General features: G+C 41.7%; 7 protein-coding genes across 19 annotated transcripts in view; 4 read left to right on the forward strand and 3 right to left on the reverse strand.

Moving 5' to 3' along the window:
* The window catches only part of jade2 (jade family PHD finger 2), an 80,858-nt gene extending 71,376 nt beyond the window's left edge, over positions 1 to 9,482 (reverse strand). Inside the window, exon 1 of one of the 2 annotated variants that reach the window (XM_076273948.1) lies at positions 9,211 to 9,482. The gene's annotated coding sequence lies outside the window, so the exon portion shown is untranslated. Of the gene's footprint in view, positions 1 to 8,254; positions 9,186 to 9,210 lie in introns of those variants that run through there. The other variant, XM_076273949.1, reaches the window with a different exon arrangement.
* Positions 9,483 to 30,246: 20,764 nt separating this feature from the next.
* cdkn2aipnl (CDKN2A interacting protein N-terminal like) lies at positions 30,247 to 31,725 on the forward strand. Its single transcript, XM_076273883.1, has 3 exons — positions 30,247 to 30,523; positions 30,625 to 30,727; positions 31,420 to 31,725. Exons 1-3 carry the CDS (start codon positions 30,312 to 30,314, stop codon positions 31,426 to 31,428), a joined length of 324 nt encoding a protein of 107 aa, XP_076129998.1. The 5' UTR covers positions 30,247 to 30,311; the 3' UTR covers positions 31,429 to 31,725.
* Positions 31,714 to 36,435, reverse strand: ube2b (ubiquitin-conjugating enzyme E2B (RAD6 homolog)). Its single transcript, XM_076273882.1, has 6 exons — positions 36,303 to 36,435; positions 34,036 to 34,116; positions 33,539 to 33,564; positions 32,988 to 33,077; positions 32,751 to 32,839; positions 31,714 to 32,609 (listed from the first exon to the last, which is right to left on the reverse strand). The coding sequence occupies exons 1-6, from the start codon at positions 36,344 to 36,346 to the stop codon at positions 32,481 to 32,483; spliced, it is 459 nt and encodes a 152-aa protein (XP_076129997.1). The 5' UTR covers positions 36,347 to 36,435; the 3' UTR covers positions 31,714 to 32,480.
* A 585-nt stretch (positions 36,436 to 37,020) lies between these two features.
* On the forward strand, positions 37,021 to 42,347 carry LOC143111633 (cyclin-dependent kinase-like 3). Its single transcript, XM_076273881.1, has 12 exons — positions 37,021 to 37,196; positions 37,376 to 37,570; positions 37,804 to 37,982; positions 38,401 to 38,513; positions 38,867 to 39,006; positions 39,093 to 39,181; positions 39,311 to 39,446; positions 39,725 to 39,954; positions 40,070 to 40,148; positions 40,343 to 40,475; positions 41,110 to 41,215; positions 42,253 to 42,347. Exons 1-11 carry the CDS (start codon positions 37,029 to 37,031, stop codon positions 41,208 to 41,210), a joined length of 1,563 nt encoding a protein of 520 aa, XP_076129996.1. The 5' UTR covers positions 37,021 to 37,028; the 3' UTR covers positions 41,211 to 41,215; positions 42,253 to 42,347.
* Positions 42,348 to 43,695: 1,348 nt separating this feature from the next.
* Positions 43,696 to 51,477, forward strand: ppp2cab (protein phosphatase 2 catalytic subunit alpha b). Its single transcript, XM_076275275.1, has 7 exons — positions 43,696 to 44,020; positions 47,165 to 47,374; positions 49,265 to 49,438; positions 49,548 to 49,637; positions 50,105 to 50,266; positions 50,389 to 50,507; positions 50,789 to 51,477. Exons 1-7 carry the CDS (start codon positions 43,919 to 43,921, stop codon positions 50,859 to 50,861), a joined length of 930 nt encoding a protein of 309 aa, XP_076131390.1. The 5' UTR covers positions 43,696 to 43,918; the 3' UTR covers positions 50,862 to 51,477.
* A 1,270-nt stretch (positions 51,478 to 52,747) lies between these two features.
* skp1 (S-phase kinase-associated protein 1) lies at positions 52,748 to 60,217 on the forward strand. The gene is made up of 6 exons (XM_076275059.1): positions 52,748 to 52,864; positions 53,417 to 53,513; positions 53,675 to 53,748; positions 54,140 to 54,283; positions 59,303 to 59,443; positions 59,563 to 60,217. The coding sequence occupies exons 2-6, from the start codon at positions 53,417 to 53,419 to the stop codon at positions 59,596 to 59,598; spliced, it is 492 nt and encodes a 163-aa protein (XP_076131174.1). The 5' UTR covers positions 52,748 to 52,864; the 3' UTR covers positions 59,599 to 60,217.
* A 1,525-nt stretch (positions 60,218 to 61,742) lies between these two features.
* tcf7 (transcription factor 7) overlaps positions 61,743 to 70,601 on the reverse strand; it is a 41,149-nt gene continuing 32,290 nt past the window's right edge. For 2 of the 12 annotated variants that reach the window (XM_076275046.1, XM_076275056.1), the window contains 8 exons: positions 69,637 to 69,723; positions 68,263 to 68,382; positions 67,597 to 67,759; positions 66,783 to 66,890; positions 65,972 to 66,019; positions 64,127 to 64,181; positions 62,496 to 62,628; positions 62,266 to 62,355 (listed from right to left, as the gene is read on the reverse strand). In XM_076275046.1, coding sequence (XP_076131161.1) covers positions 62,507 to 62,628; positions 64,127 to 64,181; positions 65,972 to 66,019; positions 66,783 to 66,890; positions 67,597 to 67,759; positions 68,263 to 68,382; positions 69,637 to 69,723 — 703 coding nt within the window. In that variant the 3' untranslated portion in view covers positions 62,266 to 62,355; positions 62,496 to 62,506. Of the gene's footprint in view, positions 62,356 to 62,495; positions 62,629 to 63,463; positions 63,537 to 64,126; positions 64,182 to 65,971; positions 66,020 to 66,782; positions 66,891 to 67,596; positions 67,760 to 68,262; positions 68,383 to 69,636; positions 69,724 to 70,601 lie in introns of those variants that run through there. The other 10 variants (XM_076275058.1, XM_076275047.1, XM_076275049.1 and 7 more) reach the window with 10 other exon arrangements.

Raw genomic sequence — 70,601 nt, forward strand, 5'->3', positions numbered from 1 at the left:
GAGGGTTTACACTTCAGTGGACAGCCAGCCCAGGACCCTAGAGCACACTCCACTGCCAGTCTTGACAGAGCAGGTGTATTAGACTGTGTGCATGTTAATTGCTCTGTAACCTTCTCTGCTCTTAAAAGACAGAGGGCTGCCAGCAGCACGCCTGGCATCTGGCTCCCCATTTAGTCTTATTTAACGGATAGTCCATTATCAACTTTCCCATGGAAAACTTGGCACAACTCAGACACTGAGAGAGAGAGCGAGAGAAAGAGGGAGAGAAGAGAGAGAGAAAGAAAGAAAGAAAACCGTTGCAGAGTCTGGTTACATCATGAACTGTGTGTGAGCAGGCATTAATTCTGTGTGATGCTGTGTTATAATCCCTTGTCATCATTCCTAAATCACTTGTTGAGCTGTATGTCACCCAATCCCGTGTAAGTGCCACCAGTTAGAGCTGAAATCTCCTACATTGCGCTAGTGCAGTGCACTACTTATGCAATAGTCTTACTGACCACAACTTCACGGTTTGCAGACTGCTTGCCTGCTGAGACAGGTGTGAAAGGGTCAGGGGATTCACTGCATTATTTAACTTCTATTGCTGTTTTCTCAAACTTCAAATAGAGCAATTATCTCTTTACTGCAGAATTTTAATTGTCCAGACTTGTTCAATGTTCAGTTTAATTAATTTACTTACAGAGTAAGCACTATTCTCAGCCTCAATGATAAACAAACCGCAAAGCGGAAACCGACTGTTCTGAGGCAGAGCTTTCTGCACATTCTGAGAAAAACATTTCAAGAGTTTATTTGAGGACAGGCTGAGCAGCCTTTCTTCCTGCCACTACAGTAGCAGACAAGACCACACAGCCATAGCCACCATCATACTTTTCACAACTCTCTACATACAATCCAATGGTTCAGATCACAAGAACCTGGGGCCTGTTGCACAAAACTAGGATAAGGGATTAAGCCGGGATAACTTGGTCATCCTGGCTCAATTTATCTGTGATCCGGTTGCACAAAAGCGGGACAGGGGGCAGTAGGATATGTTATGGTATAAGTTACCATGGAGATTTATTCTGTGGAGCTAGACTGCTCCAGACCAGGCTAAGTTCCAGGATCTATTTAATCTCATCCCTTATCTCAGTCAGCAGTCACCACAAACGGAAACCCACTGCCCACTACACATTGTTATCACATATAACTAGACCCACTGTCTTTATTTAAACGTTTGTGATCATTAATTTCAATGATTTTGGATAAATGATGATTTTTAGATGATGTTGCAATCATTAGATCATTTACAGTTTCCCATAGACTATAAAGCTATGTATAAAATGATGGAATATTAGGGCCACGTAAAAAAACGGTGTTGCCTTTCTTTTTAATTATGTCTTTTACATACTCGCCATTGTGCGACAATGTGACGTCACGGAAGCGCCGTAACTATTTGTACTCGCGCGTGGTGGTCGCGACACTAGTTGCAATATTCTCCTAAACAGAACTGTTGCTGTTGTAAAAAGGCTATGGCTACCTACTTTACACCGTAGAAGAAGCCATGAAGGCGCTCTACTTGCCATGGTGATCAGTGAATCTGTGACCGGTGGCGGGGTCTATTTGAGGGAGCCGTGAGCGCGCACTTATCCAGGATTGTTTTCTCCTGGCTTGATTAATCCGTGTCTGCTCATCCTGGCTTGGTCTTTGTGCAACCAATTAAGCCTGGATGCTCTTGTTTTGGATTCATTGAGCTCAGCTCAGTCACTTATCCATGTGGCCTTCATGTGGTGTGTCTGAAGCGGGCCACTGCTGCCTTGTCTTATGGTACTGATCAACTAGCACGACACAACATACGCATGGGGTCGCGCTGCCTCCCCTCGTTCAGTCGTGTGGCCGTTTCGTTTTAAAATGTCAGTTAGCAGCTCATATTCAGTTCGTTTTAACGTATCTTAAGTGTTTTTTCACAAATGGACCACAATTTTAGGCATGTACTTAACAGTATACAACACATTAATAGCCTATACAAACTATGCAAGCCATTTCGAAATCTTGTTTTATTCAAACTACTCAATGCAACTTCAAATCCTCACCAGAAACACCAACAATCAATATAGGTGGTCATGGAAGAGATCGTTAAAACATTAATATGTCTTGTAAGCGGAACCAAAGTTTCACAGGCACCGTTGTGGTAGAACAAAGGACCTACAACCTCGTGCTTTCATTGGATAGTCGCGTGGCGTTCAATGGATTAATTTGCATAAAGATGGGCATCGGCCCTTCAAATGCAGCGCTGCCTTCCCGGAATGCTTTGCGGGCACGTTAAAGTCGTTTGACGTCACCCATAGGAATAGAGTGGAATGCGACAACAACATGTAGTGTAGTGCTAGTGGATCAGGACTCTCAAGCTCTCCTCATCATCAGCACAATCACTAGAGGACTGGCGTCACAGAGAAGCCCAAATAAAACCAATTTAAAGGGACACTATGCAAGATTTTCCCCTTTACGAAGCAAATTTGATGATAAACGAACTTGTAATAGGCAAACCTACCATAACTATACAGCATAGACGTAGCAAGTCTCTACCGAGAAACCCAACCATGCAACTTCCAAGAGCGGTGGCCGGCCAAATCTCGCGAGAATCGTGAAACATTACCTTGTCAGTAAATATAGCTCTTTGGAGATTTGAAGTTTGCTATTTACAATAGCAGAGTAACATATACATTGCGACTCTAGAGGGAGCTCTACAGTCGCCAAAAATACCTAAATCTGCACAGTGTACCTTTAAAAAGAAATAAAATATGTATTTTTTTTCATTCTGTATAAGGAGGATTCTCAAACCTTGCCTTTTTCTCAACAAACAGGTTCAGACAGGGGCAGGCTTACCTGGGCTAACACTGGGACTTAAGCACGACACAGGCTGTATGCAAACTCTGCAAATCTCTCCAGAGGACCACAAATTACACGTCAAGCAGAGATTTCCTGGACTGCCGATCAATAAGTTAAGGGGCTGTTTTACATGATAAGAACAGTCAAGAATGATTGATATCAGAGGGAGTTCAAGACAGCGCTATCCATGCCAGTTGCTTAAACGCGCTGATTCAATTGCCTGAAACATAATTGAGGGTTTTGTCCATTTCGAATACCACTATGCCAAAGAAAAGAAAGGGGAGCCTGCAGACTACGGAGAGTGCAGTCGTCTCTGCGGCAGGATGACGACAAACTACTTCAGCTCTAAATTCTCACAGAAAAACTTTGACGAAAGATAGATTTTTAAACCATACAACTGTATAAGAGTGGCAAGCAACATCACGGCAATAGGACTTTCACACTCAAGATTTCACACTTTTCTCATCTCCAACACACACCTCCCCTTAAATGTCAACCAGTGGTATTAGGATAAGGAAATGGGGCTGCTCTGGGGCAAAAACATTAATTTATTCCCCATGCTAGCCTGTCCTGCTAATGAAACAGCCTGTTTGTGCCCGGCTCAGTTTCCCTTATAAAGCTTTATTTTCCCTTATAAAGGGTACCATCAAATGACTGGCAATGCCAGGAACAGGCTTAACTAGGCTAAGACCAGGCATCAGGCATCAGGCAGGTTGTAAGCAAACACTGCCACTGCTACATCTCAGCTCGGGTTACACTGGGACAGAGTTGAGAAGTAGACATGAAATAGCCTAGTTTCTGCCTGTTTTAGCCTTGTGTATGGTATAAACTTCCACTGCCTGGAGTATACACACACACACACACACACACACACACACACCAGCAGCATCACTGCAGAACCTGTGGGAGAGGCGTTGAGCCTTTCCCTCTGGTCCACAGGAACACAGAGCCTGCTATTTTAGGATGTGAGTGAGGAAGCAAGGGAAAAACAGGAGCACAGGGAGGGTAGAGAGAGATGCAGAACAAGGTCTGTGTGTCTGTGTGTGTGTGTGTGTGCGCGCGCATGTGTGGTGTGTGTGTGTGTGTGTGTGTGTGCGCGCATGTGTGATGTGTGTGTGTGTGTGTGTGTGTGCGCGCATATGTGATGTGTGTCTGTCTGTGTGCTTGTCACAGAGTATGTCACAGAGGGTGAGACACATCCGTTTTTAACACATTTTCAATCGCATCTCCCAGGAGGGGGTAGATCATGGCTCTCTTGAACATCTACTACAGAAAAGGCAAAGGGCAAGGGCAGCGCAGGGACAGGCTGCGGACAGCTGGCTGGGCTACACACATAGTAGTAACCCAATAACCATCAATAGCTATACTAATATACATATTTTAAAATCTTAGTAGTAATCTTTAAAATGAAATATTGCAAAATATTACCGGTATGTGAATCACAAAAGGATAGTATGTAACACTATAAACATTCCAAACTTCAATGAAGGCTAACTGCAAGTCAGAATCAATGAGCCCTGCCAAGCTTTGCTCCACCAGAAAGCAAATAATGTGAGCTGGCATTATAAGCCATTTCTGGCTGCTGCCCCCCCCCCCCCCCCCCCCCCCCCCCCCCCAACAACACACACAGCTACCAACCTCCGCAAAGAGTGCCCTGCATCTCTTTAGAGCTCACAACACAGTGAATGATGACACAGCACTTGCAGGTGAGGGAGCTGCATTGCCGTGGCAACAGTATGCACAAGCACCACCTCCACACAGATGACCTCACCACTCAAGAGCAGCTACAAGGGGACCAGGCAGGCAAACAAGCAACAACAACTAATAATTTAGCACCAGAACTGCTAAAAAAAACCTACAGTTTATGGAGGTCACACAATTTACTACATATCTAGCTTTTGGGCTTCTGAAATGGACAAATGAACTGGTGAACGATCTGCAAATTATATTTTTCCCCCTAATCCTCAGGCTGCCATAACGAGCCATCAGGTCTGCCAAATGGTTGCCAGCTTTCCCCTGCAAGACTGAGCCGTTTTGACCGACTGCCAAAAAGGGGGGGAGGCAGGAGTGAGAGAAGGAGAGGGAGAGAGAGAGAGAAAGCAAGAGAGAGAGAAAGAGAGCTGGGAGGGGAGGCAAGGTGGAGATTAATACACATGCGCTCCCCTCTGAAGTTCATTGGCCTCTGTGATGAATGTGGGAGAGAGCAGAGTGCCCACTGCTTGGCCAGCACCAGACACCACACCGATTCATCTAACACAGACTCATCCAAAGCTGTGTGCCTTCGTTTCTTTTAGGGAGGTTTTTAAACTCAAGTCACAGATCAGAGGGCATCATGTCTCAACAGAAGGTCAATGAAATATAAATAGCTATCTGAAGAGCAGGTAACCTAATGACAACTAAACATACTACTACTACTATTTTAATCACTACTGATGATGATACAAACACTCAACCCCTCAACATAAGGTCACCAGATGTGTCAATGAATAGGCTCAATATTCAGTCAGTTTATCATAATCATAAATGCGTTTCACTCCAGCAAATCCAACGCAGGGCTTAAAGCAAAGTAAAGGTCTGTGGCTGAAGTTATCAAGATGTCATATAGGCCTGTAGGCATACTGCCCATTTTCAATTCTAAAACAACCTAGCCCATGCCTGAATTCAGGCACAGTACCTGAACACTTTAAGCCCTGCCTATGCCCAACCTGAGAGGTGCAACTTTGGCATCTGTAACAACACACATGTTGATCAAACAAAACCTTCTGTTAAAACACTGCTCATTCCCCGTTTCATTTTCATAGTCATCTTCATAGACAAACAAATAGCAAATGTGATATGGCAAGGGCACACAGTGCAAAGAAAGGGCCTTTTTAGATTACCATAGTGCTAAATGCTATGAGCTAGGGCTCTGGCATAGCTCCTGGCCCTGGAAACATCTTATCTCCTATTCAATTCCTCTAATGAAAGAGTAATGTATCATTTTTAAACAGTCAATGAAACTGAACATATTTACCAAATATATAAATCATACGGTTGCTCTTCTGTAAAGCAATCAAAGGCTTATCAGTTTAATTATAATAATAAAAACAAATTGTCTTTCTCTACAGGATTTCTTCACCTTTTTAAGTGTAGAGAAAGGAAGTGCCACTACTGAATGACTTTTTCCTGTTATTATCTGCTAATAACATTCAGTGATTCCTCACCCTTGGTCACAGACAATTCATCTCTGTTTGCTTGCCAATGTTACCTAAAGCCAACTGAACAGCATGATTCCATGACTCATTGAAGCAGACAAGCTGAATTTGATGAACATTAATGGCACTTCTAGAATACTCTACATGTATGTCATATGCACGCGCACACACACACACACACACACACTCTCTCTCTCTCTCTCTCTCTCTCTCTTCCACCCTCTGCTCCTCCCTTTATTCTTTGACACAAATAAACTGACTTGTGCTATAAAAGGTTATGGGCCATGTCTGTGTGTATGTGGGTGTATATGTGTATGTGTATTTATGTGAGTGTGTGTGTGTGTGTGTGTGTGTGTGTCTGTGTGTGCGCGCGCGGGCGTGTGTGCGTGCATGTGTGTGTACTTCACATCAGAGTGACAAGGCACTGATAGGTTGCTGCAGTTCATTCATGGATGACACACCCCCCAATGGTAAGGTTGCTAATAGGACACTACTGCCCATGTGAGCTTGAGATCTACTTCTCAGCCAATCAAGGGAGACTCCCTGCTAGCACACGGGCTCACATGCTGTTTCTGCATGAACACATAACACACATAACCAGGTCCGTGTCTCTCTCTTTCTCTGCAAATGTTGAAAGATGGAATCAAAGATTGATCTCAAACACCTTCATAAACAGATAGAGAGAGAGAGAGAGAGAGAGAGAGAGAGAGATAACAATTGGCAAGAAATGCTGAGGACAGTAAAGGCTTTCGAGATGGCGTAATAAGATGGCTATGTAGGAAGAAGGTGCTTATGCCCCCCTCACAGTGAGTCATCTCCTGTTACAAGACCAGCGGGAGCTGGAAGTAAGGCTGTCACTACAGGGAATATAACAGGCCCTGAGATGATTCTAAAGTAATTGACTGGAGGATACCATCCATTCCATTAGACTGATCATTGAGCATCAGAATATTAAAGATTGTAGATGAATTTTCGAGTAATAATATGCCATCAGTATGCCTCTGTGCAAATCCGATTAAAAATACATAGATAAGAGGATTACTGCTAGATATACCTTTTTGCAGTCAACTTTGATAGTGGCTTAATACCTTGAAGAAGTCCGACTTCTATTCACCAGTGTCGTTCTTTCTTCCAATACAATTCTGTATTTAAGGTGAAATTCCGTGTGTCGCGTTAAAAAAAAAACGTATATGTACTACTTATTACCGAAACTATCCTAGTCACCACTAAAATTGGGGAAGAGGATGCAGATACTCTCGTCATGCGCATCCCAGATGGTGTCCCGCCCCCCCCTCCTTCGCGGAGGGCAGAGCAGACTTTTCTGAAGGTAAACAACAGCCACTCCCCCTACAGACAGCCCAAGACGGTAACGGCAGATGAAAAGCTGCGGGATTCGAAACAACATGCAACCTTATCCTGAAGCTAGACTTCATTTTAAAGACAAATAGGACATGCCTATAAGACCGTTTCCTTACATTTTAGGTCTGCTTACTCGATTGTAGCTTAATGTTAATGCCATGAGATGGAGCTAGCGACTGCAACTTACCCAGCCAACAACCCACCTAAAAATGCGAACAGGATTTCTCCTGACCACCATATGTTCAACAGCAAAGCGGCTGCCTAAACACAAACCAATCCCAATCCAAAAATCGCCCAATTCCGTTGATACTTCTAACCCAGCTGCTCTGAAAAGGAAGCGAGACAGCCAACTCCGAAAACCGCACAGTCCTGCTTTGACTAGGTTGAGGTTCCTCGCGACAAGCAGGATACGCTTGCATGAGCCTTGTTAAGTTGGTTAAAATCTTGACATGTGCGTGCTCGTGGGGAATTATTTACATTAATACATCCGTTTCTGATTTAAAGTGGCACTATGTTTGTTCTTCCTCTGATTCCATTACTTCATACAATCTACGGATTAATAAAAACGACGAATATAGACACACAAATCATCGTTGGCTAGGTACTTTCGGAATCGTTCTGGATAAAAGTTAACTGCCTCTCAAACATTTTTTGGTCCTCCATTTAATACTGTCATCTGACCTACATGCATCATCTATGAACATAAGCTAACATTACTGCTGGTCTGTAAGACAAGTGCGTGCAACCTCCCCGCTACAACCAACATTAGCAAGCTCAGGATAGCATTACATAACTTGTGAGTGACCAACAGTAGCAACACACATCTTTAACGTTACCTTGGTTCCAGTTTACTGTAGAAAGTATAACGTCCTCCGTCTTGGACGATGTCGGGATATTAGGATACCATTTGAAGCTACACACATGTAGCTTCAATGATAAGTCACTAGTGTAATACCAGTGCTGCTAGACAGCTAGCTGGTTAGCCAATACTGACTTTCTACGTTGGTGCAAACGTTAGTTAGAGTCCAACTGCTGCTGTGACAGCACGTAGTCAAGATGCTCTCCAAAGAATGAAAATTAAAGTCCTTACGCCAGTCTTGTTCAGCTGGAGGATCTATCCACGACTCAACAAATTTTCTCTGAAGACTGCGACGAACGGTTACGCAGCCTTCGTTTAAATAATATTACAGTTGCCTGACTTTCTCGGGGTATCACGCGTAATCCAAATTAGCAAGCTAGAATCTAATGTTATTAAATCGAAAGAACCAGCAACCTCGCTTGTATCTGTAGCTTGTATATTAGTGTTAAGCAGGCTAGCGTGGTAAGCTAACTAATTCAAACTGCAAAACCATGTCGCATTTCGATGGTATCAGGTTTAGTCTTGTATCCATCAGGTAATGTTAATGCAAATCACATGACTCTGCCTCTCTCAGATTATTTGAAAGTGTATCCAGGACGATATTTTTCAATAACTGAATAAACCAGAGGCTAACTGGCTAACGTAGTTTCGAGACGTTCTGCTTAAAACATTTCGACTTCGTGGTTTCTTCCTCTAGCTACCTCATTCGTGCTCTCCTTCGTATGCGATTGCACAGTAACGTTAACGTTACAGGCATACACAAGGAGTCTTGCAACCTTACAACAAAATAACCTCATACTTAAAACTCTTTTGGCGCCATATTAATGACGTACTTAGAATTCACCGTTACAAACAACTATACAACAAATAGGCTACCCTCTACATTTCTAACCATGCACAAGCTAGAGCGAAAACAAAACCAACTTTACGTACCTGTCAAGTTTCTTCAAAGAGTGATAGCAACCATTAAGATAACGTCAACGGCTTGTCGAATCAGTAAATGGGGCGGTTCGTGATAGTATAACCGTCCATTTTACATGGAGGACGATGGGAGCGGGTATCAGCAAAACAATTCTTTATCTTTGCTAAAAGAAGTTGCAGAGATAGATTGCATTCGAAATAACGTACTGATCTGACCCACCCGAACTTTCTAATCAAACCCATGCATCTTTAGTTCCTGTATGAGACTACTGACGTTGCGTTACTTTAACACTCCTATCGTTAAGTAATATGCTCTTCCTCTTACAGTCGTGTTACGGTAGGTTCAGGTGCGCAGTTCATCTTGTCTACTAACACTATTAAATCTCACAGCAACTGCATCAATTCTTTAATACATCAACTTAGAAAACTCAATATTTGCTGTAGGAAGAGATGACGAGGAGCTAGCACTTATACTGAAGACCAATATTTATTTATTATATATATATATATATATATATAATAAACAGGATTTATGCTACAATGGCCACTGACACAGCTATGAAAAGCTTAAATGCATAGTAACATCGCCATATGAATATCAATAGGTTGCATATTTGTATGTTGCATTTTTGTATCATTAATTTACATTTATGACAAGAACACATTTATTAAAAAAAAAACTACATCGATGAAATGTAAGATAAAGAGGAGCACTTCGACACTCATTTGTAATGTTATTCACACAGCAATGGGGCACATAATTAAAACAATTAATGCAGCTGCGTCCCCCTTCCCTAATAACCTCCATATCTGTGCCTGGGAATAGTGTGTGCGTGTGTGTGTGTGACCTCTGAGGTGAGATAAATGATAAAGTATCAGGTTCAATTGAAAAGCAAACAAATGCAAGCACGATTGGACTAAATGTACATGAGTAATGTGTTTATGAGTGTGTGTGTGTGAGAGAGAGAGAGGGGGTGGGGGGGGGGGCGTGTGTGTGGTGTAAAGTGCACTAGAGTGGGTATTCATGGGTTTCACCAGGTCCCTTTCCACAGGTGTATAAAAAAGCGCCATGATTATGAATGTAGACTGCATGGTGCTTGATTAATACACCTGTGGAAAGGGACCTGATGAAACCCATGAATATTTGTGTATATACAGTGCAGGTAGACTTGTATGTCAGGACCCTAAAGGTCGTACTATACAATGGGTTCACATCGCCCCCTGTTGACTAGTTAAAGTGTTATTTCCATTTGTTTGCAATGTATACGCTTGGCCGCCGTGTGGCACTGTCTGGAAATGCAATGTGTAATAACATCAGGAACGTGTGTTCGCATATTATACAGTCTATGGTTCATCCTCAGTCAGTTGCAAAATAGATAGACGGGCTCTGTTAGTCTAATAGTGGGGTCGTATGTATGTGTAATTTTTCTCAGTCATTTCAAATTGGTGTTAAAGTTTGGTTTTCACTTCTAAGTTGAAGAAGGGTCTATAGAACAATTTGAGTCCGAGTGTCAAACACACAGATAACAAAATAGCCTCTAGGGGGCGCTGCAAAATATTTAAACTGCTACAACTTTTTACTAGTTTAACCAAATATAACATATGAGGTATGTATGGATTCAGAATGAAAAGGAGAAACTGGTGAGCTAAGCATTTGTTACCAGATTAAAAACACACTTTATAATAAACACACTTTTAGCCCATGGACAGAAAAATTGTGCTTTTTTTTAGATAAAGGGTGGAAATGCCCTCAAAGTTGCAATGAAACATAATTTTTAAAGTTATTGTAAATAAAGCCTGGGTAATCACTCAACTCGATTTAAGATCGTTGTTCAGAATATCCCTGAAGCACAAAGATACCTAGGATACCCATACACAAATATGGCTGCATAAAGCCGATGTGATATTAAGCACCCAACTTGCAACTTTGAGTTTATGAATTTAGGATCATGAGTACCAACTTTTTTCAATCAAGCCATCATTTTATTCACAAAGAAAATCACAAAATAACTTTATATCTGGAAGACAGTAAATCAATAATAATGTGCGTGGATTTTTGAGGAACCCATTGCGTAATACAGGCTTGTGAAAAAGGCTAGAGGGCTATTTTTGAGTACATAAATCAATGACCAATGACACAGTTTCTGAATAAAGACGGTTTTAGGTAGTCATGAAGTAGTCGTGATAGCCTAAAGTAGGCAACAGACCCATTACACAGCTCAGTCATCATCATGGGCATTGCCTAGCTCTCTATATCAGGGCCGTGCAGAGACCTTTGGAGGGCCAGGGGCTTAAATTGAAAAAGGGGCACATGAAACAAGATTTTTAAACATATGTCAGCATAATTTACAGTTCAATCCGTTAAATTATAGCGACCCATATTGAAACAAAATTCAACATGGAATCTTACAACAAACTACATCATACTATAGTATATAGATCATTTACCCCACCAGGTGAAATCTTTATCTTTTTGTTTGTATATGTGGTGTGTGTGTGTGAGAGAGAGAGAGAGAGAGAGATTTTGTGGCTTTCTTTCTGCATTTGTCTACTGTCTTTGAGGCATCTTGCACTGCATAATTCAATATCATGATTTATAAAACAAAACACAATTTAACTTTGTAAAAACCAACCTGAATTTACATGAATCTAGCTTTTAGTCCGTTTTATAGCTGTAGTTCAGCTGTTGTTCAGTTGTTCAGCTTTGAATCAGAAAATATAGTTTTAAATGATAGCAATAATTATAGCAATTATATACAGTACCCTCCAGAATTATTGGCACCTCGGTTAAAGTTGACTAAAAACTGGTATAAAAAAATCAATCTGTTGGTGATTTATTGTAATCTCACAATGAAAGAAATTAGGAAAAATCCAACCTTGAAGGGAAGCAAATGGCAATGTCTGGAGCATGATTTTGTGTTCAGCAAACAATATTTGTTTTGATCTGGACATTTGCTTTGGTTCATTGACCTGATGAATGATCCAATCATGACCAACTTTTAGTGTCTTGGCAGAGATTGGCAGATTTCCTTTGAAAATGTTCAGGTTTTTCTTGGTGTTCATGACACCATGCACCTTAATTAGGTTCTCAAGGCCTTTGGGAATAAAAACAGCCCCAATAGCACAGCCCCTCCACCATAATTCTCATTAGGCATGGGGTTCTTTTCAGTATAGCCATTCTTCTATGTACACCAAACACATCTAAAGTTTCTAGCCAAAGAGCTCAATTTTCATTTCATCTGACAATAGACCACACTTCCAGACAAAGTCACTGTACCATTCAGTAACTCCTGCCATTTACATTAGTAGTTAAATGGCTGGACAGACTTTTACCTGCATGCCCTCTAAATAAGCTATTAGCAGTGAGGTCACTTTTGAAGATTTTTTGGGGACTTGGTGACCCTCAAGATGATACATCATCGGTTTAATACCGCTATTATCTGGCCCTATTGCCAAGAAACCCCCATTTAACCCCATCTCAAAATTGTACAAAGTAAAGAGGCATCATACAGGCCCCTCTGATTGGACAGACAGTCTATCAGTCAATCCCCGTCAACAACCATTTCCATTGATTCAAAGGGCCAACATGTAAAAATAGACACCAATTTTGCAACAAACCAGTCTGAAATAAGCATGAGAAATGTACTAACTCTTTGAAAATAAAAGAATGTTCCTCAACAATGCTTATTCTACAACATTCTAATGCAATTTTTGTCAGTATTTGCTGAAAGATAATGCATAAAACAACCCTCATTTTAACATATTTCCACCAACTGGATTTTCATGGACTTTTACTATGGTGTTTAAATCACCAATTGAAATATAAAAATGTGAAAATAAATTCTGTTGCAATAAGTTTTGGGTCAGACCTTACTTTGCCTGGACTACATGAAAAATTTAATTTCTTGAATTTCCCTATAGGGATCAATAAAGTATATCTGTCTATCTATCTATCTATCTATCTATCTATCTATCATGCATGGGATATCATAGGCCTAATGTTTGTTTGTGGCAATGCAAGGGATTAGGCCTATACGACAGTGTTTTTCAACCACTGTGCCGGGGCACACTAGTGTGCCGTGAGAGATCATCAGGTGTGCCGCAGAAAATTACCCAAATGTCACTCACTGGTCCAGAAAAGCAACTGTTGCATCAAAGAATTTAGTTAAAAATGATGTTTCATTGCAACTTTGAGGGCATTTCCACCCTTTATCTAAAAAAAAGCACAATTTTGCTGTCCATGGGCTAAAAGTGTGTTTATTATAAAGTGTGTTTTTAATCTGGTAACCAAATGCTTAGCACACCAGTTTCTCCTTTTAATTCTGAATCCATACATACCTCATATGTTAAAATTGGATAATCTAATGGAAAGTTGTAGCAGTTTATATATTTTACGGCGCCCCCCAGAGGCCATTTTTTATCTGTGTGTTTGACACTCGGACTCAAATTGTTCTATAGACTCTAAACTTCAACTTGGAAGTGAAAACCAAACTTTACACAAATTTGAAATGACTGAGCCTTAAACAACCTCACTATAAACAAGATATTGTCCAAATAAGAAAATAGTACGCGGAAATTTGGTATCTTATTAGACATTCTCTGTATCAGTTTTGCTTTTGTTTGGGATCCTCAGATACTCATACTAGTTTAAGCTTAACAGTTTAAAGAAATAGTAGCCTAATAGGCCTAATTGTTTTAAAAAATAAACATGTAAGTGTAGGCTAAGATGTGACACTCATGAAACCATGTAATAGCACATGCCATTGAATCATGTATACCAGAGGCAGAAGCTAATTCAACATTTTTAAAACTTTAAGACAACTGGATTGTTCCTGGAAGAGAGAGAGAGAGTCTGTAAGCCAGTTGGTTCTAAACTTTTATTTTAATTGGTCCTTGCAGGTTTTCTTCCAGCTCTTGCTGGTCTAAAGTTGGTTGGGCCAACAGGTGGACATGCTGGCGTGACCATCTGAGGAAGCTGGTCATGATGCTCATGCTGGTGACCAGCCTGCCAAGCTTGACATTGTTGGTGTAAGATGGTCATGCTGGTTTGCTAGAGTGGCCAACATAAGCTGGCATGGCCAGTTAAACCAGGAATGTAAGACCAATAAAACCAGCTAGATCACCAAAACTCTTGTGAAAACTTCAGTTGTTCAACCAAGCTGGTCACCCAGCAAACCACCTTAAGCTGGTCAGGCTGTTTTTTTTTTTTTTGTTTAAGCAGGGTCGCAACACCCATATCTCAAACTGGCAAACATGAGTTTTACTGGCAGAGGCTGAAAATGTCTTCACTCATACTCATAGCTATATCAACACCAAAGTCATTAGTGTGAGTGTGTCCTCTGAGGTGAGATACAGTGCAAGTATTCACAGCGCTTCTCTTTTTCCACATGTCGTTATGTAACAGCGTTATTCCAAAATGGATTCAATTAATATTTTCCCCTCAAGTGTACACACAACACCCCATAATAATGACAACATGATTTTTTTTTAAAAATGTTTGCAAATGTATTAGAAATAAAATACAAAAATATAATATGTACATATTCACAGTCTTTGCTTTGTTGTGGCACCTTTGGCACCAATACAGACTCAAGTCTTTTGGAATATGAAGCCACAAGTTTGGCCAGTTTCACCTATTCCTATTTACAGAACCTCTCAAGCTTCATCAGGTTGGATGGGGAGTGTCGGTGCACAGCCATTTTCAGATCCCTCCAGAGATGTTCAATGGGATTCAAGTCTGGACTCTGGCTGGGCCACTCTAGGAAATTTCCAGAGTTGTCCTGAAGCCACTCCTTCGATATCTTGGCTGTGTGCTTAGGGTCGTTGTCCTGTTGAAAGATGAAGCGTCCCCCCCCCCAGTCTGAGGTCAAGAGCGCTCTGGAGCAGGTTTTCTTCCAGGATGTCTCTGTACATAGCTGCATTTATCTTTTCCTCAATCCTGAGTCTTCCATTTTCTGCTGCTGAAAAACATCCCCACAGCATGATGCTGCCACCACCATACTTCACTGTAGGGATAGTATTGGCCAGGTGATGAGCGGTGCCTGGTGTCCTCCAAACATAACGCTTGGCATTCACACCAAGGAGTTCAATCTTTGTCTCATCAGACCAGAGAATTTTGTTTCTCATGGTCAGAAAGTCTTTCAGGTGCCTTTTGGCAAACTCCAGGCGGGCTGCGTGCCTTTTACTAAGGAGTGGCGTCCGTCTGGCCACCACCATATATGTATACAGGCCTGATTGGTGGAGTGCTGCAGCGATGGTCATCCTTCTGGAAGGTTCTCCTCTCTCCACAGAGAAGCTCTGTCAGAGTGACCATCGGGTTATTGGTCACCTAAAACCCTTCTCCCCCGATCACTCAGTTTAGATCCAACTGTTAGCCCAAGTTAGTTCCAAACTTCTTCCAGTTTTGGATGATGGAGGCCACTGTACTTATTGGGACCTTTAAAGCAGCAGAACATTTTCTGTACCCTTTCCCAGATCTGTGCCTCAAAACAATTCCTTCGACTTCATGCTTGTTTTGTGGTCTGACATGCACTGATAACTATGGGACCTTATAGACAGGTGTGTGCCTTTCCAAATCATGCCCAATCAGCTGAATCTACCACAGGTGGACTCCAATTAAGTACAAATCTCAAGGATGATCAGTGGAAACAGAACGCATTTGAGCTCAATTTTGAGCTTGATCGCAATATGTAGGCTACAAGTGATTTCTTCTTCTTTTATTTCTAATAAAAGAGAGAGAGTGCAAGAGTACACAACAGAGTTTGTATAGATAGATAGATAGATAGATAGATAGATACTTTATTGATCCCCAAGGGGAAATTCAGGGGGTCTCAGTAGCATACAGACATCACACACAACATGCACTTACAGCAGAAATGGTAAATATAAGTATAAACATATAACCAAACTCCACTGTACAATAGAGACAGTAGGAGATAAGAAAAACTAAATACTAAATATACTATATAAATTAAATGTAAAAACTCCAGTGTGCTTGAGGGTGATCAAGCATGAGACGCTTGTAGTGACAGGGCCTGTAGTTCTGTGTGCATGGTGAGGTGCTCAAGAGAGTGAGTGTCATGGTGAAGGTGCAAAAAGTAGTCCAACAGTAATCCTTTAGTTATGTGTGCATGGTAAGGTGCTCAAGAGAGTGAGTGTCATGGTGAAGGTGCAAAAAGTGCGACTGGGTACACATGAACACAGGAGCCTTTCTCAAAGCCGCACATTGATGGCAGCCATTGGTGACACGCTGAACAGCAGAATCCATGTCTAACGCATAAAAGTAGCGCTGCACAATTGTCCTCAGCTGGGTGGAGGTGGGGTGGTCAAGCGTAATATGAAGCGAAGTGAGCAGACCATCAAGGACAGACCTGGGCACCACAATGCAACCACGCGGCAAGAGGGGAGTGCCGACAGACAACCAACAGGCCATCTTTAGACAGGGTAGTAACGTGCCAGTAGCGTTTCACATCGCGAACATTGGTCAGTTTCTTGGAAGGGTGTGTCCCCTGACGGAGATGAGCGCAGGTCCGTCTGAGGTCAGAGCACTCAGACTGAATAGCCAGCCATACTGACCTGTTAGTAAAAGGCAGCTTTCGGGAACCACTCATGACATCATTGGCAGTAATCTGGCGCACAACAGTGTCAGCAGCGGTGTGGACAAAGGAACATATCTGGCACGTAGGGCTGTCACACTCTGGAGCATTGCGGCTTGTAAAGTCAGAAGGCAGGATAGCTGCTCCTGCTACGTGCCGAATCAGCACCTGGAAGCGACTCGCTGTAGAAAGGAAAGTGGTGACACGTGGGCTTGCGGAAAACTCCCCTCTATATAGCTTCTCAAATGCCTGAACGCAGGGCTTGCTGTCCGTCAATACACACGTTTTCTGAGAAGACTGAATTATGTATGGGGCAAAATGCTTCAATGCCGCCGCTATGGACAAAGCCTCCATTTCGCAGGGCAGCCAGGAAGTCTGATTCTTACGCAGCTTTGCGCTGAAGTAGCCCGCCACTTTCACAGTGTCTTTACAGGTGATGTATAATGTAGCTCCCAGGCCAGGTTCCCTAACAGCACCATCAGTGACAATCCACAGCTGATCATCAGGCTGGGGTAGAGTGATGGCATGATTCGAGGACAACGCCTTCTGAGCATAGTTGAAGGCACCCAGCAGTTTGTCTGACCACTGAATGGCATCCTTGGAATCGCGTCCTGCGACCACATCATCCAGAGGAGCAAGTATGGTGGCACAGTTTTTAAGCACACGGGCTAGCACCTTGTATGCCCCAATGAATGAGCGCAGTCCAGTCACAGTCTTTGGAGGAGGGCATGTGGCTAGGGCAGATACACGGTGAGGGCTGGCTCGAATGGTTCCTTGACGCCAGACCCAGCCCAGGATGGTGGTCTGTACAGGCGCAATAGTGGTCTTGGTGGCAGACAGGTTCAGTCCACAGCGCTGTAGGGCAGACAGAACCGCTCTCCAGACTGCTAACAGCTCCTCAAGAGTGTTTGCTCCGCAGTACAAATCATCTGCCACCTTTGCTACACGGCCTTGTTCAAGGATATCGCCAAATACCCTACACGTCAGCTCTTCTAGTGCTGTCTCAGACCCTGGTATGCCCATTGCACTCCGTACATATACACGAACACCTTTAAAAGGTGTAACAACTCCACAATACCTCCATGACTCTTTGGACAGTGGAATCTGGTAAAAGGCTTTGGTGAAGTCTGTAGCGATCATATACTTCCACTGAGCTATCAGGCGCAGGGTGGAATTGACATCAGGCATCAGGGAGGGTTGAGGCTTGTTGTAACGGCCCACGTCTGCGAATGCCGTAACAAGGCGAAAACCACCTCCAGGCTTCTTGACAAGGAACGAGGGGTTAACATATTCCACAGAGACGCCGACATCCTCAGGCTTCCTGAAGACACCCATGCCCTCCAGCATGTCAAACTGGGCCTGGAGGTCTTGCAACTGACCCCTAGAGTATTGTGGGACCCTGCCCTTGCGCTGTGGGGGTTGGACTGGCCCCATGTTCACCCTAGCCTGGAATGGGCCGACAGCACCGTTGTAGCCCTTAAACTGTGGATCAAACACCTCGTCAAATTATCTGTGCAGTGCACAGAACTTGTCTCGGACATCAGAGGGCATGATTTTATCTGGGTCCAAAAGCACACAGTCAGAGTGAGGGACAGACTTGATAAGTGGGCCAGGTTTGAGGGGATGAGCTGACACTGCTGAATCACTGAGAGGGGGGACGTAAGTAGCGCATACACGGCACACATGGGCATTTTTCTGGACTAGCCATGGCTGGCCAGTAAAGTTGGGGATGCAAATTTTCCCTGACACACTCTGAAGCATAGTCGGAGCAGGCCATTGAAGTGACCCCACCTGCCTGCAGGAGTTGTCCATATGTGGCTCAACGGCCAGTTCCCCGTCCAAATCACATAGCTCAAGGGGCAAGTCGAGCTCAATGTATTCCCCTGGCCACACAGTAGACTTAGTTGGTGCACGAAGCACGTGAGCATGACGCACAGCATGCCTGTCCATAGGCGTGTGGTGGGAGCCATAGCGGTAGACATCATCGCCAAGGCAGACCTGATGTTTGGCTGGTCTGATGGAGACATCGTTTTTCTCCATAAATGGAATTCCAGCTAGAATGTCTGAATCAAGATTTTCGACGACAAGGCCCTCAAAATACAGTTTGTGGCCATCTCTGTTAAAGTATGTCCGCGTCTCACCCAATACCTTCAAAGGGGACGAGCCATCTGCTTGGTGTGCTGACTGCGTACTTCCTGTGATTGTGACGCCCAGTCTGGTCGCACACGAGGCCCTCATCATGTTCCCAGTCGCACCACTGTCAATGGTGAGCCGCGCAGACAGGTGGTCATGAAAGGCATCAAGGTATGGGGACTGTTTGATGAGCACACGCTGCACAATGGTAGATGCTGCTTCGTCATTCTCTGAACTATCCAATATGTCCTCCTCCTGTTCACCCAGCACCTGGCGGCTCTTCGCCATATAAGTTCTATCATGTGGGGGCAGGAAAGGGCATTTGCTGAGGAAGTGACTGTCAGGCCTTCTGGCCTCTTTACAGAGTGGGCACGACTTCCTAGCACGGATGAAATGGGTCTGCTTCGCTTTTGGGGGCTCAGACACAGCTGTACGCATAGCCCTAGCATCCTCAGAGGCCTGCAGCTCATCCAATAGTGACTGAAGGGCTTGTGAGATTTCTGGTTTAATGGATGCCAATGTGCGGGACCGCAATTCTGTGCCATATCGCTGCTTAACAAGTTTAGGCAATTCAGTGTGAATGAGACGAAGCCATGTGAGCACAACAAAGTTCTCAAGTGAGGGTGTCAACTCCTCATCTTCAGTCACGAGAGCCCCCATATGGCAAATGTTAGAGTCTTTGCGTAGTAAATTGTCTTCCATAAAGGCCATTAAGCGCTGAAACAAATCTTCTGGTCTCTCACTAGGCTCCAGTTTAATAGCAGCAAAGTCAATAAAATCAGTGCACTGGAAGCCATAATGCTGGCGAATAGTTTGCCATATATGGTCGATTGAAGTGGAGTTTTTCATCATAGACTGACGTGAAATAACAGGACAGTAATTCGCTATTTGCCCTAACATTAATTCCAACATGCTTACTTTCTGCTCCTTCGTGCGCCGCTGTGCGCAGGCGATGGAATCAGGATCATCCGTGAAGCCTCTGTATTGAGAAGTTTTCGACTTTTTCCCCCATTCCACACCGCCGACCAGGAAAGGAGCAAACTCGTTGTCGAGTGACAGTGTGTACAAAAGATTCTGACGCCAGTTCTCGAAGGAGTTCACAGTCTCAATCTTAGTTAAGCACCACTGCTTTGGAGCTCTGTGTGAATTCGCCATACTGCTGGATTACTCCGGACGCGTTCTGACGGTAGAATATTTCCACAGCGTGACTCTCTTGACTGGATACCGCAACGAACTCGGAGTTTAATCCATCTTCAGGTCGAAACGTAAGTCCGGTAAACGATGCCACCACGCCAGTAAATAGTAAAGATGTCAATGAATCACAAACGCGACAGGTTTAGTTAACATGTGTTTACTACACAACCAGATGGGAAACACACAGCCCCGAGTGGAACATCCGGGTCACAGGGTTAACCAATTAACCAATAACACTCCTGGCGCAAGATGCAACAATCATTTCTAAGAGGCCTATACACGGTAATTTCTGGCATACTACTAGCATATGAATGCACTATTTATGTTGAAAGACGTGAAAGAAATGACACAGGCTTGCACAAATTCATTATTTAAAATAAAACGTTTCACTTTCGCTATCATTGCGAGAATAGGCTACAATATGGAAAATGTTCCCTTTCAGTCTGATTAGCTCCAAACATGTATGGGATTTCCTTAGCCTGTGCTACACCTTTCCAAGAAGTTTTGTGAAAAGTGTACCGGTAGCTTTTGCAATATTGTTGACAGCCCTACCTCACTCACCGCAGTAGGGTGCAGTAAATGGAAGCTTTTGATAGCGCACGCCACTAACGAAAAACGGAAAATCACCAGGACAAACCACTCAGGGGTGTAGGCTACTCTGGAACCATAGGTCACTAATTTGTGCGTTATTTACGTTTGATTACATTTCAGATACGTGTTGGTTTCCTGTAGGCCTAGTATAGCACTTTATAGAGTGTGTCAGTGACGCCACTTCCACTTGCCTCCATGGGACCTATCTTTCAAAAAAATTTGAACGCCAGTCTATGGCGAAAAATAAATTATTTTCTGGTCCCGGTTGACTTGTGCCTTGAATTACCCATATGATGTTTGTCAATTTTAAAGACAATTTTTCATGTAAAGACATTTGCAGTTTGTTTCGTATTTACAACATTGTGAAAGATCGTAATTCCAACGACTACAAACCCATCAGTCGCACTAGTGACGTAAGCTCATTCACAGCCACACTAGATTGTACAAGCATACCAGCAACAGGTCTTAATTGGGCTTTCCTTGCCGATGAAAATACCATGAGTCAGAGGATTAAACACATCAGGTAAGTTGTATTCGTCCATAGACTGTACATTAGATACTGTTAAGTGACATAGCAGGCAGCAAGATGCAACGTTAACTAGCATAACAGCTATCAGCTAGCTTCTAATCTTATCGTTTCATTACGTTGGTGACGTACATCGTTCGAGACGAGAGATGTAGGGCTTTTCTCAATACAAAGTACGCTAAAGAACGGTCTCCCGTTCTTGAAAGTTCGAACTTGAAAAGTTAAGATCGTGAGTTCAGACTCTGGAGAACGCGAGGACACAGGACGCTCAATTTGCAGTTTGAGACAGCAGCGTTCTTGCCAACGGCAGCTTCTCTCGGAACAGCTCGGGAGTCTAGTCATTTACCTATTGCTCTATTGGTCTACCCAGTATTTCTGACATTTACAATAAAATATATAATTCACCAGCTTGTTTAAGTTTGTTTCTCATTGATTTTTTGTATTAAATATTAATAACAATATATTAACTTGCCGATGGCGGGAACAACGTTTGAAATTCGCAGTTTAAGTGACCATTATGATTAACGTTAGTTGTGAAGCCTGTAGCCTACCGTTTATAGCCTAAACATGGATCGGATTGTAGCAGCAATTATGATAGGTAGGCCTATTATGTGTCAATGCTGCCATTTCTCTTATTGAGTGTCACGGCTGAGCTGACGTAATGCATTGTGTAATCTTCAAGCCACCAAGTCACCAAGTCACCACCCGATGCATCCTTGATAAAACCAACGATTCGAGAACACTTCCGGGAATGTTATGCGTTCTTGAATAAATGCGAACTTGTGAATAGAGTGGTGAAGTCCCGCCCCTTCTACTTCCGATCCATGGGACCTATCTTTCAAAAAATTATGAACGGGAGTTAATGGAGAGATAACAATTATTTTTTGGTCCAGTTTGAATTGTGCCACAAATTTCACATATGATGTGTGTGAATTTAAAAGATAATTTTTCACGTCAAGAAAGTACTGTTGTTCGATAGACAAAAGTTATGTTGGTTTTGTGCGAATCCACTCAGTGGACTACATCTCTCGTCTCGAACGATGTACGTCACCAACGTAATGAAACGATAAGAGCTGTTATGCTAGTTAACGGTTGCATCTTGCTGCCTGCTATGTCACTTAACAGTATGTAATGTACAGTCTATGGACGAATACAACTTACCTGATGTGTTTAATCCTCTGACTCATGGTATTTTCTTCGGCAAGGAAAGCCCAATTAAGACCTGTTGCTGGTATGCTTGTACAATCTAGTGTGGCTGTGAATGAGCTAACGTCACTAGCGCGACTGATGGGTTTGTAGTCGTTGGAATTACGATCTTTCACAATGTTGTAATTTAATAGTTACGAAACAAACTGCAAATGTCTTTACATGAAAAATTGTCTTTAAAATTGACAAACATCATATGGGTAATTCAAGGCACAAGTCAACCGGGACCAGAAAATAATTTATTTTTCGCCATAGACTGCCATTCAATTTTTTTTGAAAGATAGGTCCCATGGAGGCAAACGGAAGGGGCGGGACTTCACCACTCTATTGGAACAGTACTTCGGCGGTGATTGATGACGTTTCAGAACGATTTTCAAGTTCATGAGAACACAAGTATAGAAAAGAACGCATATTGAGAAAAGCCCGTAGTCCACTGAGCGGATTCGTACAAAACCAACATAACTTTTGAAGTCTATCGAACAACAGTACTTTCTTGACGTGAAATTCACACACATCATATGTGAAATTCGTGGCACAATTCAAATGGGACCAAAAAATAATTGTTATCTCTCCATTAACTCCCGTTCATATTTTTTTGAAAGACAGGTCCCTTGTAGCGGAAGTAAAACAGAAGTCACTGCGACACTCTATTCTTTCTTTATTTTTCTATTTCCGAATATTGGGGGGGACATTTTGGTCATATTTGAATATTGGGGGGGGGCACGTCCCCCTCAATGTCTATGGTGACTACGGCCCTGATCTGCAGTCATACAACTATGAATCTTGTCAGAGCCCGTCTACGGAGAGCCTCCCCACTCTCTATTAATCCCATACAAACCGAATTTGGCTGCAGTTCACCAGAGTTCACCTAGATGGCGATCGCGGGCGAGTCCAAAATACATGGAGTCCTATGGAGCTACATGGCTACATTTATTGTTTTCACCTATTTAACAACTGAAACCCTCAGATTTTATTTTATTTTTCGCAAAATGGATATGGATTATCAATCAAATGTGAAATAATCCGGGAGTCATGTCCATTCGTTTTCTTACAGGTTGGGTCGTTGTTGCCCATAACACGCTAGCATTGATGCTATGCTATGATCATGCTAATGAATGACGTCATTGACACGTTTGAAAGGCTTTTTAGAACAATTAAGTGACTTTAAAAAATATAATACTCAACCAAGTGTATTGTCTTTGTCTCCCCTTTCGAATACAATATTCAAATTACTTGAAAAAAAATTCTATCCCGAGAAAAGTGGATTTTGAGGGGTACAGCTCCATAGACCTCCATTCATTCTGGACTCGCCCGCAGTACCACACTGGAAGTGTTCCGAGAGTGAAGGTTCTCCCCTTATTAGACATTCTCTGATCTTGTGTTGAACAGAAAACTTTTTTTGCTCCTGAAATAAACAGTACAATGGAATCAGAGGACAAAGTCCAACTGTTAAATACATTCAAATACAGTGTAAAAGTTAGGATCAAAGCAGGAAGACCAGATCCAAAAATGAAGGATGGTAAGGCTATAGTGTAGGCTACTGAATGCTACGTAGGCTAGTATGACAAATAGCCTACTCGTGACCATAGACAGTAAAAGAAACTGGTAACGTTAGCACTGGTCTGTCACAAACGTGGACAGTTCAGGGATTTGGTGATAAAAACATTTTCGGATAGTTATGCGTTGTTATAATCATCCAAGTTATGCCTCAACTAAACAATTGTTAAATGATGTTCTTGTTGTTAATATGCTCTTGTTTTCACCGTTCTAACTGTATCTTTGGATGGTTACATTGTTAATGAATGTTTCAGACCATGATGCATTCCTTTAATGACGTCTTCAATAACATTTGCCTTTCGAGTATAAATTCCCACTTGCTATTACAACCTGTCTTTAAATAATAGCAATTTGGCTTTAAAAACATTAGCATGTTACAAATAACCACTTTTAAGGTCTATTTTTAATGGTCAATTAGTTACATGGTTTTATAAAACAAGTGTCTATTTTTAGTATTATAGACTTTTTTGCAAATGTATTACATTGAGAAAAACCTCCAGACTTTAAATAATGTTGCACATCAGGAAAACAGTGTTTCATAACTAGACCTACATATCTTCCCTGACTTCCCAGACCTAAATTTATATTTATTTACATTTACATTTATTAATTTAGCACTATTATCCAAAGTGACTTGTATATTTAAATTATATTACAAAGTCTATTGTCCCTGGAGGGGTTTGGGGTTAAGTGCCTTGCTCAAATGCACAATGGTGGAAGCCAAGAATTGAACCCACAATTTTTCTGGCTACTGCATGCTATCTTAGCTCCTTAGGTCAGACCCTGGGGGTCTAAGACCAGTCGCTCCAGTGTCTTCATCACATGTGATGTTAGAGCGACAGGCCTGAAGTCATTAAGCTCACTGGGTTGTAGCTTCTTAGGGACGGGGGTGAGACATGATGTCTTCCACAGTGTTGGAACTTGTCCGAGACGTAGGCTCCATTTGAAGATGTGCTTCAGTGGCTCTCCCAGTTCAGCAGCACAGGCCTTGAGTAGCCTTGGACACAGTCTGTCAGGCCCGGCTGGCTTACGAGGATGAAGTTTTTTTAAAAGATAACTTACTTCGGAAGCTGTAATGAAGGGGGGATGAGGGGAGTGGAGGGGGAGGAGGAGGAGGGGTGCTTCTGAGAGGGTTGTCGTTTGGCTAGAGACTGATGGCCGTTGGCTGAGGCCATTGTTGCCGCATTGCTCATGGTCACCATGTGTAGTATGGGGAATTGTGTTATTTTAGGAACGATTCATATAGATTTTTGCAACTGGTGTTTTTTTACTTGCTAGGACCCCACTGAATACAAAACAACCTGTTTCCAATTTTTTTCTTCATTTTCAGTGCCAAAATTCAAGATGGCGGACAATATATGCGGAAAAATAATATAAAGGCTTAAAGTGGTCAACTTTTTGATAAATATACACCTAATAAGGTAGACAAGTGAGATACAGACTATTCTCAAAAGATGTATTGCATCATTTGCCAAAAAATTTGGAGAAAAAATGGAAAAAATAAATTAAAAAAAAGAGAAAAAAAATCTGCATCTTGTTTCATTATTGAAGAGTTCAACAAAACATTGTCATTGTTACTCAAGTATTTATCCTCACCACTGTCACTGTCTTTTTAATATTGGTGTACATCTCCTCAGAGCCTTCACACCTGCAAAGTTGTGTGAATGGTAAGTTGTTACTCTTGCAAGAACACCTTATATACTGCATTGGCTGGCAAGACAACAACACTTCACAAGTTCCACAACAGCCTCTGGTGCTGGTGGAAGTTTTGACAGAACAGGAGCCCATTGCCCATCAACAATTTGTCTCCATCCCAGCGATAGTGAGTCAAGAATCTTTTGAGCAGGCTCTCAGAATTTCATTTTAATTTCAGTTATAGAGCGTCAAAACATTACACATGTCTCATGGCGCTTTACAGAGTGTTAAACATTCTGACAGAGCCCATGAGTAACAGGGGCGAGGAAAAACTCCCAAGAATGGGAGAAACATATAGGATGAAACCTCAAGCAGATTCACGACTCAAGGGCCTGACCCATCTGCCTGGGGTCAGTTACAGGACAGTAAGGTCTATATACAGAGAATAGAACATGGTTTTTAGAACCACCTGAGGTATATGTTACAAAGTGGTTAGATGGTTACATAACCAGTATGATAATGCATGAATCCTATTTAGTGTTAAGTTGAAATAGTCCAGTGTAGGGGATGAATTGTCCATAGGAATTAGGAGTTGTCATCGGGCAAATAGTGGGTCGCTAGGCTGCGCAGGCAGGAATCCGAGCATGGGGACAGCAATAGGCGATGGTAGGGCAATCATAGGGATGGGATTTCCCTAGTTCCCGAGTTTTTCCACTCCCTGGTTGGGTTTCAGAGTTTTAAACATGTTCCACCGAAGGGCTTTAGCTGTTTGAAAACCATGTTTTGAGGAGCCGTCACACAAATTTCTCACATCCAGCTAACACGTCTGGAGATGGATGAGGACCTACTACAAGCCTACAAAGTGTGTTAATGACACCATCATGACTTGACTGACTTGAAACAGAAACCTTTCCCACGGGATAAACGGTAAATGGCGGGACAAGCGGTTGACTTTCAATTTCCTGATAGGATAGGATACAATAGGATACCCGATAGGTCCACCGACTCTATACACGATGTGATTGCCCTGAGCGAAGTTTGGTTTTTCCACCTCACAAGCCAACGGAGAGTTGCTAAACTACCCTGACTGCAAATTACATTTACTGCCGCTAGGGTGCGTCAAGATTTCTAGGCTGTATCTTTTGTCGATGTTCTCCAGTGCCCATGATAATGAGACTGTCTTTGTTGATGTCTGGTACCCTGCGAAGGGCAAGCACCAAGACATCTGTGTGACATGTAGATATATGGGGTTTTGCCAAAATGACTTACTGCTACTGCCACCTTTGTGTGTGTGAACTGTGACTGGCAGTTTACATAGTTCAACAGCTTTATGACCAAGGTAGAGGATGAGGTTGGCTTTGGTTTCCTTCGATCCCAGGAAAGCTTTAAAGTCTTTGATTGGTGTAGAGTCTTGTATTTTGTATCCCTTATCATGTGCTTTTCCCATTGTATGGACCCGTCTCGTCCTGTCTTTCATGGAGTTTGTGATGGTATAGTTGTTAAATAATAAGTATATGTCATTGTAGCCTCGTGCCTTACTTTCAACATTTTCAAAGAAGCATTCTGCCAGATCTTGGCAACAGTTTATGTCACTTTTCCTGACAACCATCTCCTGCACAACAGCCATGCCATCTATTAAGATGCTATCCAATGTGTGTGTTAATTGCACTGAGCTACTCTCTGTAGATTGCTCAGAGGATGCTGTTTCTGAAACCAGTCACAATTCATGGATGAAGGCAGACTTCGCTGTAGTGGGCAGCATTAGGCTTGCATATAATCAACAAATTCATATGTTCCCACAATTTCCTGCAAGTCCTGTTAACAGAATTATTGAAGACCAAAGAGCTCATTGTGGACTTCAGGAAGTCTAAAGCTACAGTAGCACACACACCCATTCTCATCAATGGGACTGAAGTGGGGTGTATCACCAGCTTCAGATTTCTGGGTGTCCACATCTCTTGGACCTCTCTTGGACCCTCAACACCTCTACCCTGATCAAGAAGGCTTACCAGCATCTCTTCTATCTGAGGAGGCTAAAGAAGGTCCACCGGCCTCCTCAGATCCTGGTGAACTTCTACCCCTGCACCACCAGCGATGCTTGCATAAGGCGCACAGCAGGTTCAGAGGAAGCTTCTTTCCTGCAGCTGAAGTCTAGCTCTCCATCCCAGTGACAACCAACCAACTAAGCCCCCCCCCCCCCCACCCCTGTCCAATGCCTCCTTGCCTGTGCCTGTTGAGGTGTCCATGACCATGGCAACCTTGACAGGGACAACAAGGAGGCAGACCCCCCCCCCCAATGTATGTTGTTCATACATTGTTCACATTACATAGCCATATTTATTCTGCTCTTATAAGGTAACTGCTAATACACTGCACATATTTATATTACTATAAACCTGTCTATACTTTGTATATCACATTGCACTTTTCTCCTTTTTTGCACTTCTGGTTAGACGCAAACCACATTTCGTTGTCTTCATACTTGTACTCTGCAATGACAATAAAGTTGAATCTAATCTACTCTAATCTAATCTATTGGGGTGAGTGCAGAACATTACTTTAATTCAAATGATTATTAGGTTATGTGAAGGAAACTTTTCAATCAGTCAATGTGTTTTTCCGGGTATGCCAATAAATAGCATAATAGTGGTTACACCCATCACTGGCAGGCTTGTGCAAAATTCCAGAATTGAATTGAAACTGGCTCTTAAATTCCAATTCAATTCTTAAATTTCACTTGCATTTTAATTTAGGTAGCAAACAGGAAGCAGAATTGCAATTCGAATTGTGCACAACCCTGATCACTGGTTGATAATCATGACATCTCATGTCACCCATGGTCAGTGTTGGGAGGGTTACTTTCAAAACGTATTCCGTTACAGAATACAGAATACATGCCCAAAAATGTAATCTGTAACGTATTCCGTTACGTTACTCAATCTGAGTAACGTATTCTGAATACTTAGATTACTTCTGCATTGAATTGCATTTTATAAGTGTAGGAATGCAGCCATCAAATCCTGCTTAGGCCTACTAAACAGGCCTATTCTGGTGTGTTCTTCTGTTCCAAATGGCTGAAGTGTTAGGCCCACATAGGAGAATGTAAAGTCAACTAAGCTACCTGATACAACTTTAAAATAGCAAGGTGACCACTAAAACTACAGCAGGCAACTAGGCTAATTAAAACAAACAAAATAAATAGGCTACTTTAAGGAATTATAATTATAATTAAGGTGTGCCTGTGAGATTTTTCGGTGGCATCAACCCAGTACAAGTGAGGGGCGCATATGACAGGTGGAACGCAAATGACCTGTAAATGTAAACATGGGCTACTGTATATCAGTGCTCTCAAAATGAACGTGATCGCGTAATAATGATAATCAAAAACCGCACGTTAAAATATGCTAGGCCTACTCGCAAGAATAATTCTTCAGAGGCTGCACCATATAATTCATTTTAAAATGTAAATGTAGATCTAATTAGAAAAAATAATAATCCATAAAGCTATTTTAAGTTAGAATAAAAAACATAGAATGCGTGCCTATTTTAGAGATTGGTTTTATTGTAGGTCTGAACTAGGCTTTGCTTAGGCCTATTACTTAGCAAACTGTGTAACCGATTGGCCGAAGTAGCCTGAGCTATTAATACTTGGGAAAATATCCTTTGAACAGACATCAGGAACAACGATCAGTGAGGAACAGAAGTTACCTCCACTTACTTTACTCCTAATTTGCTGTGCAAACAGTCATTTCAGGGTCTCCGATGACGCGTCCATAATTGAGGCTAGTGCAAGGCGGCGGGGCTTGGATTTAAACATGTAAACAATTTCATTGCTTTCAGGAGCTTCTGGGAAATGGAGTTGCTTTAATTTATTTAGAGAGTGAACAAACTTATGAAACAGAGAAGTATCGTCATGTAATCCATTAATTTCAACAATGTAACTGTATTCTAAATACCAACTATTTAACTTGTAACTGTATCGGAATACAGTTACTCATAATTTGTATTCTGAATACGTAACGCCGGTACATGTATTCCGTTACTCCCCAACACTGCCCATGGTCATATTTATTACCTAAGTCATTCAATTTTATTAGAAAATGTATGTATATAATGATAATACCTAACATATATCCATTTCAAATGTTTAAAAAGGCGATTATTTGCCATTTTTGGTGATATATCCGCCATCTTGGACCTGTGCAGTCCGGGAAAAAATTGGAAACAGGTAGTTTTGCAAACTATATGGTCTGAAGAAGTGAAAAAACATAATTTGCAAAAATCTATATGAAATGTTCCAAACACCTTTTTTTGCTACATATCGCCCTGCACTAGTGGGGGAGAGGTGCGATAGCCTGATCTGCAGTGATGGTGGAGGGGGGAGGGGAGGGGGAGTGCATCTATTTAGTGTATATTTGTGTATCGTAAGGTACAGGTAGACTTTGCAAGTTGCAATGTTGACTTGATGGTAAGTGTAGTATATGTGACACTTATAAAACCATATTGAATCATGAGTGAATAAAGCTGTCAGTAGAAAAATAGTGACATACTTATTCCACTCCATTTCAGCAGGTGGCGGTAATGCACCATTCGTTGTTTGCCAACCATGATACATTAAGAGGAAGAGGAAGAACGCATGTTCACTGTCGTTCAAAACTGAATGAGAGAGAGATACAATGGCTTCAGGAGATGTCGAAGACTTTATTGAACAAAATAGGCAATTGGCTGACAGTGTGGAAGCATTTCGTTCAATATCAGAGAGTGACAAGCATTGGAAATCAAGAAGAGAGTTTATCTTGAGGAATATAAATGATTATGAGGATCCTCACTTAGATCATCTTCTCGCCTTGTCCATGGTTTGGGCAAACAATGTGTTCCTGGGCTGCCGGTTAGATTTATTTGAGTTATAATAGAAATATTGAATTTGCTGTCATATAATTCACACAGTTATTCTAATGCTGAGTGTGTTTTCATGTCTTTTTGCCACAGGTACAGCGCGGATATCCTCGAAAAAGCTCGCGTTATGGCAGAAGGAATTGTTGTTGAGGATGCTCCTGTGTTCAAGACCAGAGACGAGATAATGCAACAGCAGGTAGGCTAGATACACGTAGACAAACAAAAAACACTTCGAAGTGAGGTACAATTCAGTAAGATTTTTCATGGACTGTTAACATTTGTGCAGAGTTGCACTAAAAATGACCATAGCCTACTCTCCTGCTACACACACTGGTGTTACTACTACTACTATACTATTTGACCAGATAGAACTAGTACTGACTTAGCAAGCTGTTGAATAAAATGTGCTCGTATATCAGTGTTATTGGGAACATAATGGTGAGAACAAATCATAATGTCAATATGCAAAATAATTTAGTCCTAGAGGTTAGTACTGAAAGGTTGACTAGTAGCTTCTGATATGTCTGCAATAGTCCTGCCAGTTCACATGAGTCACAGACTTCAGCTCAGAGATGTTCCTAAGCTCCAAAATGCTGCCACGGTTTTTATAGGTTATTTGACATTGTGTGAATTATTTTAGTACAACTGTAGTTCCAAAGTTTCTTGTGTTTATTCCAAACCGTAGTTTGAGACACTTCTAACTTCTAATGTTCAGTAAAATTGTTTGTGAATTGTTTACATTTGTTATTGTCACTCACTTTATGATCATTTATTCACTTGGTGATACCTGTGTGCATGACTTTTCTTTTAAAAGTTCCAATATGGTTTAACGGAAAAATTTTCATTGCAATTATATTCAATTTCTTAAAAATATATATTTTATTTTAGCGGAAATGAACAAATGGCCGGAATTGGAGTGGATTTGCAGGCAACAGGAACAAAGGCACTCATCTAGTGCTGGGAAGAATGAACTGATGATATTTGCCATCTCGTTGGATTGATCAATGACTTGATGTATTAGCGTTACTTAAGCTTTATGGATTTTAAAAAATATAGTGGAAATGTTTTTTTCTTTTTGTGTGCGTGTGTTAACGTTTTTTATAATATGTTCTCTGCTCAAAATCAATGATTGATCAAATACTTAAATATTTCACCACACACAATAATAAACACTCATTCAAGTTGTCTGAAAAATGTTTATTATCTTTATACAGCATATTATATGTATAAATTGTATTTCATATAGGGTAACTTAACAAAAAATACTTAACTTATCCTTTTCATATCATAGACACTAGTGACATTACCCTTACTTTGAAATTACTTTTAAATGATTTCCATTACAGATTTATATTTGATTTGAATAGCAAGAGTTGAATTATTCCTGTTGGGAGTGAAAGAAGGTGCAACTGACTGGTAGCTATTGTGGACGCTATTTATGAATCCAACATTTCACGCAACAGGTAACAATTTTTTCACATTCCGTGTCATGGTGTGTTGGACCTTACATCAATTTAAAGTTTGATTAAAGTCACTCTCAGTCTACAAATTGAAAACCAACAACAGTAAAAGCTATTTCTTTCACAATATCATGAGAATAATGCCAGTTTATCACTTAAAACAATGTAGCCTATTCTCACCATCCATCAACAACAGTAACAGCATCAGTCCAAAAAGATATATTACAAATTCTGTCTGGAATAATTTATTTCACATCATGCAATAAAAATAACAATAGCACAATATTGTTTGTCTTAAAATTTGTTGGCAAGCATGTAATAAGACCCTACTGACTTAATGTGTGATTTCCCTCAAAATTGTTTACTTGTGTGGCACTTGAGTTCTTTGATAATGATGATGATGACGACTTGATAAACCAATGAGGTAAATGAAAGTTTGAAATATTTTCTTTTCCATTAAGAACGATGAGGCACACTTGCACTGTAGTGTTACGAGTCCACCCAGCTTTGCTCCACGATGGCGGAGACTCGTTTCTCGTATTCCCGTTTGTTCTCTTGATAAAGCTGGGCAGCCTGACTGTTGGCGGGGCTGTTCGGATTTGGCTCATCCAACAGAGACTGAATCGTGAGTACAAGACCACAAATTAAAATGCAGCTGTATGTCCTATGTTATATAGGTGTAATAATTAATACAACAGTTATAGATGTGTCATTAACATGCTTTATAATACAAAGGCATGATTTGCCAAGATAACCAACCTGGATTGATGTCAGAATGGATGACACATCATAAGTAGGGCTCCAGCGATTTTGTAGAATGTCTAAACATATACTTCCATCTGCATAAACTGTCAGATTTACAAATATAATGAAAGAGAAACAGTAAGGTTTAAAATAATAGACCACCAGAAAAACTATATACCACAAAAAGGCCTAAATGTCTGGTGTGTCCATTTTGTTTATTTTATATATAATTCAATATTTTTAAAATCTTACCATTTGGATGAAACATTTTGGAGCTAAATCTAACAGTAGGAGGTTTATTGGGATACTCTTCAGAAAATTCTATCACAAGCTTAAAGGTTCCTGTGGAGAGACATACAATAAAAGCTGAAATAACCTTGAAAAGTATGCATATTATAAATAAATGTTGACACACATATTTACATGAACAAGTTACACCATAAAATTCTGTAGCTGAAAAAGGAATGTTGTCAATAGAGTTAAGTAGACTAATGAAAGTTCACCTTTAAAACAATGCTGAAAACAGCCTACAGTGTATGCCTGTGGGCTCTGTGTCTCATCAGCAGGTTGATGCCAAATTATTCTCCATTATTTCATTCAAAATACTATGATTTATCTATAGGTAATTGTTTAAGTCACAGACCATCATTCCATTTAACTATTTAATGACAAAATATTTAATGTGTCTGTTCAACATTTGGAGATCATGGCAAACTGCATCCTGCCCTAACTATGTTTATTGGCTGATGCCCAAACTACACAGGTACTATATTTCATGCTGAACTGAATAGAAGAATTCTTACCATCCTCAAATGGCGTTCCCACAGGTCTAAAAACAAAGAAACAACTGTTATTTCTATGAAAAACATCATATTAGATAGACTACTTTCCCATTACCAGAACATGTTATTTACCCTGCTCAAAAAACTTGAATTCGGGAAATTCGGTCTGGAGTCACTCCATTAAGAAGTCTCTATGCCCGAACCAGAGGTGTTTGGGCGGGCTTTATACGAACATGGACAGATAAGCAACAGTGCCTAGTCATTCACGTCACCTGAGTGTGCTTGAGTTGATTTTGTTTACGACAAAAAGGCTGTCACTAGAGAAGCTAGATGTTTAGATTCCACTATGGCGGCTGTTGTACAATATACTAACAGCGCGATAACTTTAAAAAATGAAGGTCTGGTTTATATGGTTAGGTTTATGGTTTAATATGGTTTTGGTAAGACATTAACAATCTGAGAACATGTAAGAGGAGTGTTGGGAAAGAAAATAATCTAAATTTATTTTGATGACTCACCCAAATATAACAGCATTCCATAACATTATATTATTTTCTGAAGGGGCTCCACTAACGCCAGTTGGGGGATCTTCTTGAAGTCTGTGAATAGAAAAGGGTATTGTAAACACTAGTTAATCTATGCAGCAGGTCCGCATATCTGACTGAAAAGGTATCTCAATGCAGGTCCAGGTATGTAAGCATAGCCATTAAAAAACAATGTGGAATCCATGGCTTACAAAAAAAACCCATTCCCTTAACCAGTGGAATGGTTACCAGGTTGACATATATATACTGTAAATTCTTAAGTACCAATATTTATAAAACGGATAAAGAGGATTAAGATTTGTCCACACAAATATGTCAAAGAATGTAATGTGGCCACAGAGACCTGTGGCAGTGTGAACACTGAAAAGATAAAAAGAAAATTCCAATTCAATGAACTTTATTGGCATGACTAAGTTTTACAATGTTGCCACAGCAGTAATTACATCAAGAGAAGAAAACAATTAGCAATTAATAGTAATAATAACAACAATTGACATGGAATATGGAGAATAATAATAAAAATATTACAAAATAATAATAATAGAACATTAGAACACACACACACACATACACAGTAACATACAGTAGCAATGGAGAAAGGGGAAAAAATCAATAAAATAAAATTGGTGGTAGATTTTACCTAGTGGCTGTCTCTTGCTTTATGGCATTCTGTGACATATCGTGCCGCTAGTAGTAGTAAGGTTGGGTACTCTCCTAAGTATTTCATTTTAGTGTCATTCTGTAATTTTTTTTACATTTTGTTTAATATACTGATCTAATGTTTTCATACAATGTAAAAGAAAATATTTATCCTTTTCGATTTCTTGTGTGCTGCATGTGCATACCCTCTCCTCTTTTGGTTGCCATGTTTTTGTCATTTACATCTAGGTGGACCTCTCCCACTAGGTGGATGCATGATGCAACAATGGCACATTTTGCCATTTAGTGTCTGCCTACTCTACCTGAGTATTACCACACCTAGTGAAATTAATTGTGAACTATGTATATGCAAAGCTCAGACTTTAAAGCAAAAAACATTTCTGTGCCTGGAGTTATCAGGCATTTTTGAAGATGTCTAGGCCTGCCTGGACACATTTAGCCCTATATGATGCAATATGATATATATTTTTAAATTGCAATGGAACTGAACAAACCATAAATATACCTGGCATGTTTGACTTACGATATTCCTTTTTTTACATGATCTCACAACTTTTATATTACTTTTGGTATGTTCTAATAAAATGTAGCACATATTCTTTTATCTGTACACCACTTGGAGGTGATATTAAAATCTGATATCAACACAAGATATAGCCTAGGCTACAATTACAAGATGTGCTGATGCTCATACCCAACGAAGAATACTGCTGATCATCCCCAGAGCTGTTTAGGCTAACGTTACTCTCAACAAGCACAGATGTGTTAGTTTCCAACTTCATCGTTTGCTTTGGGAGATCCCATTTCCAAAAAACAAGAGTGGCAACAACTGAGCCCTACCTGTACATGCAATTCCACAATTCCACATCCCAGTTGTTAATTTCCTAACATACCAATCCTTCAGTAGGAGCTATAGACCGTAAGGTCGGAGCAGATTTGACAAGATGTTACTATGACCACTAGCCTAATTGTAATCTGCCATGCAACAAACAACAGTGGTAATCAGGGAAATAATATGACCTACGTTACTGAAATAGCACCTTTAAGAAACTGTAGGCTACAACATAACACCTCCTCTGTATTGTAAAATTATAGGCAAGTTACATTGACTTTAGTTGCATAAGCAACCATTGACGTCAAAGCTATGGCTTAAGGAATCCATAATGTGGTTTGCCTTTGTCAGCTGCAGTGTATGACATGCTATTATGGGTAGACTATTTGGTAAGTAAATATCGGCAGTAACGTTAGGTAGGCTACATGGCTAGCCTTAGCTAGCCAATGGTTTATTGCTATGCAAACGTTAGCCGACGTTTGAGGAATTATTATTGAGGTGTTTATGTTACTTGGTATGGCTATACGGCATCCCAATTCATGAGTACATTATCCTCTCGAAAGTATGCCGTGAATCTCATACAATCTAAACAAATTGACAAACAAACGATACGCCATGATAACAATCGACAGGCCTTTTGTTGCAACACTACGTCCACCAAACTGACTTGCTAGCAAGCAGGATATGCTGAAATTGCATAGGGTACTAGCTTCATTTTCAGAATCCTTATTATTAAAACTGATGTTACCTTTTGAAATCTCTCATAAGTCGTCGTCTTGCCGGAGTGGACATGGTAGTAAGGCAGGGAAATCCCTTTATGTCATAAAATGTTTCGACACCGGTGAGATTGAACAGTGGTGGCAAGGCTTGTATTTTTCTTCTCCCAAACAACTATAGTGACGTCATATACTTGCACAGGAAAATGACAAGAGATTCGATTCGACACAATTCTTTGAGTCTAGTTACTTTGTAACATTAATAAAGAACATAATAAAGTAGGCTAACTATTCTTTTTTCCAGCTATGATTTTCAAACCAGCTTCCAGTTATAATGCTAGTATTATATTGTGTTATCCCTGCACCATCTAATATGAAATGCGGTTGCCTTGAGCAAAGGTTTTTGTAATAGTTTACACCATTATGTATGCGAATTTTGATTAAATGTGATTATCAGGCCATTTAATGCGCAGTGTAGGCTAGTAACTGCGTACTGCAAAATTCAGTACTGATGGGAGCCAACGTTCTAGAAAAAGCCCGTTTATGACTTGATATCTATTGTCATGGTCACCAAGTTCTGATGTGTCGGATGGAATGACATTGTTTGAGTTGCTGCAGTGGTGTAAAAAGAAGCGTTTAGGTTTAATTTTCTTACAGTATGGCGAGAGAACTGTGGGAATATATGCAGCAAAAATAACAACTTTACAACTTGTCACCTTGTTTTAGTGTGCAGTGCTGTGGAGGGATATCCATAAAAGATGGATATGTACGAGAACCTCGGTGTAGTTGGTGAGGGAAGTTATGGAACAGTGTTGAAATGCAGACACAAAGAAACAGGGCACATTGTGGCCATTAAGAGGTTCATTGATAAGGAGCAGGACAAAACTATGAAGAAAATTATCATGAGAGAAATCAAACTCTTGAGGGTAAGAATAGGCTAAACCCAACAAGTTTTCCACCTAAATGTATACTTTTTAAATCATTTTTAAATTGATTAATTAATGATAAAGTATTGATTAATAGTGGCCTAATTAATGATACATGTGTTTATTCTGATCAAATATAGATCTAAAGTAGAAGTAGTTTTTTTGTATGTATTTTGCAGCAATTTTGCCATGAAAATCTTGTCAACATGTTGGAAGTATTCAGATACAAGAAACGTCTGTTTGTTGTTTTTGAGTTCATTGATCACAATGTTTTGGAGGACTTGGAACGACATCCTTCTGGCTTGGAGAGTAGACGTCTCAGGAAGTTCATTTTCCAGATATTGAGAGCAGTTGATTATCTTCACACCAGTAATGCAAGTACTCTGTGTAGTCTGGCCTATATTAAGGAGTTATAAATATAGCTAGGTGCTAATTTTCCACCTTGACAATAGTCAAACCAAAACAAAGGCTCCATGGCACCAACAACAAACAAAATGCAAGGACAAAAAAAGATTTGGCATACAATTTGGCACTGACAGAAAATGAGGGGATAAAATGGCTGGGGATTAAATTCAGTTCATGACTATATATGTTATGTTCTCAACAGATTATTCATAGAGACATAAAGCCAGAGAATGTGCTTGTGTCCAATGCTGGCATAGTCAAGGTCTGTGACTTTGGCTTTGCTCGGACACTGGCGCCGACTGGTGAGCCCTTCACTGATTATGTGGCCACCAGGTGGTATCGAGCCCCTGAGCTACTGGTGGGGGACAAGAATTATAGCAAGTAAGTATTTGGTAGGCCTACATGCTTAGTGGGTGTTTGTTTTCAAATTAGATTACTTTATTGTCTTTCATGGGAAACAATTCGGACTTAGATTAAGAGAACTGTATCAAACACACTATGAAGCACAATAACTACCCCTTAAATAGGGACACATCTGCAAACATTACTCTGACAGTCACACACCTTTATGGTTATGCTAGCAGTCAGTGGAATCTGCAGAACCTCTCATGCTGTTCTGTCCATTCTGCAGGAGTTGCCCATTAATAAGTTTAGCAGGCAAAGGGGTAAATGAATGTTTATTGTGCTTGTGCTCACACAGAGGGACCATGTACGTCCCTACAGTGGCCATGTATCCCACCTTGGCCCAGTTATCCCATCTCATGGGCTCATTAAAGAGATGTTTTTTCCTATTTCTCAGGCCTGTGGATGTTTGGGCTGTTGGCTGTTTGATTATAGAGATGGCTACTAGCAATGCTTTTCTGACAGGTTCATCTGACCTAGATCAGGTACACAAGATCGTCTGCAAAGTGGGTAAGGCAACCTTTTATTACTGTATTGAACTTATACCGATGGAGATCACAATTCAACTTTGTCTATTTCAGATGACAATTTGCAGAAACTGACAGTTATACATGTAAACTTGTAATGGTTAAAGATATGCATCCTATAATTCCATGTAAAACTTTGTTTGGCCTGACATTGTGTGATAATGATGTTTCATCAAAAGATTTTCCTTGCCAAACATTTAACAAAATAATTCAAGGTGGCCACATTTATACCAGGGACTATTCAGATTCTTAGTTGAGATTGTAAGGAAGTAAGCATTTCAAATGGTATCAACTTTACAGTGTTGGCTCTTTCAATAATGGAATGTATACTTTTAGGTCCTTTAACCCGCCATCAACTGGACCTGTATTTCAAGAACCCAACATTTGCCGTGGCCAGGCTTCCTGAGGTTCAGGTGCCCAAAGATCACAGAAAGAAATTCTATCAACTCCCAATTACATTAGCTGACTTGGTGGATGTAGGTTTGTTCTAAGATTCCTATATGAAGACAGACATGTCTTTGTTTGGCCATCTCTCGTTTTAGCCAATCATTTCTTTTCTCAGGCATGTTTACAGATAGATCCGGCTGACAGGGCCACCTGTTCCAAACTGCTCAATCATCGATACTTCACAAAAGACCAGTTTAGTGAAAGGTGACCCAAAGCAATGGAAGACAAAGCTATTTTGGCCCGCTTCCTCCATGCATTCATTGTGGATATGGAATTTTACCAGGACTAGACCAAGAAAATATGTATTTATGTATGTATTTATTTATTTTTCAGATTCATTCCTGAGATACAGGCACTAGTTATGAAGGATGCCAAATATTACAACACTCAGTGGTGCCACAGTGGTACTGTGGAGCAAACAGAGGAGCTGTCTGTTTGCTCATCCTCTCACGGCAAGAGACGCACCAGAGTAAGCACTTTTGATCTTAGTCAAATTTCAGACTTTCAGATGTTTTAAATGGCATATACAGACTGGTGGTGGTTAGTGAGGTTCCCCCTTCACTGTGAGGCACTTTGGGTGCCTTGAAAAGTGCTATATAAATGCAATGTGTTGTTGATGTCATATAATTTACCACATAACAAGTCTTTGATTTGTTAAAAGAGTGCATTTGTCTCGTAATGTCTGTGCTCGGCGTGCATCATTATCGATTGACTCAAATGACCCATGGAGGCCCCTGTGTGTGACAGGAAGCTGAAAGAGACAGACGAGGGAAAGAGGAAACTACCGAGCCAAAGCACTCCAGAGCCAGCCGTAGGCATGGGAGGGTGATGGTGGACAGCCCGGTTATCCACACCACGGCCTCTTCTCCTGACATGATGCTTGAGAAAAGCACCATTCCCATCACTTTTACCATGCCCCGAATCAGCCAGGGCAATAACTTCTTAGCCCCATCCAACATGGAGGTCAACAAAACCCGGTCAGTCTGTAATTCTTCATTGAGACTTCTGCATTTGAGAACAATGCACACTTAGCTAATGGACTTGTTTATTGACTAATTACTTTATTCATTGATTTATTGATTGATTGTTTAGGGCAAACAAGGTAAAACGAAGATCAAGTCCCTCCGATATGGCTCTGTTTAATTGCCAGCAGGCTGAGGGGAAATCTCAGGTAATTAAACAGGACAAAAGCCTTTTTCAGGAGCTTGGATGTGCTTGGTTGGGTAGATTGATTGGGATGAGATGCTTTATTTTTTTATTCATTAAATTAGAATGAAATTGAGGCCAGCTCTGAAGTGTGGTATATAATTTGTAAAAGAAATAGTAGTTTTGGTTAGCTAATGCTTTTGTTATCATTTTGTTTAGCTGCAAAGTGATGGACTTGGACTGCAGGTTGAGATGGTGGGCCTGACCAAGAAAAAGGTACGGACTGTCTGGGATGTGCGTTTCCCTGACCTTCCCATAGTTGGTCACCACATGGAGATAAAGAACACAGACGGTAAAAAAGTGCTTTGTGATTTAAAAAAAAAAAAATTGCTAAAAATTTGTCAGCGTCTAGTGAGAAGGAAAGGAATGCACCTTATTTTACGTCAGTGGAACAGATCATGATTAAAATTGCAATTCACTTTTACTTTGTTTCAGTGATAACGAAATCAGTGGTAATTTTTTTATTATTGATTTCAATGAGCTGTAACTGTATGAAACTGAATGAATAACCAAGCATTTTATATTATTGTATTAGAGTTTGATATATGTGCTAATAGACAAAACATCTCCCATTGACCAAGCTTGATTGCCTGACATAAATTTATATAAACCACATTTTGGTATGTATGGGGTTCACTTCAACCTTGAATAGATTTTACATTGTGACATTGTTTTCTTTGAGCACCACTATTATTGCAGTTGTAGCGTAGTGGTTAAGGCAGTAGCTGGAAAAGTTGTGGGTTTAATTCATGGCTTCCACTGTTGTGCCCTTGAGCAAGGCGCTTAACCCATGAGTTGCTCTGGGGACAATGGCCCTTGTAATATAATTGACGCAAGTTGCTTTGGACAAAAGCATCTGCTAAATGAAGAAGTGTAAATGTATAATACAATATTGTTTTTATGTGTTTTTTCTCCCCCCAAACAAGTCAAATCAGCAAAGCACTCGAGAAGAGAGCAGAGGAAAGGTGATGACTCTAAAATACCAACATTAGTTCAGTTTGACTCTGACTTGGGAAATAGGCCTTAAAATAGGTAAGGTTAGGAACATGATCATTTCAACTAGGAAATTAGAGGGTTGTTCTAGTCTGCTGACACATAGAAATTATAGAAAGGGGGGAGATAGCTGTAGCTCACTCACTACTCTGGTCCAGGTAACTAGAACTTAACTTAGAACGATAACTGTACTTCAATTTGGTAGTGCACCATGGTCATTAAAGCTAAGGCGGCACACACAAATAATTAACATATTTTTCTGTCTGTGGAACCACTACATGTTGGGGGGTGGGGGGCTGCATGATATAGCTGACTCTGAGAATAGCAGCATTCACACATTCTTCTGCCTGTAGCATTCACATCCTTCTTTCCATGCTTTCACCCTGGTCTCTGTCATCAAGAGTGAAACACTGATTGGTTTAAGTTGCTGCAGAGCTATGTCTCTGAGATGCTGTGGTTCATGGGCCCCCTAGTGGCTTGAGGATAGAAATGAGATTCAGGAACATAACTAGAAATCAGCCTGAATTACGTGGAACTAGGTTAGAATATTACTTTGATGGGGACCTCCCCTGGTTTGGGACCAGCTTCCAGCCTACAGCTTAGTGATTCCACTACAGCCTAAACTTATGCAAAAAAACGACATGGCTAACCCACAATGTCTTAAAGGTACACTATGCAATGTTTTCACCTTAATATAACTTTTACAAAACCAATTTGATGGTAAACGAACCTGGGAATCTTTCACCTTGCATAGCCATACAGCATAGCCGTAGCGAGTCTTAACGAGAGAACCAGCCATGCAACTTCAATAGTCGACCTTAAGACATCTCGTGTTGCGAGAATCGTGAAACATTAGCCTACCTTGTCAGTAGATATAGCTCTTTGGAGATAGTTTTTGCCTGTTCAAAATACATGAAATTGCATAGTAGGCTATAACTTTAAGGTCCTTAAAGGTTAATAGGCTCCTTACCTTTGAAAATATGTAGCATTGTGTTTGGAATGAGCAGAAATGTAGAGCAAGTAATAAAATGTTTGGGCACTGACTGAAAATGTCTTTTTGTTTTTTTTACCTACAGGTGATTTTCAAGTTATGGCTGAACTGAGCAGACAGAAAAAGAGAAACTGAACTGCTTTATTCACAGGAATTCTTAACATGAAATTAAATATCCATAAAATATCTGTGTGTGTGTGTGTGTGTGTGAGTGAGTGACAGACAGGGACGCAGTTCTTGCTGCTTAAAGGGGTAAAGACATTTACATCGATAGTCTGGTGTTATAATTTATTTGCCTTGGGTGTACTGTGGAGTGGGTAAGACTGTTTTTAGTGTCAGGCTAACACATACTGTTGACTTGCGCTAGCCTAGCACCTGCGAACTCTGCAACTAGAAGGACTGGATGAAATGTGTTGAAAACAGTTTCCACTGATAAATATCACACTTGCTTAGAAATAAGGTCTTATGTCCAAAATCCTCAACCACTCCTTTAATGCATTATTGAGTGCTAATGTATACTCATCCACTACAAGAACATATTGCACACATACAGTTAAATTATTCATGCCCCTGGCAAATATTGATTTAAAGTTGATTTTCTCTTGACTGATATTTTTGTTCTGACTGAAAATGACACTGCCACATGACAAAAGGTTGTAAGACAATGTGGTAGAAGCATGGAATAAAAAAAGAAGTGAGTTTGTCTTTTTTTAACATTTTTATGAAAAATGGTGTGTCCAAAATAATTCATACCCTTTTTTAACAATCACTGAAAACATCTTTATTTGCATTCACAGCTCTCAAAATTGTTCATATAATACCTACCAAGCCTATCCATGTCTCCACAATGATTCTAGACCGCACCTTTTTAGCAGCAACCCAGGTTTTGAGGCAGGAATGATTATTTGCCATCACTCTGGCCTTGTGCTCACTTTTTTGACGGATACGTCACAGGTGCACGTAGGCACACACACACACACTCACTCTCTCTCTCTCTCTCTCTCTCTCTCTTTCTCTTTCTCTCTCTCCTCTTTCTCTCTCTCTCGCTCTCTCACACACACACACACACACAGAGACCCACCCTGTCATTACCACCAACCCCTCCACACACACACTTCTATAGAGGTCATTTTTTCTCTCATGCAAAAATGCATGTGAACACAGGCATACACATAGTCTTTTCATCTCAGATGCATGTTTGTCATATTTTTATATTCTGTAAACATTGTATTTAATTGTTTCACTGTGGCAATGCAATGCCAATAAGGCACACTTGAACTGAATTGAAAGAGAGAGAGAGAGACTAAAATTACGTTTTATTATTTAATTATTTTAAAACATGACTGCATGATCATAGTCTAAGGGCGCGGCTCTGACGCTCAAACCAATTGATACATGTAATACTTGTATCGCCTGGTGGTAAGCAACTGCAGTGTGCAATTTGCTTGCGCATTTCATACAATGTTTACGTGACGGCCAATGAAAAAGAACATCGCTGTTGGGAAACCAATGAAATTGCACTATTCGATAGATTGCTAAGGGTGGGACGAAGGAGTCTGACGTCTTCGTAGTTCCTCGTCCGATTTCGCCTTGATTTAGTTATCAATCATTTCGAGGGACCGTAGAAACTCATATTCTCGGTAACCAGTTTAATTCGGTACATAATTTCACAAAACGGGGGAGGGTACAGGAATCTGTGGGAGGTTTTTTTTGTAATAGTCAAAATAGCTGAACCGGTTGAAACAACAGTTATGGACGAAAAGGCGTTTACGAAGGAACTCGATCAATGGATAGAGCAACTAAATGAATGCAAACAGCTCTCGGAAAGTCAAGTCAAGTCGTTGTGTGAAAAGGTATATGTTATTTTGTCTTTTACTCAAAACCTTAACCTCGATGCAACGTTGACTGGTGTTTTTCCCCCCTTTGAAGCACGATATGCATTAGCAAGCAAACCTGCCATTGGCACTCCAGCATTGCTAACAGAAGAGCGCATACCCAGCGTTAGGTTAAAGATGGCGGTGTAGCCTACTACTGAAGTTTTTTTCCCCATTTTATCGACTTCTTGACAATTGTGAATCGTATGAAACCATACGTCTGTGCACGCATCAGTGATGAACTATTTCATCTGTTGATCTAACGTGACTTCAACTTAGGTATCGATAAAGTTGTAATGGTTGTTATCTTGAAGAACCAAACGATTTTGGATTGAAGTTCGCCAAAATGGTTAACGTTAGCAAGCTAGCTGCCCGGTTAGCATACCTTAGCTTTGGTTAGTAGCTAGCTGCTAACGTTAATTGGTGGCGTTATTCTGGCTAACTTTAGATTAGGCTTTTTCCACAAATCGCAGTGAACTAGCGGCTCTTGAATGTAGTGTGTGTTAAAACGTTAGTTCAGTGTCTTTTAAGTTGTATTTTTGTGAAATATATATATTCTGTGTGTAGGATACTGAATAACGTTAGCAGTTAGCCAGCTAATATTACCTAGTAAACTAGCAAGCTAGACATTCTTAAAATGGCGCCGATTCCTATGGTAAATCTCGTTTATATGGATCATTTTGCGTGTCGTCCACATCCACCCCGTAACATTTATCAGCACGATAAATAACATGCAATGTCAAATGTCGTTGCAATATTATTTAAAAGGCACGTGCTTAGGATGTGTAGCATTATGACACCAGTGCCAAACAAACCTTCTAGGAAGATGCGTAACGTTAGACAGTTAACTTTTGGTAAGTTAGCTCTCAGTCTACAATATTTTTTTTTTGTTTTACCTCTGGCCTAGGATCGACTCAAGGTTTGAAACTAGCCAACGAACTTTGTCATTTAACACGTTTATTTAATCATACCCTGTATGTTAGAAGTTCTATGAATATGATACACATTTGCCAGCATAGCCCAAGGCCTAGAATAGCACCCGAAGAAAATGATTAATTCTAGCAGTGTGGAGGATGTGCGTGACTTTCCCATATACTGCATAAATAAGACTTTTCCGAGGTGCGGGTGAAGCATTCGGCGGTCAGGTTTGTGTGAGTTAGTTGGCATATCGTCAACCTTTCAAACGTTACGTTACAACTTCCCATAATCACCTGTCAACACCAATAAGTTAAGGTATTTTCATTTTTTGGACACTAACCTCAGATAAAGTTGGTTTATTCCAAGTGTCATTATCTCGGCTGTTTTATTAGAACGTCGTTTGCTAGTTTACTTGATTGGTGTTACAGTAATTTACCGAAAGTAGGTCAGTCAGCCGTTTTGTTCTGTCGTATATCACATATCAGGGGTCTTAGAAAGGATTTAACCCCTGTATTTACTAGGATAGCTGCTATAGCTTTTCACTTGGTCTGACGTCTAAATGGTAAACGTGTCGCTACACCAGATAAATAGTCTATCGTTTATTTGTGTTGCAAAGCGGCATTGCAAGGCTCACAACACAACCTGCTTTGTTGGAGTTGACGCATGGGCACCTTGGTGGGCTACAAGTGTAGTTGGTTTTCTAGTTGGCATACGATAACATTTTAACCGCTGAAAAGTTGACTGGAAATTAGTATCAACAACACTAATTATGCTGCTAACACTAATGATCAACGCCAGGCTAGGGCTATGCACTTGACCACGGTCACTTCTTACCTTTACCTCACAGGTGTTGTGGGCATTTGAGTCCACTAATATCATTTTACTACCACTGTGTTTTGGCTTGAAATAAAATGAAATCTTCGGAGGTGTAAACCTCCTGAGGTATTCATGCGTGGGCTCCTCTTAGACTGTAAGTACAATATTTGACTGATGTGGGGTATACCTATGTTTGCAATGAATAGGCAGAGGGAGGAGGGCGCAGAGCTCACTGCATTGTCCTGGCTGGCCCTGGCCTAAATATCACTCAAGTACCGGGCAGCATGATGATGTTTGGCATATTTTGATGCAAGCTGGCATTTCAAATGCTGCTGACTGCAAAGTCATTTATTCATATTTTCCACTAGATATTACCCGCTGTTTTGGTGTTACACAACGCCTGAAAGGGCTTCTTTTGCAATTGTTTACCGTACATTAGACATCTGGTGAAACACCCTCTTAAGTCCTTTTGCTCCTGCCACCAGCTTGCAGTCATATTAATTATTAGAATATGCCTAGGTGACAAAATAGCGTGGTGGTGTGTACATGGATGTCCAGATTGCTTTCATAATCATCTTGTTGAATAGCTGTTCCATTCCAATGGAAGATTCACCAGTAGCCATTTAACTGTATGATGCAGTAACAGCAAAATGTTTACTGTGGTTTTTGTTTTTATTATTCATAAATTCAATTGATTTACAGTGCAGTGCACAAAGTGCACTGTGTGTAAGACATCAAGGCGTATGAAACTAGGAGAACTTGGATGGAATTGGTTGTTGCTGCGCGTGTGTATGGGAATTTAGGTCATCAGCAACCCATCTCTGTAGGCCAGCCCCCCCCCCCCCCCCTCCGATTTGTTTGTCTGTCCTCTGACTCTAACTCCTTCAATCCCCTGCTCTGGTCCAGCCACCCCACCCACCCTCGGTGACCCACAAGCACTATTTACGCTCGTCAGCAGGGGATTTATGATACGGAAGCTCCTTATGGTCCCTGAATCTTTAACTTGACCACTGTTGACATTGTTGACATTTGTGATAAGTGTGGTCAGTAAACAGTGACATGAGTCATGATTCATGAGTCATGCCTTCATTATGTTGTCATAGTTCTGGTTCTTTAACCTGCATCTCTGATTTTCATATATAACCGTAAATTGCACTATTAGGAGTGGAGATGTCACGACTCGTTTTCCCCAGATCGATCACTTGATTATGCAGATTATATTGTGTGCTTTTGAAAACACCAGTGGTTTACTAGGATGTTCATTATGTCTTTTTCTGTTAGTCATTTGTTTGTCTGAGGACATAGTTCCATCCACCACCCCCATGGAAACATTCGCCCTCACTGACTTCTATTGACAAAACCGTTTTGTCTCTGTTTTTTTTTTCTCAGGCAAAAGAGATATTGACCAAGGAATCTAATGTCCAGGAGGTACGATGTCCAGTCACAGTATGTGGCGATGTCCATGGCCAATTTCATGACCTCATGGAGCTCTTCAGAATCGGAGGGAAGTCACCAGACACAAACTACCTATTCATGGGAGACTATGTGGACCGGGGCTATTACTCTGTGGAAACTGTCACACTCCTTGTAGCTCTTAAGGTAATCTGTCCTGTCCTCTCATGCAAATTGTTTTGAAGACCATCATCCTGGTCTGTGCTCACCAAATTTAGCTTACTATATTTAAACACAAAATGGATAGATACTTCATTGATCCTTTACAGGAAATTACAATGTTACAGCAGCTATATACACGCTGAGCATATGCTCACTGCATTAGAGCACAATAACACATATACGCACACACACACACTGCATCCAACTAGGGTTGCAAAATTCCGGGAATTTTCAAAGTTGGAAACTTTCCATGGGAATTAACGGGAATATATGGGAATTAACAGGAATAAACGGGAATTAATGGGAATAAACTGGGAATTTTTAATATGGCAAGTTAGTCTATAACAGGGAACTTAAATGTAGTGGACAAAACCCCATCTTGCAGTCTAATATTAGTTAAAACAACCTGATTTAATACAATTTCAGTCAAATTTCTACCCTGCACATATGTCAATCACATGCACACAGCAATCGGCATAGGCTGCTAGACAAAGCAGTGCGCTGCTAGACATAACCTATGGTGCGTTCATATGCATGGGGAAAAAATGTTCCAACCAATCGGATTTTGTTGTTGAGTGGTGTGGTGTATCTTGGGCAGTTCAGTGTTGCTAGTTTAGCATGCTAGTAAACCATAGGCAGTGAATGGGATTCCCGCTAGCATGCTAGCTAGCTTTGTATGCTAAGCTAAGCGAAAATAGCAACATACAAATCATATTGCGTATTACGAAACAAAATGTTAATCTTTGTATATGAAACAGTTTGTATGAATTACCCAAAATTCCCAGTTAATTCCTGTAAATTCCCATTAATTCCCATAATTTCCTAGCCTAGAAATCTAGACGCACCCTAGCGGCAACAAATTACATTTGCTGCCAGGGCTAGTCTAGCAACTCTCCGTTGGCTTGTGAGCTCGAAAAATTAAACTTCTATCAGGCCAATCAAATCGTGTATAGAGTTGTTAGGCGGGCTTAACATAATGATTGATGGCAGAGTTGCAACGGTTTGGCTTGAATTCCCTGCTACTTGAAAACAAATAAGATAATGTTGCTGTTGGCGAACAGTGTGACACGAGTTAAGCTTTTATTAAGTTGGCAAAAGTTTGAACTAGTCAACTAGCTCCGCTGGTGGGAAACCATGGGACTCATAGCGCTGTCCTATTGCGTGCAGAAGAAATTTGAAAGACAACCGATTATCCCGCCCCTCGGACTGAGCACTGCGAACAATGAGTGCCCAGACCCTACATTTTAATGTGGGTCTGGCTCGTCAGGCTAATAATTTCCTTTAATTCCATGAAAGTTTCCAATTTGGAATATTTCCAAAATTCCCCAACTTAACTTCCCATGCTAAGTTTCCGGAAATTTTCCACCCCTTTGCAACCCTACATCCAACACACACTATTTCCAACATTACATGACCATACCAACTGACAATGAGAGCATAGGTATTGCAGAATAAGTTAGTTTGCTGTAATGTCACTAAAATGTACATTGATAATAAAAATTGTTTTTTAAGCGTTTTAGCAGCGTTCAGGGGTACGTTTCCCAAAACCATAGTTGCTAACCTGTTAGCAACTTAGTTGGTTGGCAATGGGAAATTGCTTTGCAACTTAGTTAGCAACTATGGTTTTGGGAAACGCGCCCCAGTCCGACAAGTTGTTAGGATCAAGTTGTTACTGAAGTTCTTCTGCCAAAACACTCCTAGGGCATGTGTAGGTGGATAGGTGGGTGTGTTGTAATTGTACACCCAATAAGAGTTAATTTATACCTGTATTCAAATGTGTAATAAATCAAATGACTACAAAGTTTAATGGTAAAAATTAACTAAATGTGATTGTAAAGGCCAGACTCTTGAGTTGTGTTGTCACTGCCATTTTAGGTTAGGTACCGGGAACGTATAACAATTCTTCGAGGGAACCACGAAAGCAGACAGATCACACAAGTGTATGGCTTCTATGACGAGTGCCTAAGGAAATATGGCAATGCCAATGTTTGGAAATACTTCACAGACCTTTTTGACTACCTTCCTCTCACTGCCTTGGTAGACGGTCAGGTAAGACTTTCTGCTTTCTCTAATGCAGATTCCTTTTTCCGTTATAAGGGCTCGATCTGACATGTTATGATGCAAGTGGTTTCATTCTGACTGACTTTCTTTTTTACAGATATTCTGTCTTCATGGAGGACTCTCGCCATCCATAGACACATTGGATCACATTCGAGCATTGGACCGTTTACAAGAAGTTCCACATGAGGTATAACTAACTTTTTTGCAGTCAAACATTTGCTCAATTACAACTTGGTATTTAAGGAAATGGGACTGCAAAAGAGCCCTTCATGTTTGTCTACTTGTATGTGCTTGTATGTCCCTCTGATAATTGGCTCTTGAATTGTTTAAATTTTAAACAGTACCAGTTATACTAGCTCTGCATGTCCCGCCTAAGCTCCGCTGGAATGGCTGACCAAAAGACATTCTTTAAGTGAAGTGAATCACAACAGTTTTGATCTGCCAGGTCATGAGTAGCTGTCAGCAGGTTTGATGAGCAGCCAGGCCAGAGTGATAAGAGCAGAACTTCCTGTTTTTAATTGAGAGAGAAGAATTTGGCTTTCCTTGGCATTGTCCTACTGTGTGCATCTAGCAGTCTGTTGTGGTAATTAGCATTACCTAAAAAAAAACGATTACCTGTGACTATTCAATAGCAAACATCTCTTTTCTCCTTAGGGGCCCATGTGTGACTTGCTGTGGTCAGATCCCGATGATCGTGGGGGCTGGGGTATTTCTCCCAGAGGTGCTGGCTACACCTTTGGGCAGGACATATCTGAAACATTCAACCATGCCAATGGCCTTACTCTGGTGTCCAGAGCTCACCAACTTGTAATGGAGGTGAGTTCCCTTTTGAAATGTTGGCAAAGTAATTCTGCTTGACTTATTTTCAGTAGACAACAAAACCAACAAACACCAGATTTTTGATCATGGAAACTTAATCCATTTCTCTTTGTCCGTAGGGGTACAACTGGTGTCATGATCGTAATGTGGTAACAATCTTCAGTGCACCCAATTACTGCTATCGATGTGGTAACCAGGCGGCTATCATGGAACTTGATGACACCCTGAAGTATTCCTTGTAAGTAACTGTTAAATGACTATTCTCTTTGTTCATCTACAACCTGGAGCATTGACCTGATTTTTTTTTTTTTAAAGGGAATCTTCTTTAATAAGATGCAAGCTTGTTGAGTGTGTATGTTATGCAATGTACCCAAATGTACAAGACAAGTAACCCAAAATGTCATCTTATGTTATGTGTGCGTGCCTGCGTGTGTGTGCATGTAGGTAGGTTGATATGACATTGTGAGAATGTAGTTGTGGAAGTGCAACTAATGGAGTCGTTTGTTTGTTTGTCTCCAGCTTGCAGTTTGACCCTGCGCCTCGCAGAGGAGAGCCTCATGTGACTCGCCGCACTCCTGACTACTTCCTGTAATCTCCTATCTCTGTATAGTACAGTATTGCCATGATTTTAATAAACTACATTCAGCTTGAAAACCGATAGGAGGGACAAGGCAACCGTGGGAAGTGCATTGCATTCAGATATAAAACGATTCAAGCATCCAGAAAAAAAGTGCGTACATGGACCAAAAGGTGTGCCATATTCAAAATGATATTAAGTAGACTGTTCAGATCATGACTGTACGATCAGATTCCACTTAGCTCTTCTTGTTTTCTTTCTTTTCCATCAGTCTTTAGTAGCATTTAAGAGCACCCTGGTCTGTTTTACAAACCCTGCAATGTTTTTTATACATATATTTGAAGAGTTTGCACTCTGCTTTTTTATCTGGTGAAAATGTAACCCCGAGTCAGATGTCAAATATTTTCACTCAGTGATCTGTTTTTTTTTTCTTCTTCTTTTCTCCGGTTAGTCATTTTTTTTATACCCCAAAAAACACAACAGGACTCAACTCCAATGAATAAGAGACATTAACTCAGTTATGTTGAACTGACAGTCATCAGGCTATTGTGGAAGTGGTTCCAGTTAGTACTTTTGCTGGAGTCTATGTTGAGGACACCAACTGAATAATAAAGGTGGAAGTAAAGAACAATATGCTCCTTAATTTTTCATTCACACAAAACTCACACGAGCTTTTATTAGAACAAACTAACCTGGTGTTAAAGAAGGGCGTCTCAGGTGATTGTCATGCAGTTCCACGTGTTTTTACAACACACCCTTGCCTAGATAGTTGAAGAACAATCGCCTAAAAGACATAGCTGTACTTATGTAACATTTACAATGAGTTGTCTGAGGAGTTGTTATTGTGGTATTCAAACTGATCAATCACTGCATTTACATTATTGCCAGTGGAGTCCAGAGTTACCTTAAGAAACTGCTTTAAATAATACAAAATGGATAAAATAATTCCTCATTTGTACCTGACAAAACCCTTTATTGGAATGTACATTAGTGCAATGGACAAATGTTTACACAGGTGGATCACAACCAAGAACACATTGTTTTGTACAGTTTTGTTTTGTTCTGCTGCACCCAGTATACATTGTAGTTAACGTTACATGAGTGAGGAAGCTGCTACCAATGAGAACTAATTGCTGGTACTGAAACTCCAGTGAGGGTATTTTAAGCACAGATTTTAATGTTTGGATAGTGTAGTGTAGTGCTCACTCAGCTTGCCGCGTCCTCTGCTGGCTGAATGAGGGAATCGGAGAAGAGGGGAGTGCTGAATCCTGCAGTGATAAAATGACACTGAAATGCAATAAATGAATACATACATGCACACTGCACAGGCTACACAATATGCCTACGTAAGTGTGATAAGAGAGTAAATATATACACGATAAAACGGACAGCTTGGTAGTGACAGGTTGTCACCTATGCATACATAATCAGACGTAGAAACGTAGTCTAACATTTCGATTGAACACCATATGGTTTTGGGAATTTTGAAACGCTCAGTCTGTACATTCATTAATCGGGCAAGAAAACACATTAGCATTTGTTCTGGCATTAGTCAAGACTGATGCGTCCAAGTACAAGCCTGCATAAAATATTGCTATTTTTAAGGGGATTGACTCGAGGAATGATCATTTGTAAGTCGTTTCCAGAGTTTATAGACACACGTATGTTATGTCATAATTGTTACCTCATGAGACTCGTACAGTGCTTTATAAATAGTAGATTAGCAGAATTACATTTGCGTTCCCATCTGAAGGGATTTATGAGTTGCTTCAATTGGTAATTTTTCAGCTCTCCAATTAAATGTGAAATGTCCATAAAAACACACTAGCATAAACGATAGCATAAAACCAGATAAGAACCAATTAGGCAGAGCAGTTGACTACTAACCGTGGGTCCTGACGTTGATCTTTGAGTGCACGGCGCAAGCTCTGAATAGTTGTTGTGGGCTTTGTTGCGAAACTAACCAGGACCTACCTGCTGTTGTTTTCGGAAATTATTCGCTAAGAGCCTCAAATAAGGTGATGACAACCGCCGTTGCTAAGTGCCTATGCCAAAAATATTGTTAAATATTTGAATGTCTTATCTGTCAATCAGCTAACCTCACAGAGATACCTGACATTGTCAGTGAGGCTAGTGTTGCGTTAGCTCACACTGTACGGCCCTCATGGCGAAACGTTAGCTTTATGGTCAACGTTGGCCAGCTTAGTAGTGTACTGATGCCTGCAAGCTGAAATTATTCAGTGTAGTGTTCCATGTGGGGTTAATTTACCAAAATGCGATGTGTTGATTATATGGTTATGGCCACTCTCCACTTGGTCAGTGAGTGCATGGTCCTGTTGCCTGAAATATGGAGAGATGAGTAAACTGTCAGAATGCTGAAGAAGACTAGTAGCAACGTCAAATTAGTGTCGGGTTTATTTGTAGCGCTGTCATATATGTTACGTTAACTCAATTTCTCCCGTTAGCTATTGTTGCTCTTCATTGTGCTGTTTTGTGTTGCGTCTGTGTGCATTTGTTTAATTCTGGATTTTGTCATCGTGTTATAGCTAATGCATTGTCATTATTTTCAGATGCCAACTATAAAATTGCAGAGTTCGGATGGCGAGCTGTTTGAGGTCGATGTAGAAATCGCAAAACAGTCAGTGACCATCAAGACCATGTTGGAAGGTAAGATGATCGGCAGTCTTTTGGTCTTTGATGTTTCTTCCTCACATTAAGGTTGCTTGCTTGACCGTTGCTTGAACTGTAAAGATAAAAACATGTCAAAAGCTATAAAATGTCATTTTACCACCAGTCATTTCATGTATATGAGTGAATTCATTTGGCAGATTTGGGGATGGACGATGAAGGAGATGATGATCCAGTGCCTTTACCAAATGTGAATGCAGCCATACTTAAAAAGGTAGTCCGACCTTAGAAACGGAAAACTATTCACTTTTGTGGAATGAAATTAAATTGTGAATGTTCCTGTGTTCTTTGTATTTTTGTGTGACACAGGACACCATGCTTTGATTTTGTAAATGCCATCTCTTCCTAGACTAAGGTTTGGCGAGAGATTTACAGTTAGATAGCCTATTTCTCCCAACATTTACTTTTGCAGATACTGCAGTGTCAAGCAGCTAGTTGGTCAATGGTTGTAAGATTATGCACTGAAGTTGGCTTCCACGTGTTTTCCTCCTACGCACAAAATTCAGGACGTATACTTACCTAGTTGCTGCTTTTAGCACACCAGCAGATCAGCACATAAACTCATAATATTATTTTATTATCTCAACCTGTGCTGTGGTGTGAAGGTAATCCAGTGGTGCACCCATCACAAAGATGACCCTCCTCCCCCCGAAGACGATGAGAACAAGGAGAAAAGAACAGACGACATCCCTGTGTGGGACCAAGAATTCCTCAAGGTTGACCAGGGCACACTCTTTGAACTTATTCTGGTAGGTTCCCCCTGATACTTTCAACTTTATTCAATACACAAAGGTCCATAGAGACAACACAATACAAATATATAAATATAAAACAATACAAAACATTTAAGAATGATGCAGATGAGGCATCATTTATAACCCATATACAGGCTTCGGGTCCAATGTTTCTAAAAGCAAGATGTGTACCTTGTGTCACTCTTAGAGACATCAGCTATGGACACACTAATCATATTATTAGACCCTGTCAGTCTGCACATGAATCTATACAAACAATTTCTTAAAACAGCATTAAAAGTGGGCACATTGTTAGACACACACATTTCACTGGCACTACTCCACCTAGGAATTTTAAGCACAATTCTCAGTGCATCATTATAAGCCACTTGAAGTTTTTTCATTTTCGACTCACTAAAATTACACCACAGGTGGGCAGTATACAGTGAAGTGCAATAGGTTTTGAAGAGTGAGATTTTAACATCAGGAGTGCACATGTGGAATTTGCGTGCCAGCATGTTTGCCTGCCCATACAGTTTTCCACACTGACGCTGCACATCATCATCATCATCACAGAGGTCATCTCTTATCACATGTCCCAGATATTTAACTTTCTTTACAACCTCTAGTGGTTCACCTGCCAACGAGAAAGAAGGATAGACACACTTCATATCGTCCTTGGTTCTGGCGATCAGTATCACACTCTTCATTGAGTTAAATTTTATATCAAACATTACTCCATATTGAGAGCATATTCTAAGAAGTTGCTGCAGGCCAGCACTGGAAGGAGACAGTACCACCAAATCATCAGCATAGAGCATATGATTAATGAGACTATCCCCCACCAAGCAGCCAGTTCTACAGCCCTTTAGTTCCGTAGATAAATTATCCATGTATAGATTGAATAGCAGCGGAGACAGAATTCCACCCTGACGCACTCCATTGGAGACATGGAAGGGTGTTGACAAACTCCTCCCCCACCTGACTTGCATAGTTTGGTGAGAGTACCAGAACTGCAGTATCCTGATTAGGTAAGAGGGGACACCACACTCATGCAGTTTACCAAACAGTTTCCCATGATTTATACCAGAGATTCCCAAACTGTGGTACGTGTACCACCGGTGGTATGCGAGCTGCCACTAGGGGGTACGCGAGATGAAAAGGGCATTGTCGGAAAGGTGTTAAAAATGATTCATTAATTAATAATCGAATTAATTCATAAATAATAAATAATTTTCGAATCTGGTTATAATGTTATGGAAACGTGAAACTATAATAGGCTATGTTTTCCTTAAAAAAATAAGCTACCCACAATGCACGTGATTTCCTGCGGGCAGCCAGAATATCTGGCGTGTTAGTTTCATGGAAGTATAGGCTAGAAGGCTGCGCAAACATGGAAAACTGGCTAAAAACAAGGACACTGTCCAAAAGGCCTAATTAAAGCGAACGAAGAGGAGGAGGGAGAGAAACAGAGCAGGAGACAGGAAATGGTGGAATGGGATGGGGGGGCAGACTGATGAAGGTGGAGTGCAGGGGGATAAAAGAAAGGACAAGACAGAAAAGACTGTGCGAAGAAAACGAAAGTATGATGAGGCCCTAGGCTTCACGTGGATTGGGAGACAGACTGTCCAAAGCCACAGTGCGTGGTTTGCAGTGAGTATCTAACCAGTCTAATGTTCTCCACACCTTTTTTTTAGCGTGAGAGCTCATAGACCAGTTGCACATTTTGATTTTGTTATTTGTTATCATGTAGGGCGGCTAATTAAACATGATGCCTGGAATGCGTCAATAGAATGTGTTAGGTTTTTATGTGTCGTATGGTGGGGGTACGCGAGCCGAGTCAGGATGTAAAGGTGGTCCGCGAAAAAAAAAGTTTGGGAACCGCTGATTTATACGATCAAAAGCCTTTGACGCATCCAGGAAGCACATTAAGACTGTACTATTGCATGATCTGAACCTATGGACAATTTCTTTCAGTGCATAAATACACAGATCAGTTCCATCCTTGTTCTGAAAGCCAAACTGATTATCTGTTGACGCTATGTATTCTGCAAGCCTATCCATAAAGGATCCCCTCTAATACCTTGGATAGTATACTTGCAAGTGCAATAGGTCTATAGGTATCTATACTAGTTAATTTATCTTATTTTTAACTACAGGTACCAGCAAGACAGATAACATGGATCCAGGAAGTATGCCATGCTTCATTAACCCAGAAAAGCATAGAGCAAGTAAAACTGAAATACATTGACTAGCGTATTTCAGATGTTCTGCTGTTATTTTATCCTGCCCACAAGCTTTGTTCATTTTAAGTTTGTTAATAGCATAACATACTTCCTCCGGCCTGATGACTACACCATCACTGTGAGGTATCTCGCCTATGTTAAACACATCACTCTTCACACAGTTAAAAATGTTCTCATAGTGTCTCCTCCATAGCTCTGCAATGTTTTCAGGTTCACCTTCCCCTACCGCAGCCCTAGGCTTGCGATTCTCATAGAAGCGCCTTACATAGGTCCCTTCTGGCCACAGCTGCGGCGCATACATCTCTGCTACTTCCTTGCATTCCGCTGTAACTTTAAAAGAACTGTAGCGAGTATACTCAGTGCCAATCTTCTGACAAGTCACATCTCTGGGGAGTTGTTCTTTTTGATAACTAGCCAAAGTCTCTGAGTCTAGGTCAGGAGCAAGCTTTGTCACGAACACACTCACCAGCTTAGTTGTCACTGCATGCATGTTCTCCACTGCACCAGTTCCAACTATTCCATAGGTCTTCTTCTCTCTGAGAGGAACTAGTCTTGTTCTGACCTGCAGCAGTAGATCGTTTTCCAGGACATTGCTTGCGCTTGCCATGCTTTAATACACGGCTCCATGCAGGGGACATTGCCACCTCGATCCCCCCGCCAGCTGTCTCCTCAGTGACTGGCAACGCCGATGTTCCGGGTGCAGGCTCCCTGTGACTTGGTCCTTGGAGCTGGGCCCCCTCACTCCATGGTTGTGGCTGCATTTCCCTTGCTGGCACTGGTTTGCTCAATCACACTTAGTCGTTGGTTAATGTCTGAAGTTATTCCACGAAGGCGCTCACTTTCAGTCGACTGCTTACTCACAGCATATTTCATGGAGGCCAACTCTACACATAGGCGTTTAATCTTACTAGCCAGGCAAGAGACATCGAGGCTATTAAAAGTCACTGGTGGTAAATCATCCAAGTGATGGGACACAAAGCGAGGCACGTTCTCACCAACAGATATAACAAATACGCTGGATATCCTAATGTCAATCAGATGCATTATATGGGGTAATATGTGTCCATCCATCTTGCCATCCAAATATGTACTCGTATACATTACTTACACTTGTATGTTGGTGAGAGGCACCTTCTATTTTGCTGTACTCTTCACTAAAGATATAATTTAGTTGGGTCACGGATGATTCTGGAAAAGTATGCTCTGGGAAGTGGTGGTGTTCACGATGCTGGCAAAAGCTGGACCTGTTTGTCAAGAACAATTTTTTTTTTTACAATTCCAAACATTTAATTTCACTACCCTCAGTTCAGTCAGTCTAACTACTTTATTTTGATGATGCAATATTCCAGAATAATAAAAGAGAGGAATTGTCCTTTCAGATCTCATGCTTTCAAAGCCTTTTCACCTTTCAGTTTATGACAGTTCAGCAATCTCTTTATAGCCTGGTAAAACCAGACTCATTCACTGAGGTCCTGGCCTCTCATAATTAAGAAATGTTTCCAACTCCAGCATTGTAACAGGCATAGACTTTGTTAACTTTGTTTAGGCTGGACCTTTGATGTACATACATTTACAGATACTTCTGACTGCAGTTTTTGATGTTTGCAGATGTGGCTACTACTGTTTACCTCTGCCACTTTCAATTTCAAAACTAGCGTCATCCCCTCTCGTCACTGATTGGCCCTATCTCCCTGGTGTGTGAGGGATACGTTAGCATATTGTCATGTGCCAGACTAGGATCTCACTGAAAGGAGATTCTAGGTAGGCTACTCTCTTTAATGTGGATGTAGGTACTTTCATACCAGTTCCCTCCAACAACGTAACCAATCCCTCAGCTGTTCTTTTGGAGGCTCTTAAGCCATTCGTATCAAGACAAGGCCATCTGTAGGAGTCATTACACCTGTCCTTATTGAATGAAGCGATGGCTGTGTAGTTTGGTTGTGTTTATAGTTTTGTTGTAGTTTACAGGTGGGTCTCAAAGAATTTGAATATTGTGGAAAAGTTCATTTTTACCCCTTAATTTAGTTCAAAAAGTGGATACTCTAGATTCATTAGATATAAAGTGAAATATTTCAAGCAATTTTTTGTTGTAAACTTGATTATGGCTTACAGGTCATGAAACTCATTTTTGGTTATCTCAAAATATTAGAATAAAGAGTTTTAAGAGATGTACATGTATCTGTAGTGACGTGTTAGACCCATGTACAAACTTAACACTGTCAGGATGATTAACATGCTCTGTGCTCCCGGAATTTGTAATGCATATACTCGTACAATCGTTGAACTGAGTATTTTCACCAAACACCCTTGGACAGTCCAATCAGAATCCATAGAATTTAAGACATCACATTTATCAACATGAGAAGAGACTTATCTTTGTCTTTAGAGTTATTGTTCCTGGTGTGAACAGCCCATAAAGATTACACTTCTTCTAAATGATGAAGTGCCCAAAAATCAGATATTTCTCCATGAATCCACATTATTAGGATCCATCGGATAAATGTAATATATTATAAAAAAACAAGGAATTGTATATCCTGCACATGTAAAATCTAAAAGAAATCCTGTTGAATATATGTACATATAATGAATGTATTGCTAGATTGCAGCTTAAGTATGTTTTGTGGCCAGTGGTGTTATGAATCCCAAACATTATGGTCTCCATTTCAGTGGCCAGTCCATAGTTTGTGCAGCACACTGTAGTGGTGCAGAGTTAGGAAAGCCTCCATGCTCTGTGGATCCCACAGAGTGAATATCTTATTTGCAACCCCTACTTTTGTTTATTCAGGCTGCAAACTACTTGGACATCAAAGGGTTGTTAGATGTCACCTGCAAGACGGTTGCGAACATGATCAAAGGGAAGACCCCGGAGGAGATTCGGAAGACGTTCAATATCAAAAACGATTTCACAGAGGAAGAGGAGGCACAGGTACCAGCCCGATTGTGTTTATAGGGAGGGGGGATGGGAGGGGGTGGTGCAAGGCATGGCACCTGGCATGAGTGTGGATGTGTGATCTGATGTCATGTTTAATCTTCCCTCTGTTTCAGGTGCGCAAGGAAAACCAATGGTGTGAGGAGAAATGAGGCGGACAAAGCCAAGCCCTGTGTATGGATTCTGCTAGATAACCGACTGCACTGCACTGTTCATATTTATGGATAGCTGTCATATTAGACTGCTAGAGAGGCAGACCCCCCTCAAGTGTAGTCACAGCATGCTCAATGACATTGGTCGTGTGGTTCAGATCATGAAAAAACAAAAAAGTTGAAAAAGATTTAAAAAAATCAGCGGACTTTAATACTATTCTTTGTAGGTGTGAGAGATTACACATATAAGCAACAGCAGCCACTCTTTCAGACAACCTCATGTGTTTTGTGTTTCCCATGAAACAGTAGGACAGCTTGATGCAATGTTTTTTATATAACACAGCCTTTTGTTTACTGATTTTTAGGAAGTTTTAGGACAATTCTTTTTTTTTTTTTTTTGGGGGGGGGGGGGGGGGGGTCTGTGGGTTTGCTAATGAAGCTTGAATATAATTAATTGAAAGACACTCTGTGAACTGGAAGCACTTGTATAAAAATGTTGGTGTTTCAGTTTTGGATTTTTATTCCACCTGTTACTGTTATTGTATACGGTTGGGTCTGCCAATTTACCATGCAACCAACCACTGTAATTGAAGGAAGGAAGATAAAGTGAAGTACAGAACGTTTGGAGCGGTCAGACTGATGTGTTCTGGAGTGGTCTCTCTGATGCATACAGTATTCCAACAATCCAAAATATTGCAGTCAGAAATGCCCTTGTGTAACTGCAAAACCCTGATTGTGTACTTTCTCTTTTTACATAATGTCACAAATGTGTAAGCATACATTTTATGATGAATGACATTGATTTAGCTTCCTTTAGAGGTCCCTGGTTATTCCCCATTGGGTCATTCTTGTATTCTGCTTGTTAACTCACAATAAGAATCACACATTTTCAAAATACTTTAATATACATCCAACAAAATCATGAACACATAAGCAAGACGAAGAAGTGTTTAAAAAAAAAAAAAAAAGGGACCTACAGTTGTTTAGCATCAGAGAGCACGGCTGGTCCAGTGGAAAGAGCTACTCCAGTCTATCTGCAGCTTTTATCTCTGTTCCATCTGGCAACCGTCTGTTTTCCAAGGGTGAGTGCGCAAGCATGACCTTAGGAGTAAAGCTATGTCTGTCAGTCAGCTGTCTTTTTTGGTAAACTAAGGCAGTGCATGCACACAGTGGCAGTGGTAAACGACATCTCAAAATGGCGGTTTCAGAAACAAGAGGCTGAGAACACTGAAACATAGAAACACTACTTTCAAAACAAAACAAAAAAATAGAAATGTATTGCTTGTAGGACAAAAAAACTAAAAACAGTTTTAAACATATAAAAGCTTTTTTTTTTACTTATATACTGTATCAAGAGATCCAACTTTTATAAAACGTAGATTTACAACAACTGAAAAGTCAAGAGTTTGACAGGCCAGAGAGGAACATATTCGGACAAATGGTCAAATAATAAACACGGAAATGGAATGAAAGTAAACTGCACCAGGCAAGGAAAAGTCCTTTTTGTTCAGTGACCTGACCATGGTTCAGCTCCATGGTAAGCAGTCTGAGGATGATCAGAGAATATTTTTTATATGAACTGGAGAAAAATCTTTCCCTTGACACCAAATAAGACTGCCAACACAAATTTCTGAATCTTTGGTTGGCCAATCTAGAATGCAAGTTATTCGGTGAGAAAGTGCCATAGATACTGAGACAAAAGGAAATACTAAACCCCTTAAATGGAAAACCTGGTAGAAGCTGCAAGAAGCTGTACAGATGTGTTTATTTGGGTTACTGGAGTGTATATACTGACATTTTAAAAGACTTCAGCGATCATAACCACTTTGTGAACTGGAAGTCTGACCTCCATTGAGAACATGAAGTAACTGAAGACATGAGAATGGTAAAGCATTAACAGTTTGACTGTTGAAAATATAAATCTTGCCATTTGAAGTTGAAACAATTTTCACTTGTAATTCCCAACACAGCTGTTATGCTAATCTCTTAAGCGCTAGAGTTTATACCACTTTAGCACTCCAGTTTTGGAAGAGCTGTTCTGGATGCTGGTCTGGAGTAGAATTTGTACGGTAAAACCTTTTAGTATCAATCATGATTTGAGAGTGGTGCAGCAAATAGAAACATGATAAAACTTCTTTAAAAAAAAAAGAAAAAAAAAAAACATCACAGCACCATGAAGTGGTCGATCAGCCAAAACATTGGCAAGTCATTTGAAACCAGGGCTTAACCACAGAGTATAATTGGGTCCTCCTTGACACGCATCTGTGATGTGGCCACTCTGGTGGTTTGCGACCTCGCCATTTCCAGGTATGAGTGGTTTGCATTAGGGTGCAGCTTGATCTTTCCCCCCTTGGTTTGGGTTGGGGGGGTGGGGTGGGGGGTGGCGGCAGCTGTAGCGTGGGCAATTTTGAGGCATGGGTGCTTAGTGTGGGTGGGGGGTAGGGGGGGGGGGGCTCAGGACTATTGGGGCGGACACTTGTGTTGCCTGGTTAAAGTTTGAATAGACAGTCCGTATAGTTTGGGGTGGGGGTGGAGGGGGTGGCGTCGTTTGCTGGGCGGTGAGCCGCTGGACGGGGAGGCGGGCGAGGGGGGGCGTGGAGGGGCGGGGTTGGGGGAGTGCGGCTGCTGGAAGGGGTACACAGGGGAGGAGGGCGAGTCTATAGCACTTCCATCGGAAGAATGGGGGCTGACGCACCGTCCTCCTTGAAGGTAGCGAATGCACTTCTTTTTCCTCCTAGGAACAGTCAAGAGAGTTATCTGTGAATAAAGCGTGGATGTAAAATGTCACCAATAAGAAACTTAAAGTCAGAAAACCACAATAGAACAAATGAATGGCATATTGAAAAGCTCAATCACTGATGAAGTTCATTCATAAATATATTCTATAGTTGTATCACCATGTGTAAACTCAAGACTGGGGCCCGTATGAAAGGGACCAAGGGCACCCAGTGACTGAGAGCGGGGACTTGCTGTGCTTTCTCAGGTCAGTGGAAACAAAAACATCGGCTGCTGCCAACAACCTCTCCCCATCTACGCCGGAATCAAAGTAGAGCGCACATGCGCGCACAAACACACACACACACACGCGCACACACACACACACACACAAACACACACCCTATCAGCATCACATCAAAGAAGCCTACATTCACCAGAGCACTAGGTGTGAGTCACTCGCTCACCACAGAGGAGGCACAAACACTGGGCCTTTGCCTAGGCAGGGATTTAGAGCGAGATAGAGCGGGCGAGAGAGAGAGAGTGAGAGAGGAGCTTGCTCTCTAAATGTCAAAGGCCTCAGCGTCACTTGTGGCTCCGCCTGACCGCATGAAGGAGAGAAAGTGAGACGCAGATGTGGCAGCGAGACGTGCCATCAAAGCACAGAGAAATGCCCTGGATTGTGTGTAAAGGGTGTGCCCATGCACTACACTGGTGGCTGTTCATAAACGCCACGTGAGGCTTGATGTTGTTGCGTTAACTCTGGACATGGCTTTATCAGAGCGCTTCAATGAAGCAACATTTACTCAAGCACCTTTTATTACAGTTTAATATGGTTTTAGTTTGATATTTGATTTGGCTTCACATAAACACAATACGGATTGTTTGTTTGTTCCTAATACTTCGCCTTGGTGACTCACATATGATAGATGGGAATTTAGATTTAGAAAAAGACTAACTCATATAATCCCAAAACAAAACAAAAAACAGCATTACTTTATGGTGGACAGCAGAGGGCGATGTGGAGTTAGACCAGAGCATGCACAGCATGCAGAACAGAGCACAGCAGTACCCAGAGCCATGGCAGAGCAGGGTGGGAAAAGGGGAGGGGGGAGGGGGGGGGGGGGGGCAGAGAGTGAGAGGTACACACCTGCAGGGACCACACCATTCCGTTTGTTGGTTGAGGCCGAAGCGAGCTCTGCATTTCTTAGGAGAGCCGGGGTCTGAGCACAAGGCAGCATGCGGTGCAGAGAGAGACCAAGTAGAGAGGGAGAGAGAGAAAGAGGGAGAGAGAGAGAGAGAGAGAGAGAGAGAGAGAGAGAGAGAGAGAGAGAGAGAGAGAGAGAGAGAGAGAGAGAGAGAAGGGGGTGAGAGTCAGAGAGAGGAGAGAGTGTCAAATTGGCGGCAGGGTGAAAGAGGAAGCAATAAGAGAATAGACGGTTAGTTGCCCTTATGGAGGAGAACATAAACAACCAGTCAGAATCGGGAAAGAGCAGGAGCTGCAGGAAGACCTGACACCAGACACCCATAGATGGGAGGGTAGAGAGAGAGAGAGAGAGTGAGAGAGAGAAAGAGAGAGGGAGAGCGTCTCCACAGAGCTAAAAAGCTCGCCATGCGTCCATCCATCGTTTCTCACTGGACATTTATGCATCCGTAAAGCTATTCATGGGTTTCATCAGGTCCCTTTCCACAGGTGTATCAAATCAAGCACCTTAATTATCAATGCAGACTGCATGGTGATTGATTAATACACCTGTGGAAAGGGACCTGATGAAACCCATGAATAGGAGGACAGGAAGCGGAGGGCCCATACCTGTGGTGGGGTCTTGTTGCTGCTGCTTCTCCCGTTTTCTCCTCTTCTTCTTTCCCTGAGGGAGTGACAAAACAATCAAGCATGACTCAGCAAGTTTATTTAGTACCGGACTACTGCTAATAATCATCACTGCTCTCTGGATGTAATCTAAATTAAGGCAGGTTTTCTTCAGCTGATGATTTTGTGGCTAAAACATTATTATCCTTAAGAGCCATATGGTAAGTCATCCAGAGAAAGTCCCAAGATCTCCAGGTGACGAATGAGGAACCTTTACAGGGGTCATCTAAGGGGTGTGTTGTTCTAAAGCTGAGAGGTGATGAAAGTTCTCTTAAGATCCCTTCATCAGGGGATTTCAGGCATAACCCTCGAGGATCTGAGGGGACCGCATTTACAGCCCTTCTCTGAACACCTCTCGGTGAGCAGTACCTAAAAAGCCCAGTTGGAAGGGTTCCAAAAGGGGGTTCTACATGGGACCCTTCATCAGACACTTCTAAGTAAAACCTTAATGTGTGCTTCCACAGAACTCTCTCTGTTCTAGGAGCGCAGCTTTGCTGAGGTGAGGGGTGAGAGAGAGAGAGAGAGGAAATCTCTGTGTGAGGAGAGGGAGAGAGGGAGGGAGGCTGGCATCAAAGTGCCAGGGGTAAAGCTGCACTGTGCAAGGCGAGACTTGCATGTTCCACCCACTGGTTCTTAAACCTCCAGCCAGCGTGCGTGTTTGTGTGTGTGGTGAATGTAAAAAAAAGGTAGCGTGATCCCGGCTGTGAACGCCGTGGGTGGACGCCTCACTTCCTGTTGGGGTGACAGGTAACGTCTCGAACACGCCAGACACACCAAAACTCTTGTCTGTCTCGCTCATGTCCTGAATTACGACACACCACTTGATTTCAAGTACATTTCACAAAATCACAATGACAGCATTGTAGCATTCAGGGATAGTGTGTAGTCACATCACATGAAAATTCAGTTCATTACAATATTAGTGTATTTTCATTCTCTTTGATTAAGCTCTAAAACGTGCAGCATTACATCACATTTCATTGGACTGAATAAAATGTGCTTATTGCCAAGACAAAAGCTCCATGCGACACCTCACCAGCATCAGTAGCTAACCCAAACTAGAACTAAAGGAAAAATGAAAGACAGGCATCCTGCAAATGTTACAAAACCCCAAAGACGTCTTTGAGGAAAAGGTTGAAGTAGGTGTCGAGAGATTTGTACCCGCTAAATGTTTTTTGTAACGGTCCCTGTGTGGGTGACAATGTCTGACGTCAAGACTGTCGTCAGACGGTGGTGATATCTAGGATGACTGTTGTTATGGGTTGGAACTGTAGTTGCTTAGCAAGTAAAATAAAAAAAATAAAAAAATAAACTCCCTTAACTCCTCTGAATCTCTTCTAGAACCCCACTAGAGCTGGCCACTGGTACCCCATGATACCATATCATGATACGTCACAAAAGTATTCCGTACTGCCAAATAGTGATTCATTGCTTCAAATTGACAAAAATACTTGTTTGATATGATAGATATGAAGACCTTAGTCTGTAATTTCAGTGCTACTGCAATATACAGGCACCAAGTATGTTCTTCATTAATAATTAACAGTCAACAGAAAACCATGGTGACTACACAGATAAATAAGTAATTATGGTTCTTAAAGGAAGACACTAGAGGTCAAATTATTGATACGGTATCACAAATAATAGTATCATGATCCAACAACACATAGCCATATTGGGACAGCTCTATGCCCACCCCACCCTCCACCCATGACAGGACTGCAAGCAGAAGCGCCCACCCCCCTGCAGTTAGTAGAGAGCCAGAGTAGGGTAAAATGTTTGCCCTACCCCATCAGCTTTTCTCTTTTCCTCCCCGGCCCCTCTAAGGCCTGCATCCTGAAAGAGTTCAACACACACTTCACACTTCAGCACAGCGACACACACACACACACACACACACACACACACACACACACACACACGCACACATGCACACACAGCGACACAAAGCCATCTACTCAGGGCACTCGTTACTACACTACATGATATAACTGTGTAATCTGTGATCTGAAGTTTTTAGCTGGCGATGAGGCAGGGGGGGTTGAGCATTTTTCTAAAGGGACTCTCTCCCACTCATACAAACATAATGCCGAGGCACATGCCATGCAACGACAGCAGAGCAGACATGATCTCAGAACGGAGAAATGGCTTTAACACTCCCCGCTTTAAACTCTAAACAGATCTCTCCGCTTCCCACAGCTGCAGTCTACCACTGACCCACAACCCATTAGGAAAACAAACAAATAAACAAACAGACAGACAAACAAACAAACATCTCACTGATCTGAAGTTAGTTCAGACAAATATCAGAAATCTTCTAGCCTTCTAAAATGGATGCACTAGTTGCGGCCACACAGCTATGGGTGGGGGACCAGGGATGGAAATTAGCACCAGCCACCAGCCAAATGATGCTCAAATATGAAAATGGATGGAACGTTTCAGACTATAAATGATTTACTGTTGAGGGCTAATGAATTTGTCAGTGGCTGGTAGACATTTTTAAAAACTCATTTCCAACCTTGGTGGGTACATAGAGAGAGTCCACTGAGGAGACAAAGTGGACGTGCTATGGTGCGGGGGGGGGGGGGGGGTCACTTACGTAGTTGTCCCGGGCGGACCAGCTGGGGTAGAGCTGCATGTGCAGCTGTCGCTCCTTCCTGGCCAGCTCGTAGTACTTGGCCTGCTCCTCACGGGTCAGGGCATGCCACTGCGGAATCAAGCACAGACAGGCACTTGTAAGTCGTTTCGGCTCAAACGGTCAGCGAGCTACACAAATACATGTACGTAAGTGTAAATGCAAGACTGGGACACAGTCAGACAGAAGTTTGGGGAATCAGATGGGGCTGATCAGTGCAATCCTCACGATTACAACCAGGGGGTGGCTTCAGGAATTAAAGCTCCAGGAATTAAAAGACAGTGAGTTTAGTAGTTTCAATACACCACCTGATTTGGATAGTAAGATTGTGAATGGGTGATATGAGCTGGTTAAGCACAAGCATGGGATTCAAATAAAAGGGGTTCTGGTGCAACCGCAAAAACTAATGGGGAACTTCCTTAATCTGACATTTTTACCCCTCTGCAGACCATTACTGTGGAGATGGGTCCAGCCCTATGTGTAACAACCCCCACCCCCCCCTGCCCACCCATACACACACCCTCTTAGCACTCACCCGTCTCCCCACACTCACACACACACACACCCTCTTAGCACTCACCCGTCTCCCCACACTCACACACACACACACCCTCTTAGCACTCACCCGTCTCCCCCCCCCACACACACACCCTCTTAGCACTCACCCCCCCCATACACACACCCTCTTAGCACTCACCCCCCCCCCCCCGTCCTCCCCACACACACACACCCTCTTAGAACTCCCCCCCCCCCATACACACACCCTCTTAGCACTCACCCGTCTCCCTAGGATCTGATTGATGGCGGCGCTCTCCTTCAGGGTGCACTCGGCGATCACCTTGGCCCTCATCTCCTTCATGTAGAGCATGAAAGCGTTCAGCGGCTTTTTGATCACCGGCTTCTTGGGCTCCTTCTCTCTCTTGGGCTCTGGGTGGGGTTTGCTGTGGGTGGGGTGGAGAACACATTCAACATGACACCTCTGTATGACCCGTATTCTTGTTTTATAGAATACGTACAGCTCTGAATGGGTTGACGGTCATATTAAAAATTAAGAGACCGCTGCAAATTTGATTTGAATGACCGTTGACTCATTTGATTGTCACTCAGCAACCGTAGGATGACATCAGAAAAATGTGCAGTGGTCTCTTTTTTTTTACAGAGCTGTATATATATATATATATATATATATATATATATATATATATATTTATACACACACACACACACACACACACACATATATATATATATATATATATATATATATATATATATATATATATATATATATATATAAATTATATCACAATAATTCAAGCTGCATTTGCTACTCTGATTCAGAGTATGCAAATGTATTTAATCGTGTGTATTTAGTTGTGTATTCAGTGATGTTTGGGCTTATAACCTGTTTATAACCTGTTTATAATCTGGGTGGGATACTCACGCATACATATTTCTGTCGTACTGGTCATGTTCCTGTTTGCCTGAAGGGGGCACTATTGCAGGGTGTGGGATGCCTGTGGGGTGCATACCGGAGGGTCCCAGCATCAGAGAATGAGAGAACCTGCGGAAGGGACTCAAAGTTATGGTCATCTCCACAGGTCTGCTATGGGAGCAGCCAGCCACACACACACACACACACACACACACACACACACACACACACACACACACACACACACACACACACACACACACACACACACACACACAGAGAGCTGCCATACACATTTGCTGATTGTTCCACTAGATGGCGCTCTTTAGACATGGAAGCATAAGGAAGCTGCAGCAGGACCAAGCTGGAGCGTTTCGTGTGGACCATCAACTCACCATAGCAACATTTGTTTTATTTTCCATACATACCTTTTTAACACCTTTAAAAACCATTGTCATTTCAGTGTTGCCGCAGTAAATTCAATAATCCACCCAAACAAAAACACAAACTTGCCTCGGAACATGTTGCACGACTCGGACTCACGCGCATAGCTCAAAAGCACAACATGAATCCCACCAACTTCCAGTGGAAAAATCATCATAATTCCCCTTCTCCCTTCTGAGTTCGTTCTTCTTTATAGATTTAGTTTAAAACAAAACAAGCTGAAAGCCGCCACCACTATGGTGACATAACGGGAAGCTGGAGGAAGATGCGTGAGACTGACGTCTTGTTGATGTTGAGAAGTAAACCATTTCCACAGCTTGGATTTATTACTGATAGTGAATGAGCGAACACGATTTGTTCGCATAAAAAATCCCGCCGTCGAGCTACAAAGGGAAAGAGGGCTTTCGTGACGGAGCCGGAGACTAACAAGGGAAGCCACAACAATGAACTGCAGGCGCTTTTCTGCGGAGCCAGGGCATAATTCACTGGTGACATGGACCCAGGGAGAGAGAGAGAGGGAAAGAGAAAAGGAGAGAGAGAGAGAGAGAGAGAGAGAGAGAGAGAGAGAGAGAGAGAGAGAGAGAGAGAGAGAGAGAGAAAGAGACGTCTCCTGCTGGTCCCACTCAATCTCTGGCGAGGCGGCTGGCAGACCCACGCAAAGCATGAACACACACATACACACACGCACACACACACACGCACTGATGTAGCAACGCTGGATCAGAGGTGAAGGGCAAGGCGTGGCATCCAGATGGACGAGGAGGCGTTGGGAGGGCTGATGGCGGGGTCAGACACACAACAAGCAGGCACGAGGGGTGGGTGGGGGGGGGGCATCGGGGAGGACCACGAGGGGCATCCTCCGCCGGCCAGCAAGGCACGGACACGAGCACAGCGCACGGGGGGCACCGCCGCTGCCTGCGGACACACCACATACTGTACCTGGGGTAGGAGGAGCTGCTGGGGAGGCTGGAGGAGTAAGACTGCCTGAACCCACAGGAGGACAGCGGGTACACAGGCTGAGGCTGCCTACGGGGTGGGGGTGGGGGTGGGGGTGGAGGGGGAGACAGACGCATGTGTTCAGCTGAGCTCAGTAGGGGGCAGGAGGTGGGGGTAGTGGGGGGGTAGCATGGTCCGTGCTCTCACTCACTCACTCACTCCCTCACTTACACAGAAGCCCGGCCAGTCCCAACATCTGTGTCTAATGAGACCCAGTCTATAGGGAAAACCTGGGACAGGCATACAGTCTTTGGGGGGGGACAATGGATGCTGAGCTCTAGCACGTGGGTGGCATCTGGAACCTGGTGTGTGTGTGTGTGTGTGTGTGTGTGTGTGTGTGTGTGTGTGTGGACTAGGCCCCACTGCGGTGAGCCGCACAAGTCCATCAACCAAACCAGCCTTCGAGGGCCTTTGATATGGACGAGCTGTTGCCTCGGCATCCCCAGCCACCCAGTCAGTGAGCCAGCCAGAAGGTGTCTGTTAGCCATGCATGCGTGTGTGAGTGAGTGGCGTCGGGGCAGACCCACACACCCGCACTCGTCCTCGGCCCTCCCTCACACACACACACACACACACACACATGTGCGATACATCTGCTAATCTCTGCCCAACAGCGGCCAATTGGGAGGTGTTTGGTGGTGGTGGTGGTGGTGGTGGTGGGGGGGGGGGGATGGGTTCTGACACCTTAACCTCATCAGAAGGACACAGAGGACACAACAGAGACCCTGAGCTTTGGTCACTTCCTGTGTCAGAGACTGGGGTTATGCGTCGCCAGTGAACACTTGCCTGCTAACACTGACACTGGCCTGACACATACATGGGATTCAAGTGGGATAACTGAAATATTAGGTCCTCTAAATCCCCACATTACATTTAAGACGGGGATTTGTTAGGCTCTAACTAAGCCA

The sequence above is a fragment of the Alosa pseudoharengus genome, unplaced genomic scaffold (genome assembly GCF_046254945.1).
Source record: "Alosa pseudoharengus isolate Yale_2024_CS ecotype anadromous, Long Island Sound unplaced genomic scaffold, YU_APseudo_1.1 YU_APseudo_1.1_scf_8, whole genome shotgun sequence".
In the NCBI taxonomy this organism is placed as follows: Eukaryota; Metazoa; Chordata; class Actinopteri; order Clupeiformes; family Clupeidae; genus Alosa; species Alosa pseudoharengus.

Bases quoted from the DNA above. Each gene is read 5' to 3' on its own strand.
- cdkn2aipnl (XM_076273883.1), top strand. From the start codon at position 30,312: ATGGCTTCAGGAGATGTCGAAGACTTTATTGAACAAAATAGGCAATTG. The intron at 30,524-30,624 runs GTTAGATTTATT...TTTTTGCCACAG, and splicing joins AATGTGTTCCTGGGCTGCCG to GTACAGCGCGGATATCCTCG.
- ube2b (XM_076273882.1), bottom strand. From the start codon at position 36,346: ATGTCCACTCCGGCAAGACGACGACTTATGAGAGATTTCAAAAG. The intron at 34,117-36,302 runs GTAACATCAGTT...TTCTATTCACAG, and splicing joins CTTATGAGAGATTTCAAAAG to ACTTCAAGAAGATCCCCCAA. The intron at 32,610-32,750 runs GTTGGTTATCTT...CTCACGATTCAG, and splicing joins CCATTCTGACATCAATCCAG to TCTCTGTTGGATGAGCCAAA.
- LOC143111633 (XM_076273881.1), top strand. From the start codon at position 37,029: ATGGATATGTACGAGAACCTCGGTGTAGTTGGTGAGGGAAGTTATGGA. The intron at 37,983-38,400 runs GTAAGTATTTGG...CCTATTTCTCAG, and splicing joins GGGGACAAGAATTATAGCAA to GCCTGTGGATGTTTGGGCTG. The intron at 38,514-38,866 runs GTAAGGCAACCT...GTATACTTTTAG, and splicing joins CAAGATCGTCTGCAAAGTGG to GTCCTTTAACCCGCCATCAA.
- ppp2cab (XM_076275275.1), top strand. From the start codon at position 43,919: ATGGACGAAAAGGCGTTTACGAAGGAACTCGATCAATGGATAGAGCAA. The intron at 44,021-47,164 runs GTATATGTTATT...TTTTTTTCTCAG, and splicing joins TCAAGTCGTTGTGTGAAAAG to GCAAAAGAGATATTGACCAA. The intron at 50,267-50,388 runs GTGAGTTCCCTT...CTTTGTCCGTAG, and splicing joins CTCACCAACTTGTAATGGAG to GGGTACAACTGGTGTCATGA.
- skp1 (XM_076275059.1), top strand. From the start codon at position 53,417: ATGCCAACTATAAAATTGCAGAGTTCGGATGGCGAGCTGTTTGAGGTC. The intron at 53,749-54,139 runs GTAGTCCGACCT...TGTGGTGTGAAG, and splicing joins ATGCAGCCATACTTAAAAAG to GTAATCCAGTGGTGCACCCA. The intron at 54,284-59,302 runs GTAGGTTCCCCC...TTGTTTATTCAG, and splicing joins CACTCTTTGAACTTATTCTG to GCTGCAAACTACTTGGACAT.